The sequence below is a fragment of the Pleurodeles waltl genome, chromosome 11, assembly GCF_031143425.1.
Source record: "Pleurodeles waltl isolate 20211129_DDA chromosome 11, aPleWal1.hap1.20221129, whole genome shotgun sequence".
Lineage (NCBI taxonomy): Eukaryota > Metazoa > Chordata > Amphibia > Caudata > Salamandridae > Pleurodeles > Pleurodeles waltl.
The window spans coordinates 460,278,647-460,350,735 of NC_090450.1; positions in this window are offsets into that span (position 1 = coordinate 460,278,647).

The following is a 72,089-nucleotide window of genomic DNA, read 5'->3' on the forward strand; positions in this document are numbered from 1 at the left end:
AATGTGAGGAACATGTGTTTTTTTAGCCAAATTTTGAGGTTTGCAAAGGATTCTGGGTAACAGAACCTGGTCCGAGCCACACAAATCACCCCATCTTGGATTCCCCTAGGTCTCTAGTTTTCAGAAATGCACATGTTTGGTAGGTTTCCCTAGGTGGCGGCTGGGCTAGAGGCCAAAATCTACAGGTAGGCACTTTGCTAAAAACAGGTCTGTTTTCTGTGATGTGTCCACGTTGCGCTTTGGGGCGTTTCCTGTCGCGGGCGCTAGGCCTACCCACACAAGTGAGGTATCATTTTTATCGGGAGACGTGGGGGAACGCTGGGTGGAAGGAAATTTGTGGCTCCTCTCAGATTCCAGAACTTTCTGCCACAGAAATGTGAGGAACATGTGTTTTTTTAGCCAAATTTTGAGGTTTGCAAAGGATTCTGGGTAACAGAACCTGGTCCGAGCCACACAAATCACCCCATCTTGGATTCCCCTAGGTCTCTAGTTTTCAGAAATGCACAGGTTTGGTAGGTTTCCCTAGGTGGCGGCTGTGCTAGAGGCCAAAATCTACAGGTAGGCACTTTGCTAAAAACAGGTCTGTTTTCTGTGATGTGTCCACGTTGCGCTTTGGGGCGTTTCCTGTCGCGGGCGCTAGGCCTACCCACACAAGTGAGGTATCATTTTTATCGGGAGACGTGGGGGAACGCTGGGTGGAAGGAAATTTGTGGCTCCTCTCAGATTCCAGAACTTTCTGCCACAGAAATGTGAGGAACATGTGTTTTTTTAGCCAATTTTGAGGTTTGCAAAGGATTCTGGGTAACAGAACCTGGTCCGAGCCACACAAATCACCCCATCTTGGATTCCCCTAGGTCTCTAGTTTTCAGAAATGCACAGGTTTGGTAGGTTTCCCTAGGTGGCGGCTGAGCTAGAGGCCAAAATCTACAGGTAGGCACTTTGCTAAAAACAGGTCTGTTTTCTGTGATGTGTCCACGTTGCGCTTTGGGGCGTTTCCTGTCGCGGGCGCTAGGCCTACCCACACAAGTGAGGTATCATTTTTATCGGGAGACGTGGGGGAACGCTGGGTGGAAGGAAATTTGTGGCTCCTCTCAGATTCCAGAACTTTCTGCCACAGAAATGTGAGGAACATGTGTTTTTTTAGCCAAATTTTGAGGTTTGCAAAGGATTCTGGGTAACAGAACCTGGTCCGAGCCACACAAATCACCCCATCTTGGATTCCCCTAGGTCTCTAGTTTTCAGAAATGCACAGGATTGGTAGGTTTCCCTAGGTGGCGGCTGAGCTAGAGGCCAAAATCTACAGGTAGGCACTTTGCTAAAAACAGGTCTGTTTTCTGTGATGTGTCCACGTTGCGCTTTGGGGCGTTTCCTGTCACGGGCGCTAGGCCTACCCACACAAGTGAGGTATCATTTTTATCGGGAGACATGGGGGAACGCTGGGTGGAAGGAAATTTGTGGCTCCTCTCAGATTCCAGAACTTTCTGCCACAGAAATGTGAGGAACATGTGTTTTTTTAGCCAAATTTTGAGGTTTGCAAAGGATTCTGGGTAACAGAACCTGGTCCGAGCCACACAAATCACCCCATCTTGGATTCCCCTAGGTCTCTAGTTTTCAGAAATGCACAGGTTTGGTAGGTTTCCCTAGGTGGCGGCTGAGCTAGAGGCCAAAATCTACAGGTAGGCACTTTGCTAAAAACAGGTCTGTTTTCTGTGATGTGTCCACATTGCGCTTTGGGGCGTTTCCTGTCGCGGGCGCTAGGCCTACCCACACAAGTGAGGTATCATTTTTATCGGGAGACGTGGGGGAACGCTGGGTGGAAGGAAATTTGTGGCTCCTCTCAGATTCCAGAACTTTCTGCCACAGAAATATGAGGAACATGTGTTTTTTTAGCCAAATTTTGAGGTTTGCAAAGGATTCTGGGTAACAGAACCTGGTCCGAGCCACACAAATCACCCCATCTTGGATTCCCCTAGGTCTCTAGTTTTCAGAAATGCACAGGTTTGGTAGGTTTACCTAGGTGGCGGCTGAGCTAGAGGCCAAAATCTACAGGTAGGCACTTTGCTAAAAACAGGTCTGTTTTCTGTGATGTGTCCACATTGCGCTTTGGGGCGTTTCCTGTCGCGGGCGCTAGGCCTACCCACACAAGTGAGGTATCATTTTTATCGGGAGACGTGGGGGAACGCTGGGTGGAAGGAAATTTGTGGCTCCTCTCAGATTCCAGAACTTTCTGCCACAGAAAGGTGAGGAACATGTGTTTTTTTAGCCAAATTTTGAGGTTTGCAAAGGATTCTGGGTAACAGAACCTGGTCCGAGCCACACAAATCACCCCATCTTGGATTCCCCTAGGTCTCTAGTTTTCAGAAATGCACAGGTTTGGTAGGTTTCCCTAGGTGGCGGCTGAGCTAGAGGCCAAACTCTACAGGTAGGCACTTTGCTAAAAACAGGTCTGTTTTCTGTGATGTGTCCACGTTGCGCTTTGGGGCGTTTCCTGTCGCGGGCGCTAGGCCTACCCACACAAGTGAGGTATCATTTTTATCGGGAGACTTGGGGGAACATAGAATAGCAAAACAAGTGTTATTGCCCCTTGTCTTTCTCTACATTTTTCCCTTCCAAATGTAAGACAGTGTGTAAAAAAGACGTCTATTTGAGAAATGCCCTGTAATTCACATGCTAGTATGGGCACCCCGGAATTCAGAGATGTGCAAATAACCACTGCTTCTCAACACCTTATCTTGTGCCCATTTTGGAAATACAAAGGTTTTCTTGATAGCTATTTTTTACTCTTTATATTTCAGCAAATGAATTGCTGTATTCCCAGCATAGAATGAAAACCCACTGCAGGGTGCAGGTCATTTATTGGCTCTGGGTACCTAGAGTTCTTTATGAACCTACAAGCCCTATATATCCCCGCAACCAGAAGAGTCCAGCAGATGTAACGGTATATTGCTTTCGAAAATCTGACATTGCAGGAAAAAGTTACAGAGTAAAACTTAGAGAAAAATTGATGTTTTTTTCACCTCAATTTCAATATTTTTCTTTTTCAGTTGTTATTTTCTGTAGGAAACCCTTGTAGGATCTACGCAAATTACCCCTTGCTGAATTCAGAATTTTGTCTACTTTTCAGAAATGTTGCGGTTTATGGGATCCAGCGTTGGTTTCATGCCCATTTCTGTCACTGACTGGAAGGAGGCTGAAAGCACAAAAAATCGTAAAAATGGGGTATGTCCCAGTAAAATGCCAAAATTGTGTTGAAAAATTGGGTTTTCTGATTCAAGTCTGCCTGTTCCTGAAAGCTGGGAAGCTGGTGATTTTATCACCGCAAACCCTTTGTTGATGCCCTTTTCAGGGAAAAAACCACAAGCCTTCTTCTGCAGCCCATTTTTCCAATTTTTTTAAAAAAATGAAATTTTCACTGTTTTTTGGCTAATTTCTTGGCCTCCTTCTGGGGAACCCACAAAGTCTGGGTACCTCTAGAATCCCTAGGATGTTGGAAAAAAAGGACGCAAATTTGGCGTGGGTAGCTTATGTGAACAAAAAGTTATGAGGGCCTAAGCGCGAACTGCTCCAAATAGCCAAAAAAAGGCTCGGCACAGGAGGGGGAAAAGGCCTGGCAGCGAAGGGGTTAAATATTGAGAAATTAGAGAAACTGCCTTTCACAGTAGCTGAGATTCCGTCAGCTGAGTGGTTGATTCATGGGGTTATTAATTTGCCTATCTCCACTTTGCAATTTACTTCGTGTTTGAAGCACATTCCGGTGGGTAGATATGAACTATTGGGAGACAGTTACATACACGAGGTGTGGGACCTTCCCTTTCAGTACAGATGTGTTAATGGTTTGAAGGAGGTTTTTCTTAGCGACAGCGAATGCGAAGCTTCTGTCAGCCATTCAATGGTTTGTAAACAGCTGTCCTTGCACGGGGCGTGTAACGCTTCGATTGCTAACTTAGCTTGTTATCTGAAGGGAGTTCCTGTCCCGGTTATTAAAAACACTTTCCAGGTGCTTTCTAACGGCAGTTACATTGTTCTTAACAGCGAACGCTGCTGTGGCATGCGTGCCGGAATAGTTTACATCGTCGTTGTCAACAAGGCCGTTACGTGCTGCGGGAATGTGTTGTTTCCCCCCACTCAATTTAGGGAGGTAGCGGACATCTGGCCTCATATTGCTACTTCCAAGGTTGATTTCGACAAGTTGAGTCGGCTAAAAGCTTTATTGTTTCAAAAGCATGTGGCCCTTACATCTGCTAGCGAGACCTACACACTTCAGGTGGCAAGGTCATCGGCGGAGATACAGTCCCTTTTGAATACTAACTTTCCAAATCACTTCGGTGAACTTGTGGGACGTATATTTAATGCATCCAGCACTGCTGGTATTGCACATTTTTTCAAAGTCGTTGGTGTTGGTTTTGCTCATACCTTCTCTTCCATATTCGGTTTGATACCTTCGGCTATACATTCTATTTTCTGAAGCATTTTTGGGGGTTTCCCGATTACTTTGGCTTTATTGGCTGGAGTCTTGCTGTTGTTGCTATTTTTTCGCAATGGCTGTCCCGTCACAACGAGATCCTGTATTGCTGCTCCCGTCAGCGCAGCTGTGTCGTGAACGCATGATGCAGCATTTTGGAGCGACACTCCTGGGATATTTGGAGTGTGACTGGTCTCTGTCATTCAGACCGGTTTTGGATTGTGTGCAACCCGTGTTTCGATGCCTTTGGTGCTCGTTTGAACATGCACTGGCTCTCTGTCTCTCATTGCAGCGCCCTCCAATGGTCGATGCTGATCTGTTGATGTTCCCGATTAGGGCTCATTCCCAGACTTGTGCACTACGGATGCGCTTGCTTCGTGAGGCAGTTTATGAGATTCCCTTCCTGGAGGAAGATGGTATTGTCTCTTTCATAGTCCCTACACGGGGTGCCGCCCTGAATGGTTTTGGGGCTTTGGATCACACCTGCTCCATGGTACTTTGTGGCGTGGATCTTCCGATATTGACATATATCGAAGTGGAGGAACTCCTGCGTTCTATTGCTTCTATCTAACGATTGGATTTTTACTAAATTTACACTATATTGAATTTGGCTTTATGATCACATGTTACCTAAATTTATGACTTTGTTGTCTGCTCACTTTGTCGAAATACTTGTTTTAGGTATTGTTTATATTTGGGGCATCCTTTTATATTATTGGAACCACTTGCTACCGACAAGGGGAGGGTGTAGTGTGGTTAGTTTTACGTATTCATTGCGCTTTAGCTTCAGGCTTTAGGCCTTTGTACACTTTGCCCTGAATATATTTTATTCATTTGCTGACAGCTTGGAGCCTCTGTGCACTTTGCTCTACATGCTTTTTATTAGGCTTCGTACTGTTATTTTTCAAATAGCCAGTTCTACGGTGTTGTTTTTTTATTCATATCACACTGTTTTGCCTACTTCAGCACTGGAGTTCTCCATAACATATTTACTCTGTGCTTCAGTCAAGGATACAGTCTGGTACATTGCCGATAGACGTGGTAGGAGTTTAGACTTGGCATTCCTGCGTAGGGACATTTTGTGATCACGATGACATGTTAGTTATAAAATCACTTCCTTGTCCCAATACACGAGAGAGGGAGATTCCGACCAGGGAACCACAACTAGACGCTGACTGCCTCGTTGCAGATGCTGAACCAAGATCACAGGTCTTTGCTCAGGTATGAGGGCTGATGTCTCCACAGTGATTCTAATAGGCAAGCTAGAAGCTTAACATGCTGTGCTCTAAATAGAACAAGCAGAGGGAGAGTAGAAACTGTTAGACAATATGATAGCTTTGTTTTTATGTTTTACTCTCCTGGTAACTATTTCAATCCTACTGTGTTGTATCGTTCTGGTTATTGCGGCTCACGCCATAATATCTAAAATACAGTCGTTTTATTAAAACATAATATAAAACTTATACTGTCTTTGTCATTTGTATATGAGATCATATTGGAAATAAGAGAGTTGGTTTGGATCTGAGTAACCACGACTTCCCTGAGAAGTTCCAAAGATGTCATGCGCTCGGCTGCCAAATCATTCCTTCCACATGGGAGAAATGAGGCACTGGTAGTTAGCCGGAGCAAAAACCGGATTTAGGATGACAGAGTTCTTTACACGTGGGTCAGACTCAGTCCCCCACACCGTTATAGATCCTGCTACCTAGAAATCCAGTAGTCTCATTTAGAATAATGAGAGCCCACGCGACACTAGAGGAACCAACATTGGAAATTTTATAAGGTCTGGACTAACATCCTGTTGGGTAGAGTACTCTGCCATTGTTATGCTATAATTGTGTATATTATCTGAATCAACAAAGATAACTGATGGGTAGGATGTTTTTGTATTCTTTCGGATTATGCATTAGTAACAGATTCCAGGAGAGTTGTGTTTGATAGTGATTCTTTAGGACCTGTACACTTTTCTTTCGGTCCACATGACTTTATTACACTTAAGCGTTTTTGGCTGTGAGTTTATTTCCTCTCTTACAGTTATGAAGCACTTTGGTATATTAGATTTAATAGTATCACAGCCTTTAAAAAACATTACATTAAGGGTCGATTAGCTGCTTGTATACAGAGTGCCCCACACCTCTTTTACTGGCTTAAGTGACTTGAATGTGTATCATTTTTTTAAACTAATGTTCTTGAGAGGCTTTTTTGATAGACATATCATTATAATTTGGTGCCAAATATGATCAGATTGTTTCATTCCATCCCCAAAATAATATTTGTAGAATGTACTTATAATTGTATGTGCTTGTCACTTTCAGCTTTTGATACCAGGGCCCTGCTGTCTTTTTATCTAAGCAGCTTACAGATACGAGGGCAGACTTGTCAACTATTTCAGGCAGCACAGCAAGCCATCTACCTGTACAGTGCTGCCCTGCTTAAAAGGGCAGGAATGCAGTGCTTAAGCATGATATGGTGCATTCCTGTCCTTTGTTTGATCTGGTGCACAAAGTACTGCTTTGCGCTAATGCAGGCACTCTTGCACCATGGTGCAAGGGTGCTTCTGCTGCAGACAGGATTATTTTTGTGCAGGAAGGGGCACCTTCCTCCATAAAAACTATTCTCAGAGGCATGTTCTTCTTTCTAAGTGTGCATTAGAATACAGCACACTTAGAAAGAGGAAATCATGAGCAGAAATAAAGATATTTTTCCTTGTTGCGCTTCCCCGGGGTGGTGTAGAATTTTGTTTGCCACATTCCCAAGTTTACCAGTGTTTGTAAATCTGGGAATGCACCTGAATCTGTGGGTGGGTGCTTGGGAACACCTACATTCCACCAAGGGAACACCTCTTTAGGGCAGTGTCACACAAGGAAGCGATTTGCGCTGCCTTGCATTCCTCCAGATTTAGCAAGCCACTCACAGTCCTCCAGGGTGGCTTTGTGTGGCTTGATAAATTTGATTTAGGTTTTGCGTTGCCCTTGACCCCCCTTGCATGGCGCAAGGGAGACTCAAAACCATGATAAATATGCTACGCAGCGTCAGGCTGGTCTATAGGTTAATTTGACAGTGCTAGATGGGCTGATATGAAAGATTAGTTCATGGCACTCTTTTGGCTGTTTGTGTGCCTGTTTTATTGTCTACTGGTCTGGTTTTACTGTTGATTACTTTGATATTAAAACAAACATTCCCTGGAGCAAGATCAAAGGCATGCAGTCTCTCACACCTTGAAAAACACTTATGCAGCATGTCTTTACAAGTTCAATCCTGCCCCAATATGCAAACATGGGCCACTTTTTTGGCTTTCTATTCTCTAATAGGGATTGTGTTTGTTTTTATGCCAACGCCTGTTTTCGGCCTTAGTTTGACTCTGTCCCGAACCATGCTATTGCCTCCGGACTATTCCAATAATCGCACCTTATTAGTTTGTTCAAAATACGATCATTCCATTTCAGTCTGAACAAATAACATTCAAAAGATGTAGCTGTATTTGTTTTTATGGTCAGCTTTCAAATTTTTGATGCCAAGGTACTTTTATCATAACAGACAACATACAAGCCATACTTTGCATAGAGGCCTCTGAAACGTTTTATGGACTTGCTAACTGTACAGATAAAAAAATCGTAGAATGTTTAAAGTAAGAAAATACCATCTTTTAAGAAGTGGAATTTCAGTCCTGAAATTTAAAAAAAAATATTTTGCTAAAAGATATATTTTTAGATTGTGAGTTCACAGACACCAAACTCTATTTTTCCATATTTTCCCAATTGGAAATTACACTTAGAAGTTGTTCCAAGGTAACCCCCATGTTAGCCTATGGGAGAGATAGGCCTTGTAATAGTGAAAAACGAATTTACTGTGTTTTCACTACCTATACATGTTAAACTTAAAGTACATCTCCAACTTTTTAAATACACTGCACCATGCTCTTGGGGCTTATTAGGGCCCACCTTAGGGGTGATTTACATTTAATAAAAAGGAAGGTTTGGGCCTGCAAGTGGGTACACTTGCCAGGTCGAATGGCAGTTTAAACTGCTCACATAGATTCTACAATGGCGACCCTAAGACATGTTTGAAAGGCTACCATAGTGTGTGGCACAATCAGTGATGCAGGGCCATTTGTAGTGTTGACTTATAGTCCCAGGGCACACATAGTTCATACTACTAGGGACTTACCAGTAAAGCAAGTATGCCAATCATGGAGACGCCAAGGTTATCCTTATTTCTAAACACAGAGCACATGCACTTTAGCACTGGAGAACAGTGGTGAAGTGCCCAGAATCCTAAAGCCAACAAAAACAGGGTCAGGAAAAGAGGAGGAGGAAGGCAAAACGTCTGGGAAGCACCTTGCAGAAAGGGCAATTTCCAACACAATCCCCTCCAGCCTTAATCCAGGGTAGACTAATCAATAGCTTGATGGGCTTCCCTGCTTAGGGCGATAGAACATGGGTAATGGCCCACTAAGGCAGGGGCTCTTGTCAGTTCTAGGACTCTTTGAACCCAGTTGGATCCCTCTGTCTACAGTCTCGGGGCCCACTGACCTGCCTCATAGGGAACCCTACACCTCATCTGTGGCCCCATCTGTGCAGCACCTAACCTTAATTTGCTCAAAGATTACCCCAGTAGGCAGAGTACCACCATGGCCGACAAGGTGATATGGGCCATTCCACCCCCTGCGTCTGACTTCTGTCCCCAACCCAGAAAAAACTCTATCCACAAGGACAACAACCACAAGGGCCACTGGCAGCTGTCAGCGTCAAGAGCCAGGCCACAGGCCATCCAGGCCTCTCTGACCTCTGATCAGAGTGGGGGCAGTAGCCCCAGGTGCCTTGCACGCTTTTTCCACCCTACCTCCCACCAGTTCAGGGGTGGTATCCTGAGACTGGCCAACCAGCCTTGGGCCTATACCCTGAGGCTGGACAGGAGACAGGGGTGACCCTCCCTCACCCTGCACCTCCCTCTGGGCCCCTGTACCCTCTCATTGGGAGTGGTACTCCCAGAAAATTGAACTGTTAGGGTGCATGGGGCAGCAGCCCTACCCAGTTTCCCTGACACCGAGGGCAACTCTTTCCCCAGAAGGCAGTCTATGGACATCTGGTTACTAACTAAGACCCTCTTCTGGGTCACCTCCCCACCCCACCCCAATCTAGGGATACCAGGGCCATAGGGAGGAAGAAGCCCTGCCCATGGGCTGGTGTCACCATACACACCTGGCCAGTATACTGCTCTGGGGAGACTAGCCTTTCTACCATCATGGTATGGCTAGCTCCTCTATCCCTCAGAGCAGTGACTAGTACCCCATTCCCCATTCACTGTCACTTGGTGAAAATGACGACTTCCACACTCATGGATCACCAATTCACTTTCTGAGTCCACCTCCCAAATAAGGGAAATCATGGTATGGTCTATGACCTGCTCCTGGGGACTACTTACCCCTAAGGCCACATTGGCCACTTCTACAGAGTTACCACCAGTGAGTGTTTCCTTTGGACAGACGGAGTCCCCCTGCCTGTGTCCTAGTTGGGAACACTCAAAGCAGCGGGGTTGGAAATGGGACGCCCTGGGCCACCGCCTACCAGTACATCACTCCTTCTTCACAGAAGGGATTTGGGACCACTTTCCTTCTCCCTTACCCTAGGCCTTGCTTGGGTGTCCCTTGACCTCCCCCGCATACTGCTGGAGGAAATCTGAAACACACTTCTTGGGGTCACTCCCAGGTACCTTCTTGTGGATCCTGGCACTGACCCTATGGCCCGCCCCCTTAGCAATCTTTCTGGGTCAGAAAGCTTACTGTGAATCCACTGTCGACTCAGCCCTGTAACACAAATACTAAACATGTGCTCTTGTGCAATCAACTTGTACAGCCCCTGAAAGTCTGACACATTACTGCCCTTCACCCCACTATCCAGTGCCTTGCAGAAAGGGTCCACACAATCTTCCCAGGTCTGAGAAAGACACTTTGCACTCTCCCCAAACTTCTGCCCATACTTCTCCGGGGTCAACCCATATTTCCTGATAAGGAATTCCTTCATGAAGAAATACCTTGTCTTATCATTCCCTTGCAGTGTGAATAAGGTGTCCCTTCCCCCAGTTGGAAACTGTTTCCACAAACTGGCCCCCCAATCCTCCTTAGGGATCCTGTGTATTTGTAAGAGAATCTTGGAGGCCTTAAACCAGCAATCTATGTCCTCCCCCACCTTGGAATCAGGTATCAGACTCGTGGGTATATGTGCTCTTCTGTCAGAAGATATTGAAGATATGCTGCTACCATTTGCATTGGACTCAGCCTTCTGGGCTACCAGGTCCAGCTCCTACATGCTCAGCTCATGAGCGAAGACGTTTCCATTCCTCAATGGCCCATCTCTTTTCCTCCATAGCTTTCTCCCAGGCATTCTGTATTTTGACCTTTGCCAGCTCCAACTTGAGCCTCCTGGCTTCCAGTCTGTCCTTCACGTCTGTCCTCCAGCTCCTCTGGGGACAGACCTTTGCAGGAAACACTGTTGCCTGCTTTAGAGGGTCCCTCTCTCCATTGACGCTAGCCCCTCACCCCACTGTTAGCAGTGATTAGATTAAGCATTAGCAGAAGACATCTTGTATTTGTAACTATTGTGAACATTTCGCGGAATCCATTTTGTATTCATGGCAGCCATTTTTTCTGCCACATGCTGCCATGTGCTCACCATGTGCTCTGTCCTACCTTTCTGTTAACTACTCTTGAAATCTGCCTGGTGACAAGTTATATTTAGCATCTCCCACTTTCGCACATGCTCAGTAAGATCTGCAGCTGTTAGTCCTTGAAAACTGTTAGCTCCCCCTTCCTGTCGACTGTGCATTTTCCACATGACCTTACATGTATACAAGTCTTGCTTCTATAATTGTACCACCTCCTTTTAGCCCCTGCATGGGTATAAAAGGACTATGCTCTCTCAGTTCAGTGTGCTAATCAAGACATTACCTAAGGGTGCTGTTTGAACTGTAGTACCACCTCATGAGGTTAATAAACTTTGTCTTTTATTTCAGTTCCTGTGCCAACTTCTTCCTACATGGTCTGAGGACTTTGTGCAGAGAAAGGTGAACCCCTTGCACTAGTAGGCCTTGCTGAGGCTTACTTCAACACCACAGGCAGGTCTGATGTATATCCTCCTCCCATCTACAACTCTGTCCTCCTCTGATTGCACAGCTGCTTCCCTGGCTGCCAGCCAGCATCTCATCACCTTTTGCAGCTCCTCCTTTTTAGTATGACCTTTAAAAGAACACTTGAAATCCCTGCCGAAACCTTAGAGCTGGGACACCATGTAGGATTCCAATTTCTCCTGCTCAAACTCTATTCCTGCAGTTTGAGCTGTTGGCTCTCCAGTTTCAGACATGGTTGTTGCAAAAACTCAAAAGTTGCCAAACAGAAAAATAATATATATTGGTACATAATGGTCTGAGATATGAAAGCAGTGTATTCCAATCACTGTTTGAAATTAACAAATACAAGTCCTATCCTCACTGCTGATCACCCGTGTTAGAAATTGGGTCTCTAGTGACAGAGGTTTGCACTCTGTTCAAGTAGGGACCACAATCTTAGTCATGGCGAGTAAGATACACACCAAAAGGATTCCTGTGCTCACCCTCTGGTCGCTTGGCACAGAGCAGTCAGGCTAAACTAAGGAGGCAATGTGTAAAGTAATTGTTCACACACACAGCAACACAGTGAAAACAATACAAAAGGACTCCACACCAGTTTAGATAAATAGCCAATACATATCTGAGTTCCACAAGTCCAAAATGACACAAATCCAACATACATAAGTCAAGTTATGAATTTTCAAAGAATAAATAAAAATGCAGTGCTTAGAAGACAAGAGCGCCAACCTGGGCTATCTGGTTGTGCTGGATTGGGAAAAATCCAAAAGTTCAGGCTGAACGGGATGGAGAGTGGGCTGGTTACAGCGGTTCCACACAGTAGAGCAAACTGCAGAGTGGCAGTCCCGCCTAACAGCACAGTGGTCTTTCTTCCTGGTACAATGTCCTCAGTCCAGAAGTGTTCTGAGTATATGGTGTCAGAGGTCCAGTACTTGTACCCAAAATGGCATTTGTTGTAGTGGTAACTTAAAGATTTCTCTGAAGAGCACAAGGTTCCCTTTCAACTCAGCCCTGGCTTCAGATTACCAGGAGGGGGGTAATCAGCCCTTCCTTTGTGTGAGGGTATAACACAGCCTATTCAGATGTAAGTGTGAACTGCCTCTCCCTCTCTCTTCCTAGGATGACTATCAGCATGCAGATGTATCTCCTGCACACCCACCCCCTCCTGTTTGTGGCTAGCTGGAGAGAATTCACAAATACGCTGTAAGCTAAGCCCAGACATGAATTCAGAGACAGGCTAAGGCATAAAATGGTTAAAGTAAGAAAATCCCATCTTTCTAAAAGTGGCATTTTCAGACCTGAAATGTAAAAAATCAGCTTTACTAAAAGATGCATTTTAAAATTTTGAGACAGCAAACTAAACTTTCCATCTTTTCCCAATTGGAAATTACATTTAGAAGATGTTCCAAGTTACCCCACATGTTAGGCCGTGTCCTTAAGCTTTGAACATCCTAAGCAATGGACTAACACATTATGCAAATGTTTCATTTCTGTATGGAGCTACATGGATGGATGAGGCTTCTATCACAGTCCTGGGAAAAGATGTTGCTGTTGCAACCTGTAGTCATGTGATCTATTATTATTGGATGATGCCCCTTCAATGTAATAAGGACTGTCACTTTTGGATAATCAGAATGGTGTATGAACTTTAAAATGTCATTGACCAGTTGGACTTTGTCGGAGATCCCTCCAGATTCCTGAAGAGAAGAAGCTGAGCCCCTGTTCTTGTACCGCGCATGCTGAGCACCTTGGAGAGGTATCTTCCTCTCTGTTTTTCCCCTTTGAGATGCCCTGCTGAGACTTAGGGAATTTCTCCCTAAAACGTGTAGAAGGCTCTTGATCGAGAGTCTGACATGCTGACGCTTTCTTTTTTACCCATCTTTTACCCCACCTTTGTTAGTACCTTGTGGCTCGAGATGACCTTTTTGCTAATTCTTTTTGCCCTTTCTATTCTTTGTGTCTTTTGCCAGCATGTTTTCCTACCCACACATGTTAATCCTTAATTTGGTTATAATAGGGTTTTCCCTTTGCTCAAATGAAATTACAACTTTGATGGTTTGTAACTGACTGATCCTTGCTAAGTCTGAGCAACGTTTGATTTCTATATCACAACTAATTTTGCCATTGAATGCTTAGTTTTATTAATGTTACTTTGAATCTATTTCATCACATTGGGCAAGTATGGTGATTCTATGGCTCTGATTTATACTTTTTGACTCTAATCTGCTCTAATGCAGTTTAGTGTCAAAAAGTATACAGCCAGCTAGCACCATCCCAAGACGACAGACGGGCGTCATATTTATGGTATAACGTTAGCTGGCGGTAAGGCCTGTATTTTGACGCTAACTGGGTGGGTGAGGCGTAGGGAAAACTGAGGTTGTGCATCAAAGAATGGCGCAAGTCAGGTTAGAGTCAAGAAAATGACTCTAACCTGATTTGCATCATATTTCGGCGCACAACCCCAATGGACATGACTCCTATCTAAGTAAAGACAGGAGTCATGCCCCCCAGCCCAATGGCCATGTCCAGGGGTCTTATGTCTCCTCGGCATGGCCATTGGGCCCAGTGCCATGTGGGGGACCAAGTTAGGCCCCCCATGGCACTTACATTTTTTTTAATACACTCACCTCTACTTACCTGGGATGGGGCCTCCCCATCCTTATGTGTCGTCCTGGTGTGGGTGGAGGTGTCCCTGCGACGAGGGAAGGGCACCTGTGGGCTCTTTCCAGGGTCTCTGACCATTGAAATAGGCCCATAGGTCCCCTAACGCCTGCCCATAGCCAGGCTTTAAATAATGGCGCTAAGCAAACTTAGCACACTTATTTAAGGCCCCCATCCCCCGTGCATGATTTTACCAAGTGGATAAATATGGCACAAGGGCCCTAGCGTTGTTTTCTGTGCAAGAATGCCTACCTTGCATCTCATTGACACAAGGTAGGTTTCCATGTCCAGAAAATGACGTTAACTCCATAACTTTGGCCCAAGATGTGTTTAGCTCCAAAGTATAAATATGGAGTTAGGTTTGCACTGAATTAGTGTAAAACAAAATGGCGCTAATTTGGCGCAAACCAAGTATAAATATTCCCAAATATCTTTTTATTTTGTCCTGAGAGTTGTCTACATGACTTTTAGTTTGAGTTTGTAATAAATTGCTTAACGTCTCACTGAGAGCTAACTCTCTGAGATGTTCAATTCAGGTCTGTCGTATAGAAAAATAAATGATTACAGATCAGGCTTCTCAGCAGGACATTCCTTGGTGAATTATTTTGCTATTGGCAGTGATCGTTTGGTATGCAGATGGATGAAGGGAATAAGGCTTAAAAAACCAACCATGGCTCTCTATCACTTTTTATGTAATGTGAATCTGCTTTTTGATCTTTTTTGCCTCCTGGCCAGATAATAGCTTTCTTTCATTGAGTCAAATTGTGTTGAAATTAGTGACCTTGCTTTGTCTAATCTCTTATAGAAGAGTTTGAGACATTAGGTTTCTAGAGGTTTGAAAAAGAGTTTACTCTCCAGCTGGAGTCTGTTTTAATATTTGGAAAAGGGCCAAAACCATGACTAATAAAATGTTTTACCCTTTCTTCAAGAACTGCAAGTAATTTTGTGTTGTGAGTTGCATGAGAGTTTATGAGCAAAGAATGTTAGTATTCAGAGAAGATGGGGAAGGTCAGTTATTAACTTCCTATGTGAAACTCTTTAAGGCAACATCAATAGCTATAATTTCACGGTAGGTAGAGCAGTGATGTCTGAGGCTGGAATTGACTTGTCCCAATTTGGGGCTCACTCCCATAGACGTGCAATGGCTAGTTAAGACTTTTGGGCAAGTGGTACACTTGCTGACATTCTAAAGGTTGCAGACTGGTCAAGTGCTAGCACTTTTGCAAAATTTTGTCTAAAAGCTGTGGAGCATGTGAGGAGTCTGGCGATGGAGAGCTTTAAACATGCATAATGGTAGCCTCCGATCTTGTAATAAAATGGTGATTCTCCAGTGAGCATACAAAGAGAATCAAGCTTGATTCCATGAAAGACAATGGAGGCTAAAATAATCCCACCATTTAAAAAGTATTAACTTGACGTGTTGACTTGGCTTGTGTTACTATATTAATAATTTGGTTGTTTGACAGATTGAATTAGTTGTTTTTTTATGAGGCATTTGTTTCACTTTAATTTCTTTCTTTAAACTAATTATTTGCAGAAAGAACTTTTGCCCGTCAAGCCTGAGGAGCATCTTATGTTTCGTCTCAGCCTAAAGAGGAATGTGATTATGTGACATGGACACATAGGCCCTCATTACAACCATGGTGGTAACTACCACCAAATTATGACCATGGCGGTGAGAGTTCAGATAGACAGCTACTCTACCACATCGACCGCCAGGGCGGAAACAACAGGTACCACGGTGGTAGCTGCCTACAGCCAGACGGAAGACAAAGTTTTGCCCACCGTATTAAGACAACTGAAAACGCCACCTTTTCTGGGGCGGTACCACTGACATCAAAAGCCTAGCAGAAACACTGCACAGAAGATTTAGGGCTCGCCTTTGGAGACACAGGGAAGAACCATGCCGCCATGGAGCCCGAGGTGCATGTCTTCTCAATGATTTTCTACATCCTGCTCCACCATGAACACCAACGAAGGCGAAGATGACGACGGTGAGTACAGCCGCCTAGCACACAGGGGAGCGGGGGAGGAAAAAGAGAGTGACACATACACGCACAACACACACCCCCACCCCCAACACCATACACACAATCAGCTGCAGCAATTACATTTTTTTACCCCGTACCCCTGATGAATAATGCAAGGACAACAGGAATGGACTAAAGTGAGTGTAATAAGATCAACACAGTAGAAATAAGAAAATGCAATGTAACTGTTAAATACATATGTACAGTTCAAGGGACACTGCTCAGTCCTCAGTGGGCGTGGGCCACAGGGCCACAGGCCAAAGTTACCACTTGTCACCTGCATCAACATGGAGAGGACACTGCAGGGGCATCAGTTGGAAAATAGGCAGGCGCCTCAGGGGAACAGGGAACGGGGGGATTAAAGAAGACCACTGGTTCTGGAGGGGGCAACATGACCTGTGCTTGGTCCTGGGGAAGTGCAAGGCCACAGTCTCTGAAGTGGGTGACTTGCCCACATGCTCTGGAGGGGGCAACATGGCCTGTGCTTGGTCCTGGGGAGTGCAAGGCCACAGTCTCTGAAGTGGGTGACTTGCCCACATGCTCTGGAAGGGGCAACATGCCCTGTGCTTGGTCCTGGGGAGTGCAAGGCCACAGTCTCTCAAGTGGGTGACTTGCCCACATGCTCTTGCGGGGGCATTGTGCCCTGTGCTCTTGATCCTGGGGAGACTGGGGTTGATGGGTGTCTTTCCCACTGGTTCTGGAGGGGGCATCGTGCCCTGTGCTCTTGATCCTGGGGAGGCTGGGCTTGGTGGGTGTCTTGCCCACTGGTTCTGGAGGGGGCATTGTGCCCTGGGCACGTGATCCTGGGGAGGCTGGGGTTGGTGGGTGTCTTGCCCACTGGTTCTGGAGGGGGCATTGTGCCCTGTGCTCTTGATCCTGGGGGTGCTGGGGTTGGTGGGTGTCTTGCCCACTGGTTCTGGAGGGGACATCGTGCCCTGTATTCTTGATCCTGGGGAGGGCTGAGGTTGGTGGGTGTGTTGCCCACTGGTTCTGGAGGGGTCATCGTGCCCTGTGCTCTTGATCCTGGGGAGGGCTGAGGTTGGTGGGTGTCTTGCTCACTGGTTCTGGAGGGGGCATTGTTTCCTGTGATCTTGATCTTGGGGAGGCTGGGGTTGGTGAGTGTCTTGTCCACTGGTTCTGGAGGGGGCATTGTGCCCTGTGCTCTTGATCCTGGGGAGTGCAAGGTCACAGTCTCTCAGGTGGGTGTCATACCCACTGGATTTGCAGGGAACAGGCCACCCAGCAGCCCATGGACACAGGATTACATACTATCCTCTGGCGGTGACTGCTGCTCAGTGGTGGTAGTGGTGGTGCTGCTGGTGTGGGGAGGCTCCAGCCCATCCCCTGCAGCCTCAGACAGCTGCTCAACCATGGTTGGTGGTGGGGGCTCCGTCTGAGTCCCTGCCCCAGGCCCCTTTTCCTTCCTGCCTGCTGGTGCTGGCTCCTTACCCTTCCTGGCAGCAGTTGGGGCTGGCTCCTTGCCCTTCCTGGCAGCAGCTGGGGCTGGCTTGTTGGTCCTCTGGGCCACAGCTGGGGCAGGCACCCTTTTCTTGATGCTGGCAGGCACAGGCTCCTTCAACCTCTGGACATGTGCCCTGGATCTTTTCCCACCACAAGTGGGTATGGAGACTACTGGGCCTGTGGACTAGTTGGCTGAGGTGCTTGCCTAAGTTTTTTCCACCATTGCCTGACGTGAAGGACGGGGGGCGGGAGGGGTAGGTAAGAGGTCAATGGTGGAGAGGAAAAACGTCTTAGAGACATTGGGGCAGGAAGAGGGAGACGGTTTGGGAGTGGAGGAAGAGGGAGTGGTTGTAGGAGGTGCCTGTCTGCTGAGTTTGGGTGCAGGTGCATGGGCTGGATGCTGTTGTGAGGTGGATGCCTGTTGGGTGTCTGAGTGCTTGCGTTTGTGTACCTTGGAAAGGGGGGACAGACACAGAGGGAGAGGACACAAGGGTCGTGTGCATGGCTGTTGTGGAGGTGTCTGCCAGTGAGGTGTGTGTTCTACTAGGTGTGGTGGTGATGCTGGTAGTGGATGAGGATGTAGTGCATGCAGGTGTGAGTGTAGCCGGAACTGGGAGGGAGGTGGAGGAGGAGGAGGGGGAGACATTGGAAATTGTGGTTGTTGGTATTGTCTGCATCTGGATGGTGTTTGTGTGCGTGTCTGTAGGATGATGTGTGGTGCTTGTGTTTGCCTGTGCCACTCTTGTGTGTTGCCTTGTGTGCATGCTCATTTGCCAGTGTGCTTGGAATAGGTTGGGGTTCAGGGGAATGGGATTGGGAATAGGAAGTTGAATGGTAGAGGGTGGACACAGGGACAATGGCTGCTATCAGAGAGGAGGCCAGAGCCTGGATTGATCTTTGTTGCGCCGCCAATCCAGTGTGAATGCCCTCCAGGAATGTATTAATCTGTTGCATCTGGGCTGCCAGCCCCAGGATGGCATTCACAATGATTTACTGCCCTACAGAGATAGATCTCAGGAGGACAATAGCCTCCTTACTCTGGGCAGCTGGGCTAACTGGGGCAGGGCCTGAGGTGCCTGGGGGTGAAGGAGATGCCCACCCTCCTGGGTGAGCAGGCATGGACAACTCACTGAGGGGCTGCTGAGAGGGCAATGCTGGTACAGGGGTGGCGACTGTACCTGTAGCTGGGGTGGTCACAGAGGTGTCCACCACCACCAGGGAACTTTAATCAGAGGAGGTATCTGTGTCCGAACTTTCCCTTCCTGTATCCGCTGTGGTCCTCCCCTCGCCCTCCATCCCACTGGTGCCCTCACCGTCGGTGGACTCTGCCTCCTGGGTTCTGTGGGATGCAGCTGCCTCTGCTCCTCCGCCAGATGATGCTAATGAACATAAGGACAGGGTGACAAAACAAAAAGGGGGGGAGAGACAAAGGATACACTGGGTCAATGACTGCACTAACACCTCCGTTGGCTTACACATCACTCCCACACACAGGGAACAGCCCTAAGCACTATGCATTGGACTACCAGTTATATTGCTAGCCACCAAGGCATGGGGAGGGGCACACACCATCAAATGCAGCACACCTGGGACCCATGCAGCCCTGACCAGTAGAGGATGCCTACGAGCTAGGTAGCAGGATTATCACTTAAATACCCTAGCTACCATGGTACCTACTCTGCAGGCCTGGATTAGGGGCACCCACTGATACACATCCCCCACCCGGATACCACCCAACCATGAGTAAGTTGTAATGATGGGAACTGTACTCACCCCCTTGTGGCTGCTGTGATGCCCTCAAGCACCCATCCAGCTCAGGATAGGCCACCGCCAGTATGCAGGCCATCGGGGGGGTCAGGGTTCGACGGGCACCCCTTCCTCTTTGGGAGGCAATCCCTAGCTGGGCCTCCACCATCTTCTGTGCCCAGCGTCTCAGGTCCTCCCACCATTTCCGACAGTGGGTGCTCTGCCTGCCGTAGACCCCCAGGGTCCGCACGTTCTTGGCGATGGCACACCATATACCCTTCTTTGGATGGGCGCTGACCTGCAGAGGAAATACACACAGGAAAATAGTATCAGGCAGACAGTCTGCCTGTTACACTTTTGGCCCACCACACCCCTTCACATCACCATTGACACACACATGGCCCAGCACACAACCTGTATGCCACCCAGGGGACTTCCACCTACCACCCCCTACACGAGGCCTTCACACACACACCACTCCATGCATTCATGGTACATGCATTGTGCACACAGTGTACTCACCTGTTGGTCTGGAGGCCCATACAACAGTCTGTATTGGGGCAGGACCCCATCCACCAGTCGCTCCAACTCTGCGAGGTGAAGGCAAGGGCCCTTTCCTCAGTTACATGGTCTATGGTAGGTCCCAGGCACAAGTCACAGCAGCACATGCAGTGTAGGTCCTCTCCTGTTGAAGGTCAGGTAACAAGTGAGTGATCAGATAGAAAATGGCGGTCACGTCTGCGGTGGTGCATACCGTCACCACCGGCGTACTTCACCATTGGCCACTGTAGCCCATAGGGCCCAATGTTAACCAGGGAGGAGTTGCACGGCAGTTCCCCACCACCTCCCGCAACGGTGCACAATGTGGGTGGAATTACCTCACTTCCACCTGTCCCTCCACACAGGACAAGTGGATGCCATTTTAGGGGAGAAGGGGCAGGAACTGAATAATAACTGTGTCACAGTTAATATTTGGACATACAGGACAAATCCCACTTACCCATTACAAATTAACATCATGCATTGTACTGTTGTGGCTCCAATGTTCAGTTTGTGACCGGCTCCTCACTCTTTTGTCCCTTAGACTGCTACTGCTGCAGATGATTAGGAGATGGAGACATATCCCCGTGTACAGACCCCTGGTGGACTTGGCAACTCTGGAGGACAGGCACATTATCCTCACCTATAGACTTGACAGGGCCACAATCACAGAGCTCTGTGCCCAATTCGAGCCTGATCTGATATCTGCTATCCGTCACCCCACTGGGATTCCCCCCTCTTGTGCAAGTCCTATCTGTGCTACATTTCCTGGCAACTGGTTCTTTCCATGTGACAGTGGGCTTGGCAGCAGGAATGTCACAGCCAATGTTCTCAAAAGTTCTGACCAGAGTTTTGTCTGCACTGATTAAACACATGTGCAGCTACATTGTTTTCCCCCAAGTGGAGGATTTGGCCACAGTGAAGGCTGACTTCTATGCAATGGGACATATCACCAACAGAATCGGGTTGATTGATGGAACTCATATTGCATTTGTCCCCCCGCCAGAATGACAAGTGTTCAGAAATCGAAAGAGTTTCCACTCCATGAATGTCCAGATGGTGTGCTTGGCGGACCAGTACATCTCCCATGTCAATGCTATGTATCCAGGGTCTGTGCATGATGCCGTTATCCTGAGGAATAGCAGCATCCCAAATGTGACGTCCCAACTACAGAGGCACCGGGTGTGGCTAATAGGTGAGCCCTGGTTCCCACCCAGTATATGTTGGTGTATGGGTATGGTGTAGGCCATATGGGATAGTGTGTGGCTAAATGTTGTCTCTCGATATTTGCAGATGACTCAGGTTACCCCAACCTATCATGGCTAATGACCCCTGTGAGGAATGCTAGGACATGGGCAGAAGAACGTTACAATGAGGCACATGGGCAAACCAGAAGGATAATCAAAAGAACCTTTGGCCTCCTGAAGGCCAGGTTCAGGTGCCTCCATCTAACAGGTGGATCCCTGTGCTACTCACCCAAGAAGGTCTGCCAGATAATCATGACATGCTGCATGTTGCACAACCTTACCTTGAGACGCCATGTGCCTTTTCTGCAGGAGGAGGAGGCTGGAGATGCCCGTGTGGCAGCAGTGGACCCTGTGAACAGTGAGGATGAGGACAGCAGAACAACATTGATGCAACAATACTTCCAATGACACACAGGTAAGACAGTGTTACTTCACATTTCATTGTCATTATTTAGAATATCTTTGGCACTGGCATGCTGTTATTTCCTACTTCTATGCCCACTTACTGTTCCCTATGGCAATTCATTTTGCAGATGTTTGTGCCCCACTGTCGGCCCTGGTGTGATCACGTTAAGAAACTACAGGTCTTTCCTATGTGAACAATTACTGTACAGTTGAATTGCAATGTTTGAACCTGGTTAAACGAATACATTCTTTATAAATGTACCATACTCCATACGGATAGTTTTTTCAAAGGGTGTTTATTGAGGTGCTAAGAAGAAGAGGGGCAAGTGCATTGGGATGGCATGATGATGGAGGAAAGTCCAGGGTATTGTTCCAGTCTATTTGTAGAACAGGTGCATAGTCCAAGGGGACATAGGAAGTGGAGCAATGGTGGTTCAATGTGGACAGGGTGAGTGTGTGGGACACAAGGGTGACAATCAGGAGAGTCTAATTTCCTGGTGGGGTCTTGGCAATAGTCTCTGGCATCTGCCTGTATCACAGGGAACATTTGCGGGGTGGTTCACCTTCTGCAGGGGGAGGGGTGCTGGTGGCCTGTTGGTCCTGTGGTGGGGCCTCCTATCCACTAGCGGCAGCGGAGGTGGAAGGAAGTTCTGATGTCTGGCTAGTGGCAGGGGCCCGCTCTTGTGAGACTGCCTCCCTCGTAATGTTGGCCATGTCTGCCAGCACCCCTGCAATGGAGACCAGGGTGGTGTTGATGGCCTGCATGTCCTCCCTGATCCCCTGGTGCAGTCTCTCCTGCAGCCACCTGTTCTCCTGCACATTGTCTAGGATCTGGCCCATGGTGTCATGGGAATTTTGGTAAAATCCCAGGGTCTCAGTGAGTGTCTCCTGTAGAGTTGTTTTTATTCATATCACACTGTTTTGCCTACTTCAGCACTGGAGTTCTCCATAACATATTTACTCTGTGCTTCAGTCAAGGATACAGTCTGGTACATTGCCGATAGACGTGGTAGGAGTTTAGACTTGGCATTCCTGCGTAGGGACATTTTGTGATCACGATGACATGTTAGTTATAAAATCACATCCTTGTCCCAATACACGCAAGAGGGAGATTCTGACCAGGGAACCACAACTAGACGCTGACTGCCTCGTTGCAGATGCTGAACCAAGATCACAGGTCTTTGCTCAGGTATGAGGGCTGATGTCTCCACAGTGATTCTAATAGGCAAGCTAGAAGCTTAACATGCTGTGCTCTAAATAGAACAAGCAGAGGGAGAGTAGAAACTGTTAGACAATATGATAGCTTTGTTCTTATGTTTTACTCTCCTGGTGACTATTTCAATCCTACTGTGTTGTATCGTTCTGGTTATTGCGGCTCACGCCTTAATATCTAAAATACAGTCGTTTTATTAAAACATTATATAAAACTTATACTGTCTTTGTCATTTGTATATGAGATCATATTGGAAATAAGAGAGTTGGTTTGGATCTGAGTAACCACGACTTCCCTGAGAAGTTCCAAAGATGTCATGCGCTCGGCTGCCGAATCATTCCTTCCACATGGGAGAAATGAGGCACTGCTAGTTAGCCGGAGCAAAAAACGGATTTAGGGTGACAGAGTTCTTTACACGTGGGTCAGACTCCGTCCCCCACACCGTTATCAATCCTGCTGCCTAGAAATCCAGTAGTCTCATTTAGAATAATGAGAGCCCACGCAACAGCCTGGCCTCCCCTTGTCGCACAGCAGTACTCCCAGCTTCCCTGTTGTCCTGTGCCTCTGTCCCCTGAACCGTGTGCCGACTGCCACTGACCCCAGGTACCTGCATGTCTTGGGTATGAGGTGTGAACTATTCTATTTCTCATTGTAGTCCAACAATTCCAAAACTTAACATATGGTTGGGTTTTTTCTATAAAAGTCATTGTGTTGGCCTGGAGAGGTGGACACACTGCTGATTGACGTGTCCTGGGGACAGAGGTATGGGTATGCTGAGTGGGTGCTGTGGTGGTGTTCCCAGATGGGGGAGGCTCTGTGGTTGTCTGTGACTGGGCCTGGGTAACCGACTGTCCAGAGGTCCCTAATGGGCCAGGTTGGTCACCCAGATCCAGGCGACCAGAGTTGCTGCATCACTGTGGGCCTCTTCAGTTGGGGTACTGGATAGTGCTGACACCGCTTCTCCGCTGACATTGGCTGGGATACCTGTGGGGATGTAAATGCTGTGTTATTGTTTATGTGTGTGACATATTGTTCATAGGTGGGTTGCCCTCTCTGGTAGTATTTGCCCTGGCAGTTTTAACTTGTGTAAGTAGGTATGGGGTGGGCTAGCTGATTCTCTCTAGTGTGCATGCTTTGGTGATAGGTGTCCATGCAGGGCTGTGTGTGATGTCCGTGCATTGGTGGTGCATGCAGGGCTTGCCATTGGGATGGGTGGGATGTGATGGTGGGGTGTGTGAGAGGTGGTGGTGTGATGGGAGTGAGGGGGAAGGTGGGGGTTTGTGATGGCATTCAGGTAGGGGGCTGATAGTAGTATCGGGTTGAATTACCAGAGTCCAGTTCTCCTCCTACTCCAGCTAGGCCCTCAGGATGCATGATTGCCAAGAATTGCTCCTCCCATGTTGTTAGTTGTGGGGGAGGAGGTGGGGGTCCACCGCAATTCCTCTGTATAGTGAGCTGTTGTCTTGCTGCTATGGAAGGCACCTTCCCCCGTAGGTCGTTCCACCTCTTCCTGATGTCGTCCCTGGTTCTCGGGTTCTGTCCAACAGCATTGACCCTGTCCACTATCCTCCGCCATAGCTCCATATTCCTAGCAATGGATATCTGCTGCACCTGTGCTCCAAATAGCTGTGGCTCCACCATGATGATTTCCTCCACCATGACCCTTAGCTCCTCCCCTGAGAATCGGGGGTGTCTTTGTGGTGCCATAGGTGTTGTGTGAGTTGTGTAGGTGAGAGTGTGTAGGGTGATGTGCTGGGGTGTGTGATGTGGGGTGCGTGAGTGGTGTATAGGTGTAGGTAGTGTGTGTCTCTGGTTTTGTCTGTGGTCGTGGTGTCTGTCTCGTGCCAATGGTTTGTAGTTATAAGGGGTTGTGGGTAATGTGTGTGTGTGTGTTTTATAGTGGTGTGGGTGTGTGTGTGTGTGTGGTGTGTGTATGTGTGTCAGGTGTGTGTAGTTTTAATTGTCCAATGTGGTGTTGTTTTGTCTGTGTGTGTCCATTTTGAGCGCGGCGGTATGTACCGCCAATTGTTTTCCGCCATTGAATGTCCGCCGTGATGATTCGTGGGTCATAACATGATGGGCGTGGTTCTGTTGGCGTAACTAAGTGGGTTTTTATACCACCAGTTTATCACTGACCTTTGGTGTGGAGGACTTGTGTCTGTTGCTGAATAGTGACGGATTGAGGTGTGTGTGTGTCATAATATGGTGAATGGATATCTGCTGCCGCCGCTGTATGTTGGTGGCAGTCAGCATGGCGGTAAGTGGGCTTTACCACCAATGTCATAATGAAGGCCATATTCTTTTGAAAATTCCAACGTGGCATGTTTGTTTATGATGTATTTAATTTTCTATAAAGGGCTGCATGTTAAGGGAACAATAAAAGGTTTATGAATAATGGTAGTCTCTGTTCTGGTTATGAAATTATCTGCTGGACAAACATCGTCGCAAAGCATGAGTTTGTGAAAGTACTGTAGTAAAAAGTCTCACAACCATTTGAATGGTGCATCTGATATGGAGTACTGGATTTTCTGGTTATCCACTTCTTAGTTATGAATTAGCAAATCATTCATCGCCTTGTTTCAGAGTGAGCACATGGCTTCAGAAGGGCCCTTGGACATTGGTAAATTAAAATCTCTCACGGGTATGAATAAATCAGGAACAGTGAATTGAGCAGATATTTACCCATTTGTACAACCTGATCAGATTTCTTATTACTCTGCATAATATAGAGATTTCATTTCATAATTAGTGAGCAAAATAGAAACAAGCCAACCTCCTTCATTGGTTTTACTGACCTGGGGGATACATTGCTAGAAATGCAGTGAAAAACATTATAGAATATCCACCAAAAGGGCTTATTTATAAGCTCTTTGCTCCACCATAGCATTACTTTTTTGTAATGCTTTAGTGGCCCAAGCAGTCCCTTACACTGTACAAGATTTACAAACTGATGCAATGGGACCAGTGTGACAGTTTGTGAAGTCCTGTTCCACTTATACCTTAAACAGGTATAATGTATGCAGGGTGGGCGTTCCCATGTCAAAAGCCACGCAGATCTGTTGCAGTGAATTTTACTACATTTCACTGCACCATTCTGCGCCTTCACAGCGCCACTTTTTTAATGCCTGCTCAGAGCAGGCATTACCGTGATGCTGGGCTTTGTAACATGGGACCCTCCTTGCATTGCTGGAGTAGCGTCAGATTACTGACATTACTCCAGCACTATGCCACTTTTGCATCAACAGATGCATGAGAATTTCTGGTGCATCTGCAGAATTGTGCGGCATGGAGCTCAGTATCATAAATACAGCGGTACCATGGCGTTCTTAAGATTCTGGGGCTGGTGCAAGAAAACTGGTGTATCAATACAGATGCACCAGTTTCTAGTAAATGAGGCCCAAAGTATGCACAAAGGCTGTTGCCGGTAATGAAGCTCAGTTTTGTAGGACGCCAGGCAAAGATCAGGACATCTAGGCTAGATTAAAGGTCAGTTTACAGTCGCTTGGCCTAATTGGAGCAATAGTCCTCCAGACAAACCCCAAAATAATGTACGAATATACTTTTCAGCACCTCAAGTGTAGCTGAGCATGTTCTGAGACTCTACAGAATATTGAAATTAATTGGTAAGCAATGAGTGAAAATGGTCTGGTTTCAACCGAGCATCCAATTTCTCTGACCAGAAAGCATTTACATACTAGTGCCAACAAGTGAATGAATTGCTCTGTAACTGGAAAATGGAGCCCAGACTTTTATTGATCTTTTGGACCAAGTGTCCCTTCTGAAACCAGATGTGTATTCAACAACCACTTATTGTGTGGTTAGTAGTACGTCGCAAAAGCTTCAAATAAAATACAATTTAAAACATTAAGAAAAATAAAATAAGTTGTTGGGAGGAGTCCTCCTGTTGTCTTTGGCATCCAGCTGCTGCTAGATAATGCCTCTTTTGCCCTTAGAGTAAGAAACAGAGCATGGATTACGCTAGGGCAGGGAGTTTGCTCGCTTTTTTCAAAGAGTGCGTGCTGGTTGAGTTGCCCAAGAAGTCTAGCACTTGCTCTGTGTGTGACAGTGAGGCCTTTTAGCAGTGGTTGAACCAGCATGCGGGAAGCCATCTCGAGCCCACAAGTTCTGAAGTGGATCATACTCTCAGCAGTCCATCAATTCATGAAGTCCAGCTTGCTGGATATCTATTTGTTCGCTGTTGTTGGCCATATTGGAAACCAAATCCTGTTCATTAAAATTACCCTGCTCAAATCAGCATTGGAACTCTTAGCAAAATTAGGTTTATCTGACCAATATTAAGCGCAGCTGGTGACTCGTAGCAGCGAGCTACCTGTAGTATGTCTGATTCTGTCTAGTGTTTCAGGTTTTTGCAACTGTAACAAGCCTAAAAGAAAGGTTTGCTAATTACCTGATTCACTTGCATTCAGCTGGGGACAAACATTGAGCTTAAATAAACAGAAAACTCATTCAGTTGAATACACGGAACCACTTTATGATGGGTCCACTCCCTTTAATCTGAGGCATCTTAGTTCTTCTCTCTTCCTCTCTTTAGATCTAAACACTACTGCATCACATATGATATTTCACAGGGTTCAACTCTTTCAACCTTGTTTAATGCCTATTTGCAAACTTTAGGGAATATTTAAACAAAGTGGTGCATCAGCTATGATGGACCACTTTTCTTGTGCCCTCCTGCACCCCGCTAAAGTCACCATGGTAGCTTCGTATTTACAATACGGCACACCATAGCGTATGTTAGCACAACAGCTTCAACATGTTTGATGCTATTGTGGTTCATTGGTTGACTAGCACCAAATATTATGGAGCTAGTCCAGCAATGCATGGGTGGCCCATTGGAAACAATGGGAGCCTCACTTTAAACGCCTGTCTTGGGCAGGGGCTAAAAATGGCTCAGTGAAATATGTAAATTTCACTGTGCTATTTTTATGGGCCTACTAATGGGGGAACGCCCCCCCCCCCCATGCATACATTATGGCTGGTGCAGGCATAATCTGGCACAAGGGATTACAAAGTAAATTTAGTAAATATGGTGCAGGGAGAAGGCCTCCTTGATACTGCCTTAGCGGAAAAAAAAATTGATGCTAGGGAGGTGAAAGGAGGCGCTAGGGGCTTTTAAATATGCCCCTTAATTTAGTTTACACATTCCTTCCAATTTCGGTGTGATTGTTACAAAGATGATACCCAGATGTTACTTTGTTTAAAACACAACTAACCTACTACTTCTTTGGGACTGCCAAATGGCCATTCACTCATGAATAAGTGATTATTTTTTTAAACTTAACACCACTTATACATAGAGGTCCTACTTATATGTGGGTGTAAAATCTCCTGGAAAGCTGCTATTTGACCTTCTGCACTAGTCAGTTCTTTTTTCAGTGGAACCTCCCTAAGAACACCCAGATTAATTCAACTGTATGATCCAACTTTTAACAACGTTAAAACTTCCTAGATCTAGCTCATCATCGCAATCTACTAAATAGTGGACTAGAATATGCAATGTTTTCTATTTATGCCTTACGGCAATGCTTCTGGAGAAGATGCAATTTGCTCAGATCTTTGCAGGAGGGCTGGTCTGTCGTATTAAAACTCATGCCTCTGTCATTGCTGAAAGAAGGTATCTTCAATGGCTACCTATAACTAAACACATTTAGATCAAGACTGACAATTCAACTCTGTCCCTAACAGACAAAGATGTGCTCCTGCAGCAGATAACTCAAATTTGTGCTGAGTGACAGATTTCCACATTTGTAATCTCAGTGACATGAACTGTGGCACTTCTGGAGACCTACTGGGCTCCTACTCAAAACTGTTCTGTCTCTTCTAACCTCGTATCCTCCTGCAGCCTTCCGTTCTACTCTATCCATTCCAACCTATCCATAAGTCCAACAGTGTACAAGTATCCATAAACCCTTCAGTATTCAAGCTTCTTTGGGACATATTTACAAAGCCCCTGTGGTACAATAACGCAGCCAGAGCGTCACTTTTGTGATGCTCTGGTGGCGCAGTATGCCCCCACATATTTACAGGCCAAATAAAGCCAACTCAAGTGGTTTTTCATGGACTTGTACATATGGCACACCTGCATGAAAGGTGCATTCTATTTGTATTGCTGTGGGTGCTTCCACGCAATACCCAGGGAATCTGACGCATTCTCAGACGTACAAGGATTTATAAATCTGGGAATGTGACAGATACCTACGCCAACCCAGGCTGGAGTAAAAGTGGTGCAACGAAAAGAAAACGTTTATTGCTCCTCATTTTTTGCTCCTTCTATGTGTGCTGCAGAAGTAGGAAAACACCATTAATGATTGTTTATGTGAAGTAAGGAGTCCCTTCCTACAAGGAGTCCCTTCCTGCACAAAAACATTCATCCCTGCAACGCAGGAACCCTTGCACCATGGTGCAAGGGTCCCTGCGTTTGCGCTAGGCTGCCAACTGTGCACCAGCGCAGAGTAAAGTACAGGAATGCATCTTATTGCTGTAAATAAGACTCATCCGTGCACTTTCCAAGCTGGCTTGTGGCGCTGTGCTGCATTGTTTTCTAGTAAGTATGGGCCTTTATTGTTTTTTTTGTCTGTCCCGTCTGAAGAACGATTCCAATAATATGTTGTTAGCATAGCTACACTATTCATAACCATGAAAGAATGCTGTCAATCCAAGTGATACATGAAACACTTAAAATATGCATGTCATGTGTGAAAAATACCAATTGTCATTCATTTTTCACCATCTTGTTCTCGCAGATAGACTTCTCGTGGACAAGTCAAGATTAAAAAACAAGCATTGGCAAACCAATAAGTCTAGCTTATGTGAGATCTATTGGCTTTGTCAATGCTTTTCAATCAATCAATCAATCAGGGAATTTGTAAAGCACACTACTCACCGGTAAGGGTCTCAAGGCGCTGAGGGGGGCTGCTACTGCTCGAACATGGTTAAAAGGTTTGGCATGGCATAGAGTAGAGTGGTGTAGAGTGGAATGAAGAAGTTTAGAGTGGAGTGGCCTAAGGTGGAGTGGCATAGGGTAGAATGGCATATGGTAGAGTGGCTTAGAACTGAGTTGATTAGAGTGAAGTGGCGTAGAGTGGAGAGAAGTAGAATCAAGTTGTGTAGATTGGACTGGCATAGGGGAGGGGGTCAGAGTAGAGTGGCATAGAGTAGACTGACATTGAGTAGGGTGACAGAGTGGCTTAGAGTAGAGTGGCATAGAGTTGAGAGGAATAAGGGGCCTTAGATTGGCAGTGTGTGGAGTGGAGAGATGTGGAGTAGAGATGAGTAGAGAAGAGTGGAGGGGGTGGTGTGGCATAGAGAAGAGTGGCATACAGTAGATTGGTAAAGAGTGGAGTGGCGTCGATTGGCATAGAGTGGTGTACAGTGGTGTACAGTGGAACAGTGTAGGGTGGAGTGCATAGAATGGGGTGGCATAGAGCGGAATGCCGTACAGTGGCGTAAAGTGAAGTGGCATTGAGCAGAGTGGAGTAGAGGGAATAGAGTAGAGCCATGTGGAGTACAGTGGCATGGATTAGAGGGCTGTAAAGTGGCATAGAGTAGAGTAGAGTAGATTAGAGTGGAGTGGTGTAGACAACAGTAGCATAGAGTAGAGCGGATTAGCATTGACCAGAGTAGAGCAGAGTGGTGTAAAGTGGACTGGTATAGAGCGGAATGGAGTTGCATAGAATAGAGCAGAATAAATTAGAGTGGGGTTGCATAGAGTAGAGCTACCAATACTTTGGAACGGCTGGTGCTCTCTGTCTGGTTAATTAACTGTTTGTCTCTTTTCAAACATTCCCTTGACATCAAAGATCCTTGCTGGTTTTCGAATTCAGCACATAGACTGATTGGATAAGCATGGCATGGGGGGTTGGCTATAGTGTAAAGAGAATTCTATCAATGAGCTTTTACTATACCTCTCAACGTAGGGGTTCTTGAGTGCCTTTCCTTCACTATCATCCTCAGCCACTCCTTTTTGATGGCAGGACTACTGCTGTATAGACTTCCCAACTCCACATCCAATTTCTCTAAAGTTTTTAATGTATTTGATGAGCTGTTATCCATCCTGCAATCTAGTTTATTGTTGTTGGGTGATGTTAACTTGCATATTGATTATCCTAACTGCCTCAGGGAGTAAGCTTTTTCTGGAAATCTTAGCGGGTTTCAAACTCACTGAACTGGGCCAACTCATAATGCTGGGCACACTCTTGATCTTCTCACATTCTTTGACTATACAGATGGACTCAATTCTTAAAGTTTTATGGTCTGATCATTCTCTTGTAACATGTAAATTGGTCATGCCCTGCTCTAAGTCTGAAACCCTCTTTGCAGAAAATCGTCAGACCTTATTTTTGGAGGCACTTTAAGAAATCCTGCTTGAACTCACAGGGGTAGTCTGTTCGGATTTGGCCAAAGTAGATACTTGGCTAACTTCTGCCCTTGACCATAGTTTTCCCTGTAAATCAGTTTCCCAACAGAGAGCTAGGTTATTGGCTCAGTGGTTTATGGATGCACTAAAAGCAGAAAGAACTCAGGCCCTCATTAAGCCGCTGCAGCCAGCAGACCGCAAGTGCTGGTGGTCTGCTGACCTCCTTATTTGGAGTCATTGGAGTACTTCCACCCATTTATGGGTGGAAGTCTGACTCTGTCGGCCTGGCTGATGGAGTTGAACAGGCAGGTGCACCGCCAGCACCACCACGTGTTTTGCTTTTCACTAATGACCGAGCTGAAACACTCATGCACTGACAAAAATCTCTTGCATGCACTTCTTAGTCCAAAGAAGATATTTATTATTTTACTAAGCAAGGTTCCTAAAAGGAGATTAGCATGTTTGATAGCACACGTTTAAAAATAGAAATGAAATTCTATGAAATGAAATGAAAACATGCACAAATGATTCTCCACTGCAATATACACAGCAAATATATGTATCTATATTATAATGTAAAGCAAATAATGAATTAAAAATGCATCACTGTAGGGCCTGTCAGGTGCTTCATCTTTCTCCTGCTAGCAAGCCGATAACCACGTTCCACTGCGAGAAAGAGGGATCTCTACCCTCACGGGAAATCTATATCAGGCATCCGATGTCTAAATCCTGATTGAGGTCTCTGAATCTCCTACTGTCGATCTGGGTCTCTTTTATATCTTAAAAAAAAACGAAGAAGGAGCTTTAGGGAAAAAATCCTCCTGCTTTGCGCAAGACGTATTAAAACATGCTGGCTAGTTTAGGTATGCTTTGAAAATAACACGTTGGGATTTGGCCACAATCCCAAGACGTCAAGTCAAAGCAAGGCTGTTCCCTGCCGTCTGAGTACATTCTTATCAGCCAAAGGCCTTAGTGGGAAGAAATTAAAACAAGATACAATGCACAGTTTACAACGTGGAAAATCACGGGCAGCTTTTAACATGGCAGTGTCTAATGCTAAGATAAAGTCAATAGGCAGAATGAAGCTAAGGCTAAACTAAATACAAAATGGAGTCTGTAACTGGTGATCACTAGTGTGACGTTGGACAGCCAAGCCAAGTACAAAGTAGTGCAACACAAAGTCAGTGGTCAAAACACACATTTCACTACACCACGGCAACAAGACTCCATCCACCATATTAAGAGCCGTAATATGGCTAGGTGGGGTCTTGCTTGTGTTTTGGTGCTTGCGGTGCAAAACAGCCAGAACCCATCTCCTCCCAGACGACCTCCTCAATGGAGAAGGTAAGAGATCATCTGTAGGAAGGGAAGTGTTGGGTGCATGTGTGTGGTGTGTGCATGTATGTGTGCGAATGTGGGTGCATGTGTGCAAGTACGGCAAGTGAGTGGGGGTGCATGTGTGCAAGTGTGCGTATGCGGAGGGGGAGTGTGTGAATGTGTGCGTGCGTGGGGGGGTGGGTGTGTGAATGATTGTGGATGGGGAGGTGGGGGTGTTTGTGGGTATGTGTGTGTGCATGTGTTTGTGTGACTGAACGGGGAGAGCCTGTGAGTGTATGAATGCGGTGCAGGGGGGAGGGAGATGTGAATGCACATGGGGGTGTGAATGTGTGGGTGGGGATGTGTGTATGTCAGTGTGAGTGTGGGTGTTTAGATGGATCTGTACGGTTGAGAGGTGTTTGTAAGTGTGTGGAGGGGTGGGGGTTTGTAAGTGTGTGGTTGGGCAGGGGGTGCATGGAGGTGTGGGAACATATGTGCATGTGTGTGCTGGCGACAGGAATAGGGATTCCTGTCTCCAGGTGCATTAGTGCAAAGGTTTTTCGTGGCAGGGTGACAGCCACAGAAAGCCTGGCAGGCTGCAGCCTTGTAATGAGGTGGCATTGTGGAGGTTTGGCTTCTGCCAAACCCCACAACTTGCAATGTGGTGGTCTTTCTCGCTGGGTCCACGGGGGTAAGAGCGCCAGCCTCGTAATGAGGGTCTGAGTGTTAAAACCTTAAGCGCAGGTGGAGGAAATCTTATGACCTTACTACATAGGCTGCTTATAAAAAAGCATTAAGCAATTTGTGCAGTGCTTAAAGCCTGCAAAGACTTTATTTTATCTTTCATCACTTCAGCGACTAATAATCCTTGTGAATTGTTCAGGGTTGTGAACCTCTTTATGCTACCTGTTGCGTTGCAAAGTGCCTTAATTCCTTCATTCACAAAGTGCAATTTTTTTTTATTTCTTTCACAATAAAATACAAGTCATTTATTATAAATGTCCCCGCAAAGAGATACAGTTGTGCTTATTAGTAGGAATTTTCATTTAGGCCCTTTGTTAGTCAATTTTGACATTCTCATACTCAAGGATGTATCCACCTATTAGGCTAGTTGAAAACTGGGATCTTCTTCAGACCCATGTCCTCCAGATATTCTGCGATGGGGTGCACCAATAATTACTCCCATCTTGGATTAATTGAGGAATGCTTCATTTGAGGCAGCAACAGTGCCTCAGAGCTGGAAGCAGCCTATGCTTCTTTCTTTATTGAAGAAAGCTAATGCTGTCCCGAAGGTGCATAGCAACTTCCGCCCCATCTCCCTCTTCCTGACAACATTAAAATGCTGGAGAACTGGGTGAACAGTCAAATCTCTGGTTTCTTGGAAAATAACCTACTTCATGATTCCCAGTTGGGTTTCCGTACAGGTTAGAGCACAGAAACAGCTCTCCTGGAGGTCACTGACTTCATTAAGAACAATCTTGTTCAAGGCTCAGTAGTCATGGTTTTCCTTCTTGACGTCTCAGCGGCCTTTGATTCAGTCTCCTACTCCATTCTTTTGGACAGACAATATAAAGTAGGAATTCAGGGTCTTACCTGGAGGGCTGTTAACAAAGGGTTTTTCTTCCACCCTTCACATCTTTAGCCAAACCATTGGAGTGTGGGGTTCCTCAAGTCTCAGCTTTGAGTCCAACACTCTTTGATATCTACCAAGCCCTTTGGCAAACTGGTATAAACATGGGGTATAAGAGTTATCTCCTATGCAGATGACATACAGTTGGTGCTCTCATTTCAGTAAAAGGAGTTAGGGGCATTGAGTGCGTTCAAGAGTTGTTTAAGAGATGTTGGTGCCGGGATGAGTGTGAACAAGTTAAACTTGGATGAAACAAAGATTGTTTTTTGGGCACAAACTTTTAGCCGGATGCCTTCAACTAGTGGTCTTTGGAGTTAGTGGTCCCCCAGTCTGGCCTCAGTGATAAGTAAACTGGGGGTCAAATTTGACACCAATTTATCTTTCAAACTCCAGGTCAGAGCAGTGTCAGGCAGCTGTTTTCAGATGGTTTAATAGGTCAAAAAGATGATCCATCTGATCCCGGAAATCTGTTAATCATGCTCTGATAACATTTAAATTAGATTATGCTAATAGTCTGTATTTCAGCTAACCATTTTATTTGCTCCACCCCCTACAGATTATTCAGAATGTGGCAGCTATGCTGGTTTTGAAGCTCCCAGCTTGTGCCTTGGCTATTTCTTCTCTGCGTAGGCTGCACTGGCTACCTATTCATAGCTGTATTAAATTTAAAGCCCTCACCTTTGCTTACAGAGCTTGTGAACAGAAAGGACCTGGATATCTGAGGAAAAGATTATTGCCTTATCGGCAGGAGAGAATGCTTCGTCTAGTGGACAAACCCTGCTTCATGTGCTGAAGGTCAACAGGTCAAGGAGAGGCGGTCGAATTTTCTCTTATTTGACCACCAAGTTGTGGAATTCCTTGCCTGCTTACCTCCGTTTGGCACCCTCTGAATGAGTCTTTCAGAAACCTCTGAAGACCTCCCTGTTGGATAATTAGGCAGTGCCTGTCGTCTTAGCTGTCTGTACATGCTTAGGCTGCTAGCGCCAGAACGCATCATCGGAGGCAGCCAAGTGCTTTATAAATGTATTGTATTGTATTGTATTGTATTGTATTGTACAGCGGCATAGAATGGTATAAAGTAAAGCGGCATAGAGTGACAATGAGTTTAGTGGAGTAGAGTGGAGTGGTGAAGAATGGAGTGGCTTAAGGAAGAATGCAGTTGTGCAGGGCAGATTAGAGTAGAGTGGAGTGAAGTGGCATATTGTAGAGTGGTGTAGGGTGGCACAGAGTTGTGTAAAGTGTCATAGAGAGGCATTGAGTAGGGTAGAGTGGCTTAGAGTAGATTGGCATAGGGTGGAGTGGCGTAGAGTAGAGTGGAGTGACAGAGTAGATTGGATGGCATAGACTAGAGAGGTGTAGAGTAGAGTGGCATAGAGTGGAACTGAGTAGAGTGGAGTGGCACAGAGTAGAGTGACCTAGGATGAAGTGGCATAGAGTACAGTGAAGTAGGGTGGAGTGACGTAGAGTAGAGTGAAATGGCATAGAGTGGCATAAAGTAGAGTGGTGCAGGGTGATGTCGAATGGAGTGGAGCAGCGCAGAGTCAGTAGAGTAGAGCAGAATAACATAGAGAAGTACAATCGTGAGTTTAAGTAATCAATGCTTCAATAGAGATGGCACATAGGTTGAAAAACATCTCAAATAAGAAGCTATATGCCTGTGTTAAAAGTAGGAAAGCACAGTCTACACCTAGGAATAATACAACATATGCCTATGAAATAAAAAAACATTGTAAGTTGCAAAATATGAGGAAGAACAAAGACAGGGAAGAAAATGTACTTGGTCCATGCTCCAGGGAGGAGCTAACACATGAAAGGAAGGGAAGCCTACAGGAGCTAAGCATTTGAAAGAATGCAAATGACAGTGACAATGAAAACAACAAATGGTGTGCTGTGGGTGTGTTGTAAGCCCACTGATTTGTAAACAGTACACATTATAGCACAAAGCATGCGTTATGTAGGTAAGACTTAATCAGTTCAACTGAAAAAAATGTGGCAGTTTCCATTCAATAGTTGTGAATGAAAAAAAAATAGTGACTGAGGTATTGCTGTTATGCTTAGTGCCCATTAGAGCTTTCTGAGAAAAAAACATCAAGATCAAACATTGGAAGGAGGTTCCATCCATGGTTATCAAATCTGTGAGTCAGGCCATATCTTCATTCCTTCAATAATGAATTGTGACTTATTTAGAGCTAATGACAATTGTGCAGCTAACCAGATAACTGCCCTAATAAAAAGACAGCCCCATGTTTTTACAGCAACATCCATAACTGCCTTCACATGCCTAACCTTAGGTTTCCTTCAAGGCACCTTACAGGTGATTCAGACATGTGCATAGGCTGGGGATAAAGTGGAACTACGTTTCAAGAGATGGGCTAACTCAACTGATGTGTGAGGGCCTTGGTATTTATGAGCTCAACACTGCCTTCAAAGAGTGCCTGCCACCAGTGCTTGAGGACAGTGTTGTGACCTGCTGGACACACACATGCCTTTCTGCACAAAGTAGTTCACCAGCCATTCCCCAAGGACTGGACCTTAACACGCACCCCACACTCATCTTACACAGGTGTCACCGGTCAGGTGGTGACTGCAAATAAAAAAAAAACAAGTGCAAGTGCTTGGGGCTAGTTGAGCACCATGCACACTGGGTTTGTGTCATCATTTGTCAGGCATGTGTGCTTAGGGTCACAACATAACATTGGCATCGAGGGGTTCTGTCCCCATGACATGCTGCCTATGAGGTCATCCCTGTGATTGAGGAGGAGATCGGGGTCCATACTGCTGCTGCAGCCTAACCATGTGAAGTGGGCACATTGCCCCGAGAAGAGGGTGGACCTTGGCATTGCTCAGAAAGAGGAGAGGATGAAGACTATCTATCTCCAACACTTTACCGTACGCCTGCAGAGTAACAGTGAAGCAGGCAATGCTATTGGCAGGATGCCAATGGTGAATGAGCTGTGATCCCTCCAGGTCTCTCGGGGCCCATGGCATGCATGCCCCAATCAGGAGAGGCACCCTTAACCTGCCAGAGACAGTCACCATCCATCACAGGAGGTGAGGGAGATGCAGCACACCCCAGCAAAGGGGATGTCACCTGCTATCATTCGACCTCACATGTCTAAACCCTTGCCTGACCTGTATGTTTGAGCACTGTGCAGTGCATAGAGAAACAGCAATCTGGAGAGAGGTGGTCTGGTGTGCAAACGTTTGGTCAGAAGCCGACTGCAGCACCCCACCAGCAGGGGAGATGATTGAGGCTGCTCTTTGCACAGAGAAAGCCCCATCTCCACACCTTCACCTACTGCATCGGCAATGACTACACATACCTGTACAGTAACTGAAGTAACCCCAAGAACAGCCCCTGCAGGCGTCACTGGAACAAGGCCAGTGAAAAAGGCAGCAAGAGGTGTGCTAGCTGGCTGTAGATGAGGATGGTGCCACACCCCAGATGAGACAAGCACAGCCCGGCTCTTGACTACATACACTGTAAACACCCCCCACCACACTTATTTGTACAGCACTACCAGGAGCGACACAGTCCTCAGCAATAAGAGGCCTGCCATGGCTTCTGTCTAAAGTGGTAGTAATGAACTGCATGAACCGAGGGAATTTCAGATGAAAGACAAGCCACCCTGCCACACCAGCACTAAAGGATGAGTCACAACGGCTCACAGTACTTCGCTGCTGCCCATTAAAAGGCATTTTAATGGAAAACCAGCAGTATGGGTCTCTACCTGCTGGACAGTGAGCTTTCCCATTCTCATGCTGCTGGCTCCCTAGCCACTAACGTTTCCAACGGAGGCCGTGTGCCTCTAGGCTGCATTCTGGACCTTTTGCCCACAGCCAAGACTCTCTCCCCGGTGTGGTGTGCTCCTGCAGCACCAGCTAGTAGTTGTTTGGCTGCACCACACCAGAACAAAGTACAAGACATACAGACAGACAGCCTGATACTTTAAGTAACAAAAATAAAGAAAGAAAAAGATGAGTCGCCCCGCATGAATGAGAGAGTTAGGAACTTTTGATCAGAGGAGGAAAGTTCTCTCTCTCGCGCCTTGCCCTGCCCTCACCTACCAAAGCCAGCAGAATCATGAGTGACCTCAGAAAGATAAGATGCTGGCACCAAATACTCACTGTTGCTGCACAACACAAGAGTTAAAAGAAGTGCCATATGCCACCAGTCCAGACAAGTGTTGAGGAGCACAGCATGCCCCTTGGTGCCTGTAGCCACCACAGCAAGGTAGAGTGGGAATACCTTCCATCTCCTGCAACAGCATTGAGACAAACACCCTGCGCTGGCATCACCAGCATCAGGCAGTGACTGCAGCTATACAACAGATTCAAGCAGGAGGCTCTCAGCTCGTGGCCCCTCCCAAAAGGTTTTGACACCAGCATTGGGCAGAGTAATTTGGAACCCTCATTTCATGCAGCCCCACCACCTTAGAGCAGAAAACAAACAATCTGGGATGGAGCACTTGAAAAGATTGATTTGGGGGATTCTAAGATTGGACTGCGCACCCTGCATGCCCTTGGACACAGCACTCATTTGGCCATCTCTACACCAAGGGCCATATGTATGAAAACTGTAGCTTGCGAATCGCAAATAGCGATTTTTAAGAAATCGCTATTTCCGAGTCGCAATTGGCTATGTAACAAAATTGCGATTTGGAAATAGCGATTTCTTAAAAATATCTATTTGTGGTTTGCGAGGCCCATTTACCGAATCTCAATTTGCATTATCGCAAATTGCGATTTTTTTGCGATTCGGTAAAAAATCGCAAATTGCGAGAAATTTTGAGAATGTACACTGGAGGAGCCTGATGACATCACCAGCAGGAAATGAGTCATCCCAGGCAGTTTCAGGTGCCACACCCAAACCAGCATCCTGAGAGAGAGCAGCCTAGCCACACAGAGCAGCACTCAGAAGGAGCAAGAACACCTGAGCCAGGATGGACACCCCAGGCCAAGCACAGGAGAAGGCTGAAAGGAAGCTCAAGCTGAAATTCAGTGAACAGGAGCTTGAGGTTCTAACTGAGGAGGTGGTGAGGAGCCATGACCGCCTGTTTGTAAAAAGCTCACTCCAGGTGCCTGAGAGTAAAAAGAGGAGATTATGGCTGGACATACAGTCCAAAACCTGCACCATTGGAGTGGCACAGCGCTCCATCGAAGAGATTAAAAAAAAGGTGGTACGACCTGCGCTCACGTGCAAAGTAGAGGGTGGCAAGGAGACCTGCGGAGGCCAGGGGTACAGGTGGAGGACCACCAACAGAGGCACCATCAACACCATTGGAGGACCTAGTGGAGTCCACACTCCTCCCTGAAGCTGTGACAGGGGTCACAGACATCGACACCTCCTGCACACCGAGTACCAGCCAAGGTAGGCGCATTATTGTACATGTATATGCACAAAAGCCCCTTAGGAATTAGCATGTAATGTGAAACAGTGTGTGAAGTAGTCCAGTCCACATCTTAGACGCAGCACAACAATGCATTATGGGAGTGGCAGTCCACAAACTAGAACTGAAAGTAGCACAACGATGTAATTAAGTATAGTGACACCCAAAGTAACACAACACACACAACACCGTGTAGAGCAGTACCTGTACCTTTATTGCCATTGTCTGACAGATAATGTAACATACAGAACTGACATGCTGCATATTGTTGTTGCAGGTGGGCCAGGCCCAGCAGCCACACCATCTACATGTGTAGGAGAGACAGACACCCATCAGCCCTTAGATTCCAACACCAGTGGGTCCCTCCACATGTTGACTGTCCGACGCAGGCCCAGGGCACTGCCACTGCCAGAGCTCAGCAACGACTCTGATGAGCAGCAGGAAGGGCCAAGCACACCATCAGCACCAGACAGGCGCAGCCAGTTTCCAGAGGGCAGGGGTCAGCCAACCACAGCCCCACGCATGATTGTGACGGAGTTCCGGGCACAACAGTCTGAGGCAGGTGAGGGTCCCTCCTTATTCGGGGGCCTTGAAGCTGCTATGTTGCAGCAGCAGCGTCTGCAAAATAAGCGGATCCTTAGTTTAGACCGAAACCTGCGCAAACACAACCGCAACATGATGGGCCTGCATCGCCAACTGGACGCACTCAATGGTAATATTGTACAGCTGCGTGAGGGACAGGTGCAGGCTTCACAGGACACCAGGGACCTTACAAGTGCTGTCCGTGACCTCTGCCAGGAGCTGCGCCATGAGAGGGTGAGCCGGCGCAGACAGGAGCGCAGATTCCGGACAATGTTTGGCAGCTAGTGCCGGTCCTCTAACAGGATGGCAAATTCTACTGCAGTGATCGCCCGTCGCGCAGTGGCTGCGCAAGTGGAGGCTGCACATAGCAGCAGGGACGTTGTCCAGGGACTTGTTCAGATCACAACTGTGATAGAACACATCATGGGACAGAGATCAGCCACTCCAAGTGAGGTAGCACTGGGGGACACTGAGGACAGTTCCAGCCTCAGCAGTGTTGCCGTACCAGCAGCAGACAGCAGACGGCGCAGTGCCAGGCACAGCACTGCCACTGAAGGTGACAATAGAGGTGCCAGTGACGTAACTGGGCACCCAAATGGTGGGCGTGGGCAAAAAAAATGGCTCTTGCTGCCATGAGACTGCTGTTGCCACTATGAGGAAATAGTGCATTACTCTGGTCGTTAGTTGTTTTGTGTTTGTCACATCACCTGCTTCATTTATTACTCACTCATACTGTACATTACCTTACGTAAGGAAATACATTTATATCACTACAGGTACAGTTGTCAGTGGATTTGTGTCATTCATACTCACGTCTGAAATGGTTGTGTGTGATGTCGGCACGCCTCTGCCTTCCCTCTGCTGCACTGGTCCTGTCTGCTGGCTGTAAAGGTGGTATGGGATCGTCATCCTCATCTGATTCAGTGTCACTGATTTCTACAGGTATGCCCCTGGTTGTAGCTATATTGTGCAAGATTGTACAAGTAGCCACTATTGTACATGTTGTCTCTGGACTGTACTGTAGTGCCCCTCCACTTTTGTGGAGGCACCTGAAGCGACTCTTCAGCAGTCCAAATGTGTGCTCCACCACGTTGCGGGTTGCCCTGTGTGCTGCATTGTATCTCCGTTCAGATGGTGTTGTAGGATTGAGGTAGGTGCGCACTGCGTAGGCACTGTCTCCTGGAAGGAACAGAGGGTATAATGAGTAAGTGAGCCATCTGACGTCACAACGGCATCAATGCGCCAGTGTACAGAGGGACAATACCTAGTAGATATCCTTCACCAAAATCCCCAGCTACCAGTCTTGTGTGAATGCTGCTGTGGCGAAAGATGTACGAATCATGTGTGCTCCCTGGGTACCTGGCCACGAGATCAGTTATGATATAGGAGGCATTGCATATCACCTGAATATTCATGGAATGTTGGTATTTACGGTTTCGGTACACATACTCTGTGGGTGATGGTGGACATATTGCCACATGTGTGCCATCTATGGCACCTAGGACGTGGGGGAACTGTGCTATCTGGTAAAACTCTATTTTTGTCTGCTGTATTTCCTGTGGGGTGTGGGGGAATCTGATGTACTGTTGTAGTTTGCTCAGCATGGCGTTGATGAAAGAAGTAAAAAATCTGGAGAGGGTACTCTATGATACCCCTCCAGCTGCTGCTATGACCCCTTGATAGCTCCCTGAGGTGAGTAGGTGTAGGGAGCATAATACCTGCACATGGGTGGGTATGCTATGACTCCTATGTGTTGCGCGCTGCAGTATGGGTTGTAGCTCAGCTATCAGGTCAAGTATCATGGCTGAGTTCAATGTATACCTCTCATATATTTCCTCCTCTGTCAGGTCAAAAAGTGTAATGCGCACTCTGAAAATGCGCTCCTGTCTCCTCCTCCCTCTCCTCAAACCTGCCACTATCCTCAACCTCCTCGCCATTACGTAGAGGGCAGACATTGTTGGAAAGAGTCTGAGGCATTCTGGGCCTCTTTATATAGGATGCACCTGGTTACCACCTGGTTTCAGTTCATGGTATTTTGCATGTGGAAAATGCCATTCTGCGAAAAATCGCAATTTGCGATTTTTTGATGCATCTCGCATTTTCCGCCTCGCAATTTCCTACTGGAAATACCGAATCGCAAAATGTGACTCGCAAAACCAGCTCGCAATGCAAAAAATCGCAAAAATTGTGATTTCTTATTTTTGTTCTGCGAATGCCTTTCATGCATCGCAGACCACGTTTTTGCACTCGCAAACAGCCGATTTTTGCGATTCGCACCGTTTGCGAGTGCAAAAACTTTTCATACATCTGGCCCCAAAACACAGGATGTGCACCTACCAACACAAGCCAGCCACCGGAGTGCAGTGACGATACTGGAGACAGCCCAGTGGGAGTACCAAAAGTAAGCCACTAGCATGCTCGAAACGTGTATCTGCCCCGCACTTCACAGTACGACTGTCTAGCCACTTGTCACTGGCTGTTTTGGAGGAGATGCATCTCTGCTAGCAACAGCACATGCTGAAGGAGAAAGACTGCACTAAAAATGCGATGAGCCACATGGCTACGAAGTTTCTCCAGTCACCCTCACTCCAACAAGTCTTCACCACCTGTCATCCAGGTCATCTAATGGCAAACACACCATCATTGCCATGTACATCACCCCATCCAACAAAGAAGCATCTTCACCCCAGGGTGGATCCTTACCCTGCAAACCTAAAGAGACCGACAAAGCACTTCTGCCAACATATGTGATCAATTGTCCATAAACTCTCTGATAGCCCACCCGCACCTAGGGAAAGGCTGGCAAGAGCACACAGACCATGAGACACCCACCCTTCGTGGGCAGTGACCCTGTTGGCGGTTCTGCAGTAACCGCTTCATGTGGCCTCTGAGAGGCCCACGCGGTCCCGCGGCAATCCATTGAAATAAGGGCCTCAAGGTAATTCCGGCGTGAGGGTATCCTGGCATGAGAGATGAGTCTGAAGCTGCTCCACTGACCAGGTCCCGGGAAGCACTGGGACTTTAGAGGAATGCACCCAAACATCGCCAATGCCTTCTCAGTCTTTGTGGGGTTGGTCTTCATGAAGTCAGGAAGCCTTGCAAGAAACATTTCCAGCGGACGTCACCAATGATCCTGATGCATCAAGTTTGAACTTTTTGTTTCCAACTGCATCACCGCATAAGCATTCAGGACTGACCAACAGTGCATGAGTAGACATTTACCCAACCAACGGGCTGTAGAGGAATCTGGATTCCATCTGCACAGTGTTCGTGCCCAGCAGTAACTGGTTAAACCATGGATTCATGCTGAGGTGTCTGGGTGCTCCCAGCTGCACCTGTCAACCACCTGTCCTGCAGACTGGCTCTTGAGGCTCAGAGACTATGTTGGTGTTTAGGGGCATATTTATACTCTGTTTGCGCCGGAATTGCGTCGTTTTTTTTTACGCAATTCCGACGCAAAACTAACTCCATATTTATACTTTGGCGTTAGACGAGTCTAGCGCCAAAGTCCATGGAGTTTGCGTCATTTTTTTTGCGTGGACACCTACTTTGCGTTAATGATATGCAAGGTAGGCGTTCCCGTCTAAAAAATTTAATGTGCGCCGTATTTACACTCCCGGGCAAAATTCACGCCCGGGAGTGGGTGGGTCAAAAAAAATGACGTACGGCTGCTTTTGCGCCGTTTTTTAGCGCCTGGACAAGGCAGGCGTTAAGGGACCTGTGGGCTCGGAAGGAGCCTAGAGGTGCCCTCCCATGCCCCCAGGGACACCCCCTGTCACCCTTGCCCACCCCAGGAGGACACCCAAGGCTGGAGGGACCCATCCCAGGGACATTAAGGTAAGTTCCAGTAAGTATTTTTTTTTATTTTTTTTGTGGCATAGAGGGGCCTGATTTGTGCCCCCCTACATGCCACTATGCCCAATGACCATGCCCAGGGGACAGAAGTCCCCTGGGCATGGCCATTGGGCAAGGGGGCATGACTCCTGTCTTTGCTAAGACAGGAGTCATTTCTATGGGGGTTGGGAGTCGAAAACAATGGTGCAAATCGGGTTGAGGCGAAAAATTTGCCTCAGCCTGACTTGCCCCATTTTTTGGCACCCAAGCTCCATATCCCCCTACGCCGGCGCTGCCTGGTGTACGTCGTTTTTTTCCACGCACACCAGGCAGCGCCGGCGGCTAATGCCGGCTAACGTCATTGATTAAATAAGGCGCCCACATGGCGCTTCAGAATGGCGTTAGCCGGTGCTAATTTTTTTGACGCAAAACTGCGTTAGCGCAGTTTTGCGTCAAAAAGTATAAATATGGCGCTTAGTGTTTTGGTTGTTCTTACAGGTTGGACTTGTTTTTATTTTTAATAAAGTTTGGGAGGAATGTAGTGTCCTGCTGGACACACATGTGCCTTTCTGTACATAGTATTCACCAGCCACTCCCCAAGGGCTGGACATTAACACAGAACTCGAACCAATCCAACACCGGCATCACTGGTCAGGTGACCCTGAAAATAAAAGAGCACAAGTGCACATGCTCGGGGCTAGTTGACCACCATACACACTGTGTCTGTCATGACTTGTCCAGCATGTGGGCCCTGGGCCCACGACATAACAGACTACCCTCCCACAGTCCTTGAAGACAGTGCTTGGCCACAAAGGACAGTATAATAGGAATATGCTATTGATATTATGCAGTTTACTCTGAACCCAGCATTTGTAGGTGTGGCCTTTGAGACAGACTAATAATGATTCCCAGAAAATTAATACATATTGTACATACACAGAAGGGTTTATAGTCAACACGCTTCATCTATTGAGCTGTTAAACTGTCATTCCTCTTTAGTTTCTGCCCACCACAGCATACATTATGAGACAGAGGTCAGTCCACTTTACCCATTGGCTGCTTTTCCTTTGAGTGGCAGTGCAAGGTTTGTGCACATTGTTCTCAACCATCTAAAAATAGTTCGGCTATTTATTTTGCCTGCACTTTGGGCGCGCATTTACTTTTCAAAGTTGTTTTTCATTTTTTTAAGTGATTTTATCACATTTGAATATCCTGAGGTTTGAATATTTTGTTGGGTGGTGATTTATTCTGGTTTCCTTCACTAGTGATAATCCATACAAATTGCAGTATACACATGAAAGGCTTGTTATTTAAACAAAACTTCCCAGGTAGCATTGCTACATTAAAGAAAACGCAAGGCTATGACATCCACAGCCTATTCCCTGAATCTGAAAATGTATTCTTCTGCTGAGAAGTTTTTTTTTTTTTTTTGTAAAGAATTGGTTCCTTCATTCTCATTTTAACTGTATTGTAAGTTATTTACAACTGAAAGACGAAATCCACACAAAGAAGGCATTCAGGTGGAAATGGGGAGCTTTCTTGGTTCAAGGTCCGTATGTTTTGTTTAAGGATGCTTTTATTTTTCTAGTAAGATTCACCCTGTGATGCTGCCAAGATATGCGAGACCTTGAGCCTTTTAACCATCCGTCAAAGCAACGAAGGAATAGAGAAAATGGGAATAAAGAAGTTAATGAAGGCTGTGAGGGAGGGAAGGAGGTGAGGTTAGTAAATGTCTGAATAACGAACTGCAGGGAATTACAGCGAAGAAATAGGAATATGTGCTACTGACAAACACATGCCACCGACAATAATAGCAAACATACTCTAGAATTGACAATAGAGAATTCAGGATGGGGGTAGAGTAAAGTAAATGAATGAGGAAGGAGAAGTCAGCAAGAAAAAGGGCCAATAGAGGTGAGAGTGAGTGGTTGTTTTATGTTGTGATGTGTTATGATGTGTCATGATGTACAATGCTGTGTTCAGTTACGATAGGCTACTCAATGTTACAACACCTTACGTTAGCTTATTATTTGTATTTATTTATGTATTTGAGGTTCTTGTAAAGCGCTGCAAGCCACCAACGGTAGCATTAGAGTGCTTTGGTTTAGAAACAGGGGCCAATATTTATGAGTTTTTGTGGCGCAGGGCAGCGCAGCAAGTCACCTTGCTGCTCTGCATCACAGAAAGGGTCAGGAATGTGCCATATTTAGCCAATACGGTGCATTCCTGTCCTTTCCCCATGCACTGGCGCCCTTTTGGCTGCCTAGAGCCAATGCAGGCACCCTTGCACCATTCCTGTGTTACAGGGAAAAGACAGGGATGCACTGTATTTAAAAGAATACCACACGTTCCTGGCCTTTCTTCTTTACTGGTGCCCTTTAGGCTACCTAGTGCCAATGTAGGCATGCTTGCACCATGGCGCAAGGGTGCCTGCCTTTCATGCAGAATTGTGTTTTTGCAGGAAGGGACACCTTCCTGCACATAAACAATCCTCTGTGGCCTTTTCCTCTTTCTATGTGTGCTGCAGAAAACAAGGGAAAAAAACATAAGGGCAGATTTAAGAAAAGTGGCACTGCAGCCAGTGCAGTGCCACTTTTCTTGCGCCCCTTAGTGCCTCCATACCGCCACCATGTGTGTGCCATATTTAAAATATGGTGCACCATGGTGCAGGGTAGGGGGCAATAGTGTCAAAAATGTTAATGCTATTGATGTACTGTTCAGGCAGGCACCAACATTTTGGCACTAACCCTGAACAGTACATAGGGGCTCATTGTAACCACTGGTGTGCCCCCTTTTAATGCCTGCTCTGAGCAGGCATTAAAAGTAGCTGCAAATTAGATTCTACTGTGCTATTTCTGCGGTCCCCTTAACAGGGAAAGTGCCCCCTTGCATACATTATGCATGGCGCATGCATAATGTGGCGCAAAGGGTTGCAATATGGCCCAATGCATGCATTGCGACACTTTGTAAATATAGCACAGTTTTGCTTTAATCCTAATGTCACATTAGAGTAAAAACAATGACGCTAAGGTGGTGCTAGTGCTTCTTAGATCTGGGACATATTTCTCCTTGTTACATCTCTCTTAGGGAATCATATCTTTTTGGCTCATTCCCAGGTATCCAATTTCTTGTAAATCTGGTAATGTGTCAAAATCCGTGGCTGTTGTGGAACACCCATGGAAATGCCTCCCTGGCCGGAGTAATGTAACACAGTAATTTGTTCTTTGTTACATTACTCGAGATTTATGAAGCCATGCAGGACCATGGAAGGTGGCCTTGCGGGGCTTCATAAATCTCACTTAAGGTTTGCGTCACTCTTGCACCATGCTGCGTGGTACAAGAGCAACACAAACCAGGCCATAAATATGGACCCAAGTCAATCCATCAGTATTTGTAAAGCACGGCTACTCACTCGTGAGGGTCTAAAGGTGCTAGGGGGAGGGGCCTCATCCGAAGAGCTATGTCTTGAGGTTCTTCCTGAAGATGGTGAGCGACAGGCTTTGTCTGAGGAGCAGGGGGAGGTTGTTCCACCTCTTCAGCGCAGTGTAGGTAAAACATCGTCCTCTGGCGGTGGTTTTGCGGATGCGAGGGACAGTGGCCAGGGTCATCTGGGCGGAGCGGAAGGATCTGGCGCGGGTGTGGAAGGAGATGCAGTGGTTCAAGTAGGCTGGTCCTGTGTTGTGAATGGCCTTGTACATGTGGGTAAGAAGCATTAAGGTGATTCGCTTTTCGACCGGTAGCCAGTGGAGGGACATCAGGTGTTGGGAGATGTGTTCTCTGCGAGGAAGTTCCAGAATGAGTCTGGCGGCGGCGTTTCTAATGAGATGAAGTTTTTTGATGTTCGTAGTTCAGGTGCCAGCGTAGAGGGCGTTGCCATAGCCACGCTTGCTTGTGACTAAGGCGTGGGTGACTGTCCTGTGACAGTCTGCTGGGATCCATCTGAAGATCTTCCAGAGTTTGCGGAGTGTGTGCCAGCAGGAGGAGGCAACAGAGTTTACCTGGCGGGTCAGGGATAGGGAGAAGTCAAGGATGATTCCTAAGTTGCGGGCCTACTCTGTCGGTGCAAGGGGGGCGCTGAGGGATGTGGGCCACCAGGAATCGTCCAAGCTGAGGTGGCGTTTCCAAAGACGATGAGTTGCGTCTTGTCAGAGTTGAGCTTGAGGCAGCTTTCTCTCATACAGGTGGTGACGGCTTTCATTCCTGCATGAAAGTTACTTTTGGCGTTGTCCGGGCTTTCGGTGAGGGAAATGATGAGTTGTGTGTCATCAGCATATAACACGATCTTCATACTGTGACTCCTGAAGATGGCAGCAAGAGGGGCCATGAATACGTTGAACAGTGTAAGACTAAGTGAGGATCCTTGGGGAACTCTGCAGTTCACTCCTGTGGGTCTGGAGGTGTAGGGCAGGAGTCTGACCCTCTGCGTCCTCCCTAGAGGAAGGAGTGGATCCATTCCAGGGCTCTTCTGCGGATTCCTATGTTGTGGAGTCTGGTGCGCAGAGTGCTGTGGGAGACCATGTCGAAAGCTGTCTAGAGGTTGAGGCGTATGAGTGCTGCGGTGTGGCTGCAGTCTAGGAGTAATCAGATATCGTCGTGGCTGCCAGGAGTGCTGTCTTTGTGCTGTGATTGCTGCGGAAGCCGGACTGGGAGCTGTCCAGGGAGTTTTTGGCCTCAATGAAATTCCATAGTTGTGAGTTGATTGTTTTCTTTAGTACTTTGGCGGGGTAGGGTAGCAGCGAGATGGGCAGGAAATTCTTTAGTTCTGATGGGTCGGCCGAAGGTTTCTTCAAGAGAGGGCATATTTAGTAATGTTTCCAGTCCTCGGGGAAGGTGCCCGTGCTGATGGAGCAGTTGATTGTTTTACGAAGCTCGGGGGCGATGGATGCGTTGGCTCTGATGTATACGTGGTGCGCGCAGGGGTCTGGGGGGCTCCGGAGTGGGTGCTGTTCATGATGTTGACTGTTTCCTCTGTGGTGAGAGTGGACCAGTCATGGATGGTCTTGGCGGGTTCTGGGGGGGGCTGGGTTGGTCGCAGGTTCCGGTGCAAGATGAAAGAAAGCTGTCATAAATGTCCTGGATCTTGTGGTGGAAAAAGGAGGCGAGTTTGTGACAGAGATCCTGTGGCAGGGGATGGCTTTGGAGGGGGGGATCTGTGAACTCATTGATGACTGAAGAGAGTTCCTTCGAGTTGTGTGCAGAGGAATTGATGCACTCCCGGACTGCGTCCTTCCTTGCGTTCTTGATTTTTCGTCGGCGGGCGTCGGTTGCAGCTCTGAATGAGATCTTCACTGAATTGGCTTTTCCCCCATCTTTCCTTAAACATCTGCAGGTGCGCTTTGATTCATGGAGTTCAATGGTGAACCAGCTGTCCTTGTTAGGTAAGTGTTTGGCTGATGTCAGCCCAAGAGTGGATAAAGTGTCGGCGCATTCGGTGATCCATGCATTGAGATTGCACGCTGCTGTGTTGGCTTCATCAGAGGGGGAGGGAGGGATTTGGCAAGTGATGAGGTGAGTTGCTCGTTGGTGATTTCATTCCATTTCCTGTGGGGGTCCTGGAGGTGCGGGTACAGCTGCTGGGTGCAGTGATTTTGAACTGTATGCAGCGGTGGTCGGTCCAGTCTGGGGTGGAGATGGTCTCGATGGTGATCCGGTTGCTTGAGGTGAAGATGGGGTCCAGTGCGTGTCCTGCAATGTGTGTGGGTGTGGAGACCAGCTGTTTGAGGCCGAGGGTGGCGAGGTTGTCGAGTAGAGCGGTGGTGTTTGGATCAGTGCGGCCCTCGAGGTGGAAGTTCAGGTCACGGAGGAGGAGGTAGTCGACTGACGCCATGGCCTGTGGGGTGGTGATGTCTAAAACATTGTCTATAAAAGCTGGGTGGCGGCCAGGTGGCCTGTACACCAGGGTACCGCGGATGGAGGAGTTGTGGTTGGAGTGGACCAGGAAGTGAAGATGTTCCATAGTGGTGCAGTGATCTTCTTGGACGGCCTTGACATGTAGTGAGGACTAGTGTACGATGGCGAGTCCTCCACCTGGGCGGGAGTGCCGGTCTCTCCTTAGGATGCTGTAACCGTTGGGAATTGAGATGGCAATGTTTGGACTCGAGGTGGGGTTGGTCCAGGTCTCGGTGAGAAAGGCGATTTCTGGTCGGGTGCTGTCGATCAGGTCCCAGAGTTCAGTGGCATGTTTGTGGAGGGAGTGGATGTTCAGGAGGAGGCAGTTGATGGAGTTGTCGAGGTTGTTGGTATCTTTTTGTGCGGAGAGTACCTTCGGTTTGTTGAGGTTGGCGCTGAAGTTGCAGTTCCTGCAGGTGAAAAGTCTGTGGGTGTCCTTGGGGGAGATGATGCAGCAGTTGTTGAGACATCCGGTTTTGAGGCGGAGGAGGATCTCGGAGTCATAGCGGAGACAGTTCAGGGGGTGGTTTAACAGAGACCCAGGGTTCCTGGCACTGGGTGCAGTCTAGGCTCAGATAGGCTTGCCTTTGGTGCGCCTGCTGCGCGCACCCGCCATTAAGAAGGGGCGGGGGAGCAGTCAGCTGAGATGCGGGAGGGCGGGAAAGGTGCTTCCCGGGGTGGTGGCAGAGGAAAAGGGGAGAAAAGAAAAAGCACTAGAGAAAAACAAGGGACGAGAGAAGAAAAAGGCAGAAAATGCAAGAGTGAAAGAGCAACAGGGAGAAGAAAAGAAAAGGAAAATACTTACTTGTGATGGCCACTAGACCACCAGGGATGAGGCGCAGGGACAAGCCTGTGAGTGGAGGATGGCCTCGAGCTGAGAGTCAGGAGACTCTCAGTTTGTTCCAGACAAGAGGCAGAGGTAATGAACTCTTTTTTTTATGCCCCAGAAGGCTACCACCTTCATTTTTTCAGTATTTATTTTTAGGAAATATTTATTTGCATATAGCTTTAGCGCCTGCAAGTTGTTTTGCAAGGCTAGTGGGCTCAAATCAAATAGAATCACCTCATCTGCATATATAAGAGTATGCAGGGGAAGAGGTCCCAGTCTAGGAGGAAAAGTATCCACCTGCAATAATTGCTTCGAAAAATCAAACATTGAGAATAACAGATGAGCTAACAGGCAACTTTATTTTAGCCCATTGACTCCCATTGTCAAAATCTGTTCGACAAGAAGTAGATGGTGGTCAGTGGTGCCATGCATTACAGAAAGTATACAAAAAAGTGATGATTGGAATTAACCTCTTACCTGCTGGGCCTTTTCCCTCCCCAGTGCTGAGCCCTTTTTTGGCTATATGGGGTAGTTAGCGCTTAGGCCTTCATAACTTTTTGTCCACATAAGCTATCCACGCCAGATTTGCGTCCTTTTTTTCCAACATCCTAGGGATTCTAATGGTACCCAGAGTTTGTGGTTTCCCCTGGAGGAGACCAAGAAATTAGCCAAAATACAGTGACAAAATTCTTTTTTTTTAAACAAAATGGGAAAAAAGGGCTGCCAAAGAAGGCTTGTGTTTTTTTCCCTGAAAATGGCATCAACAAAGGGTTTCTGGTGCTGAAATCACTATCTTCCCACCTTTCAGGAACGGGAAGACTTGAATCAGAAAACCACATTTTTCAACACAATTTTGGCATTTTACTGGGACTTACCCCATTTTTACTATTTTTGGTGCTTTCTGCCTCCTTCCAGTTAGTGACAGGAATGGGTGTGAAACCAATGCTGGATCCCGGAAAGTTAAACATTTCTGAAAAGTAGACAAAAGTCTGAATTCAGCAAGGGGTCATTTGTGTAGATCCTACAAGGTTTTCCTACTGAAAATAACAGCTGAAATAATAAAATATTGAAAGTGAGCTGAAAAAAACAGTCATAGACGTCTTTTTTACACACTGTCTTACATTTGGAAGGAAAAAATGTAGAGAAAGACAAGGGTCAATAACAATTGGTTTGCTATTCTGTGTTTCCCCAAGTCTCCCGATAAAAATGGTACCTCATTTGCGTGGGTAGGCCTAGCGCCCATGAAAGGAAATGGCCCAAAACACAAAGTGGACACATCACATTTTTTCACAGAAAACAGAGGTGTTTTTTACAAAGTGCCTACCTGTGGATTTTGGCCTCTAGCTCAGCCGGCACCTGGGGAAACATAGCAAACCATCGCATTATTGAAAACTAGACACCTAGGGGAATCCAAGATGGGGTGACTTGTGGGGCTTTGACCAGGTTCTGTTACCCAGAATCCTTTGCAAACCTCAAAATATGGCCCAAAAAACACTTTTTCCTCTCATTTCGGTGACAGAAAGTTCTGGAATCTGAGAGGAGCCACAAATTTCCTTCCACCCAGCGTTCCCCCAAGTCTCCCGATAAAAATGGTACCTCACTTGTGTGGGTAGTCCTGGTGCCCGCGACAGGAATAGATCACACAACGGTCAATGTTGGTCCTTACATGAGGCAGCTGTTGACCCTGGGGTGATCCATTCCTGACGCAGGCACTAGGTATAGGCACTCAAGTGGGATAGTGTTTTTATCAGGACAGGTGAGGAATCACTGGATGGTAGGAATTTTGTGGATCCCAGCATATTCCTGTAGTTTGTGTGACAGAAATGCTAGAAAAATAGAGTTTTTATTCAACATTTCAGCTTTGCAGGGTATTTTGGGTAAGAAGACTTTGGGGAATCCACACAAGTCACACCTCTGTGGACTCCGCCGGATGTCTAGTTTCCAGAAATGTTTGGGTTTAGTATGTTTCTCTATATGGCTGCCGAACCCAGGACCAAAAACACTGGTGCCTGCCTTACAAAACCGTTTTGTTTAGTGATAGATAATTTTGATGTCTCCACAATACGATTTGGGTGGTGGAATTTGGGGCTGAACTAAATTGGGGAGCTCCTAAGAGAGCACCCTCTCTCTCTGCTTGCCGCCGCATTCACCTGCTCTCTGGGTTGGGCTAACCCACTATTACCCCGTTGCACAGACTGTGCTTGCGAAGGGACAGCAGGACTGTCCTCATCACCTCCCTACCTCACTCATAATTTACTGGAAGAGAAGTTATCGAATAGGACTCCTCCGACTGAAAAATCACTCCCAGAGACTGCGCCATTGTCCTATCCCTCAGATGCTGTCTCAGTGTCTGATGTCTCAGTCTCTGATCCTATGTCAGAGCTGTCCTCTATAACCCGAGTGACGGCAGCAGTCATCCATCAAGATGCCATCTCTGCTATTGGCTAAACTGTTGCTCTAAAACATTGGCCTACGTAGACAGTCACAAAATCGATGGTGTGTGTGAGATACGTGCAACAGTAGAGGCCACCTTACCTGTGCTTCTTCCCTCAATCAGCACGTTCTTTCAAGAAACTCAAAAAACACCTTGTCACATACCATTCGTCACAGTCTTTAGCACCTCTTGCTCCCAGTCCAACAATCATTATTGGCGCTCCCATTCCCTCCTCCTCTGATTCCCTCATTACTACCCAGCAAAAGTACCCTTCATCTCTGCATAGCCGACCCCCACCCTGCACATACATTTCATTTGTATTATAGCGCAGGTAATGGCTGACTTTACTAATGTACTCAGCTATTGACATAAAATACAGATTTGCTCTTTGCAGTAGGCATATAAACCTTCTGCGCTTCTTTATGGCACTAAAACTGCCACTAGACAAAAGTCTGATCCTTTTGTAGCAGAAACATAATCTCAATACTTACTTGACTTTTTTATTGCTGCCTAAAAGCTACAGTTGAAATGTGTCAGTCGAAGTATGTGCATTGCTTTGAAGACGCAAGCTGCAACTGCAAGACAACTGGTGGCAAATATATATATATATATATATATATATATATATATATATATATATATATATATATATATATATCACTTTTATATGTGGGACTGGTTTTCCTGGGTGCCGATCGAAGCACCCAGGGAAACCACACATGTATTGACAAAAGTGATCTATATATATATATATATATATATATATATATATATATATATATATATATATATATATATATATATATATATATATGCATATATATATATATATATATAGATCTATCTCTATATAGATATATCTATCTGCATAGATATCTATAGATAGATCCATATATCTATATATATATATGTATATATATATAGATATAGATATATAGATCTATCTATAGATATATCCATGTAGATATATCTACATAGATATATCTATATATATAGATCTATATATATATATATATATATATATATATAGATCTATATTTTTTTTAGTAGTTGTATGGTTTCCTTGGGGGCCAAAATGGCCCCCAGGGAAACCCTACAACTACTAAAAAAAAATATTGTCCCCACAGGGGGTCGCCCTGCCCATGGGCGACCCCCTGTCCATTTCTTTTTTTTGTTTTTTAATTCTTTTATTTTTTTAATAAAATTTAGCCCCTGGGGGGGGCGTGATCGAAAGTGATCACGCCCCCCCCCAGGGAAAACCTCCCTTTTAAAAAAAAAAAAATGCCCCCGGCGGGGCGGCCCTTTTTCCGAGGGGGCCGACCCCCCCAACTGAAATCCGTGGTCTAGTGGTGTTTCCTGGCAACCGGTCGCAGCTGTGCTGCGATCGGGGGCCAGGAAACACTTTCAGGAAGGCCTCGTAAGAAAGGGGAGAGTCTCCCCTTTCTTACGAGGCCTTCCCGAACGTGGGGAAGGCCGTTTGGGGCAGTTTTCCCCATCGGAGCAGGAAGCAGCCGAAATCAACAAGGTGATGTCAGCGCGCCTCGCGGTGCGCTGACATCACAAAGGGGCGGGTGGGGGATGGGGGGAGACACAGAAAAGCTTCTGTGTCTCCCGGGGATAAAAAAAAAATATAATGAGCCTCGGTGCGATGCACCTGTGAATTTATTAACCCCCTCCTTGGTGTCGGCTACTGGTTGGGATCCGCACCAGGGAGGTATTGTGGGCATCGGCCAGTGGCCGACTCCCGCACCCAAGGGGTTAATCTCAACCACTAGCAATTACTCAGGGCTGCATCCCAATCCATTGCTATTTTGCACACAATGCAACATCCGTTTAGACCCAGCTATATACAAATCAATCTTGACCCTGCTTCAGTGCATGCAGTCCAGCCCGAATTGTCAAGCCAGGTCCTCTCTGAACCAGAGCAAAAGCAACCTATGACCTTTATAGAAGGATCCTGTAGAATTAAGGCAAATTGTATGCCTTTATCTATGTATAGCTATTATGTACTGCCGGTCGCCAGTAGTTAGATGTAATTAGGACCTAGTTTCCATGGGAAAAGTGTTTCTTTGGTTTGCTGATAACTTTAGTGCAGTTTGATGAATCTTCATGCAATTTCTTTTTAAAAAGTGCCCTACTTTGTCTAGTTCTAGTTGGAAAGTGTCAGAGTGATCTGTCAAGCGGGGGCTGAGGTAAAAGAGGGGGTATGAAAAAGAGGGTGCTTCCCATGTTATTTCCCATAGAGATTTTAGACACAACTGCAGCCTTACCTCTGAATTGAATTACACCAAATTTGGCAGAGAGCGAGATCTTGGTCCAGAAAGATCTCTTCTAGTGATTTGGTATGAATCCGTTAAGCAGTAATGGAGTTATTACAGAAAGTAGATCCTCTTGATCTGATGGTGAGTTCAGATTGGCTTTGGACTCAGCCGAGTCCCAAGAAAAAAGTTTTAAAAAACGGAAGGGGTGGGGAAGGAATACCCTGACTCCCTAGGCCTGGTGGTGGGTGAGGCCCTACAGGGACCACACCAGGAGCCCAAAACATTTTTTTTTTATTTTTGCCTCAAAATCATCAGAGTAGATCCATGAATCAGCAGCAAAATTCTTTGAAAAAGGCCCAATTCTCCTACTACCTCTGTATCGCTCTTGCTCCTGTCTTCTCCTTGCTTTTTCCCACACTTTCTGTGTGCCTGCTCTTTGCTTTTCCCTCTTTTTTACTGCTTTCTCATTACTTTTTCCCCTATTGTTTGTGTGCCTTCTGCTTTCTTTCCCTCATTTTCACCATTTCCTCCTTCCTTTTCCACCATTTCTAGAGTGCCGTCTCTTTGGTTTCCCTCATTTTCACTGCTTTCACCTTGCTTTTCCCCCCATTATTTGTATCTTCTCCTGTTTTTCTCTCACTTTCACTGCTTTTCCTTGCTTTTCCCATGTTTTTTCTGTCCCTTCACCCTGCTTTTACCTCATTTTCATTGCTTTCTTCTTGTTTTCCCTTGGTTTTTTGTGCGCCTTCTGAATTTAAAAAAGGCCCAGCTCTCCCTGTGCTGCTGCATTGCTCTTGCTCCCGACTTCTCCTTGTTTTGGCCCTCGCTTTTAAGTGCCTTCTCCTTGCTTTTCCCTCATTTTCACTGCTTTTTCCCCTGTATTTTAGAGGTTTCTCCTCGCTTTTCCCCATCGGTTGGATACAAGCAGGGGGTTGGCAGTGGACCTAGCCTGTGGCCAAATCCCTGCTGTGCTGTGTACGGCAGGGAGTTGAATGCATGCAGCCAATCCCCGCTGTGTTTAAAAAAAATAGAAATTCACTGAAACAATTAAGGTAAAAAAAACAACAGGGACTTTATAGTTAGGAATTAAAATTGAAATGAAACCTTAGAAATTCACTAACAAAACAAAAGGTTACAGGACATTATAGTTAGGGTTAGAATTTACACTCACAAAATCATAGAAATCCAGCTATTAGAATTATTTCAAGTAACTATAATTTGTGTCCTAATTCGCACCCTCACCATGCACTGCTAATTACCCCACATATTGCATCAGTAATTCCATCTTCTAAGACATCATTGATAATATCATTGCAACATTTGCAATAAAATTATTGATCTGAAAATGTGCATGGTCGGGACATAAGTTATACTTACCTTAAGGCATAAGTTATAGTTACTTGAAATAACTCTAACTATAACTGCATAATTTCCATGGCTTTGAGTGTCCCTGTAATCTTTTTTTTTTTTACTGAACATAGATAGATAGATAGATAGATAGATAGATAGATAGATAGATAGATAGATAGATAGATAGATAACTATTAGGGCAACAGCGTTTTTATGGTTTAGGTGCAGGGTGGCTGAGGGTATTGGGTGGAAGGGTTATTAGGGTTTAGGGTAGATTATGGTGCTAGGGTGGCAAAGGTATTTTTAGAGTTTAGGGTGGGTAAGGGTAGGTGGGTGGCAAGGGCATTTTTAGGGTTTAGGATTTGTGAGGGTAGTTGGGTGGCAAGGGTATTCTTTTGATTTAGGGTGGGTAGGAGTTTTGGGTGGCAAGGGTATTTTTAGGGTTTAGGGTGCGCTTTGGTGTTAGGACGGCAAGGGCATTTTTAGGTTTTAGTATGGGTAAGGATATTTGCATTGAAAGAAAATGTTTAGATTTTAGGAATAGTAAGGGTATTTGGTTGGTATGCATATCTTTAGGGTGGGTAGGGGTATTTGGGTGGCAAGGGTCGTTATATATATATATATATATATATATATATATACATATATACACACACCTATTGGCGGTTGCCAGTAGGTAGTTATAGTTAGGCCCAGTTTCCATTAAAAAAGTGTTTTTTGACTTGGCTATGGCTTTTGCGCCATTTCTTCATGAAAGTTTAAAAAAAAGTGTCTAGTTGGGTTTTGTTGCGCATTGAAAATTCCGGGGGCATCCGTCAAGCGGGGGCTGAGAAAAACAGAGGGTCAAAAATTGTGTGTTTCCCATGTTAATTCTGATAGAGAATTTAGACATGCCTTCAGCCTGAACCGCTAGATGGAATTACACCAAATTTGGCAGAAAGGTAGCCTTTGGTCCGCAGATCAGGATTTCTTTTATTTGGTGTAAATCTGTTTAGAAGTTTCTGAGATAATAAAGGTAAACCAAATTTGTATATCTAGAGGCACAAATTCTCTTGATCTTGTTCAGAGATCTCATGATCAATGTAATATCTGGTGTAACTAGCAGTGCATGGTGAGGGTGCGAGTTATAGTTACATTAGGGCACGATCATAGTTGCTTGAAATAACTCTAACTATAGCAAGTGAATTTCTATGAATTTGTATGTTTAAACTGTGAGCCTAACTATAATATCCCTGTAACCTTCGGTTTTTTAATTGAATTTCTATGTTTTTTTCAATCCTATTTCCTAACTATAATGTCCCTGTAACCTTTGTTTTTTCAGTGAATTTCTTTGTTTTTTATGTAAAGTAATTTTCATTACTATATGTTAACCCAATCACATCTTGCTAGTTTGATACATGGAGGAATGACCATTGCAGTAATGATCTCCCTCTCTCTCTTCCATACCATTAAGAGATAGAAGAGGGAGAGAGAGTGACAGGCCCGGGGTGGGGGGGCCTCAAGGCCCCCATGGTCTTAGCAGTCTACAAGCATCCTGCGGGAGCTAGCATTGCTCCCAAAAGTAGGGGGCTGTTTAAATAGCAGCTCTCTGATTGCGGGAGCAATGTTTTCATCTGTTTCCCTGCACATATATTTATGTGCAAAGAAACAGATAAAAACTTTGCTTTCTGCAAACGGGAGCTGTTTGACAGCTCCCACTTGCAGAAAACTGAGTGTTTGTTCTCACTTGGCAGGAGCTGTTAAAGCTCCTGTTAAGTGAGAGCATACAGCTGTATCCCTGGGGTGGGTACCCCAGGACAGAGCTGGAGCCGGTCCTGGGAGTGTGGCAGTCGCCAGGGCCATTATTAGCTCTTTGAGGCGGCCCCCTTCAATGTGAAGTAGCCCTGGGGTGGTGGTGGTCTTCTGGGATGGGTTCCATGATGGATCCCCTTCTTTCTTTAAATTCAGTCCCCCCCAACAAAAGTGCACTTTGCCCAGAGGAGGTGTCAGTCCCCAGGGCTGTGGGGGGGTCATGCGGTGGCCTGCATTCATTTTGAACAAAACCCCTGGAGGTGGCAGTCCCGGGGGTTGAAGGGGGCTGCAGGTCCCCCCACATTCATTATGATCAAAGCCCTGGGGAGGTGGTGGTCCCTGACACTGCGTGGCCCCCTGCATTCATTTTGATCAAAGCTCTGGGGAGGTGGTGGTCCCCAGGGCTGTGATGGGGCTGCAAGTCCCCCCCATATTTATTATAATTAAAGCCCCGGGAGGTGGCAGTCTCTGGCACTGTGGGTGGGGCAAATGGCCCCTCCACATTCAATGTGATTTAAGCCCCTGGAGGTGGTGGCCCCTTGTGTATAAAAATACACTGGGAGGGAGGCCCTATGCGCTGCCTTCCTTTATTTTAACATGCCCCAGGGACCTGGCCTGCCCAGGAGCTTCATAAAAACAAGCTCAGGAACCCACGCTTGTTTTTAAAAAAATGCTTCCAGTGAATTTGAATTTATGGAAAAACTTTTTTTTTTAAGTGCTTTTTTGACCCAGCACCAGAGCTAAGGGGTCCGGGTGTCCTTACCCTGGCCTCTTTTCTTTTTTCACTTTTTTCTGGGACTCAGCTGAAGCTGAATCCCAAGATGGCTGCCCACAATTCCTGGTTTAAAGTGTTGGCAGCCAATCAGAGTTCTGCAGCTCTCTGCATGAGCTCATCCTTCTTTGTGAAGTTGTTGTGGCCACAATGTGAAAATTTGGATTTCCTTAAATTTCTCACAACTACTGAACAGATTTACTCCAAATACTAAAAAGCATAATCTGCGTAACAAAATCTAGCTTTCTGCTAAATGTGGTGTAATTCCATCCAGTGGTTCCGGCTGTAGTTGTGTTCAAAACTCCTATGAGAATTAACATGGGAAATGCATGCCTTTTGATCCCCCCCTTTTTCTCGGCCCCCGCTTGAAGGATAATCCCAAAACTTTCCATGTGCAACAAGAATCATCAGCACTTTTTTTTTTTTACATTTCAGCGCCAAAGATATAGGCAAGTCAAAAAATGCTCTTTCACTGGAAACATGGTACTAACTATAACTACTTACATATATATTCACTTAAAAACAGAGACATTATATTTAGGTTCGGAATTTACTTGAAAAAAAACATAGAAATTCAGCAGTTATAGTTAGAGTTATTTCAAGTAACTATAACTCACACCCTAAAGTAACTATAACTCGCACTCCAGTTTTTTCTTTAATAATTTGACTGCTAATGTTTCATTTATATTTCTAATGACATTATAAAAGATGTCATGAGTGCTGTAATATCTGGGATAATTAGCAGTGCATGGCAAGGACATGAGTTATAGTTACCTTAGGGCGCAAGTTATAGTTACTGGAGATAAACATAACTATAACTGCTGAATTTCCATGGTTTTGTGTGAGTAAATTCAGAGGCAAACTATAACACCCCTGTAGCCTTTGTTTTTTTGAGTGAATTTCTATTCTTTTTAAATTCTATTTCCTAACTATGGCATCCCTGTAACCTTTGTTTTTCAGTGAATTTCTATGTTTTTTTTTAATGCAAAGTAATTTTAATTGTGCACCCACAGTTGGGTGCAGGGCCTGGCCGCAGGCCAGTCCCTGTGGCCATCCCCCTATAACCATTTGGCGGTGTTCAGCAGGGGTTAGCTACAGGCCTGGCCACAGACCAGGACCTACGGTCTACCCCCATACCCACTTAACTACCCCTAAACCCACTTAACCCCACACCACACATACACTGCTTCTTTGTTTGCTGGATATGTGAACATATTTCTGTGAACCAAGAACGTGTCTCCAAAATCATCAGGAAACATGCTTGGGTTTGTCCTTTTAGTAAGCTGTCCATCATCCTGGGAATATAGCGGGAAGATGTTGCATACCTTTAATGTATGTGGGGTGGGGTCAAAAGGGCAGGGCTTCTAGGCCAGTATCCATACTTGTAGTTTTAAAAAAAGAGAACACGATCCCTGGTCCCAGCAGCAGATGACAAGCAAGAACCCCATTATCACAGTCACTACATGAGATATTGAGCTCATAAAAAGCAAAGATGGCAACACCTCCATCAAAGTTTACAGATAACTTTTCAAGATGGAAATGCAGAGAAAAAACACTTGCTTTGCCTTGACTATGTGCAAGAAATTAGGATGAATAGTACTTTGCCAAAGTGAAGCTTGGTCTTGGGCATCTGCTTTGTTTATATCTGTAAGTGCTTTCCTCTGAATTTTGATTTCTGTGAAATGAGCATCATGACACAATGAATCCTGCCACCATTTTGTGCAGAATGTCTGCCAAATGGGGTACTTTCTACTGGTTAATTAGCATGTGCCAGCTTGTTGGAAAAATGTATAGTGCCTCTCCTACACTACAGCTGCTAAAGGACGCCGAGGTAATGTACCCAGTAACCTTGTGTGTCTGTAATTTTGCCAATGTGATTGTTCCTTGAGCATTTTCATAAGATAACTTTTAATGGTGGAACTGCAGAGAAAACACATTTGGGTATTTTCTCTTTTTTTAACCTTGTCAGGGACTGTGGGGTGAGCCTCAAGACCCCCACGGTCCCACCTAGCTCCCAGCCTCCTGCAGGAGCCTGCATTGCTCCCTCACGCATTAAGCTTCTGGAAATGCAGCTCCCTGCATGCAGGAGCAGTTCTTTCATCTCTTTCCCTGCCCGCATGTCTGCAGGGAGAGAAAAAGATGAAACCTCCACTTCCAGGAAGCAGGAGCACTTTGACAGCAATCGCTTGCAGGAAGCGTAGTGTTTCTTTTTGCTTGGTGGGAGCTGTAACAACTCATGCAAAGCAGAAGCAAGCAGCTATCTCCTGTTGGTGGGCACCTAGGGCGTTAGCAGAAGCCAGCCCTGCTGGGTTGTGGTGCCCAAGGCCATATATAGCTCTAGGAGGGGGTCCGCACGGCCCCCTTGCTTTGTTCTGCATGGGCATGCCTGGGGAGGTGGTAGTCACCGGGGCCATAAATGGCTGCTGGATGGAATTACACGCTTTTTCTTATTTGGTGTAAATCCATTCAATAGTTTTCGAGATAGTGAAGGGAAAAGAGATATAGATATCTAGAGCTGCAGATCCAGAAGATCTTTTGCTGAGATATGATTGGCTGCCAACACTTTATTCAGAAGTGCTGGCAGCAACTTTGGCTTCGGCTTCAGGCAGGGAGCAGGCATGTCCACAATGAAGCTAGAGCCCAGGGCAAGCAGTGAGAAGGAGGCAAACGCAGACAGAAGGCATGCACACAATGGTGTAGGTATAGTGAAGATAGTGAAGGGAAAAGAGATATAGATATCTAGAGCTGCAGATCCAGAAGATCTTTTGCTGAGATATGATTGGCTGCCAACACTTTATTCAGAAGTGCTGGCAGCAACTTTGGCTTCGGCTTCAGGCAGGGAGCAGGCATGTCCACAATGAAGCTAGAGCCCAGGGCAAGCAGTGAGAAGGAGGCAAAGGCAGACAGAAGGCATGCACACAATGGGGTTGAGATCCCAAGGAAAGCAGCGAAAAGGAGGGACAGGCAGGCAGCAGACATGCACACGACAGGGCTGAGAGCCCAGGGAAAGCAGTGAGAGGGAGGGAAAGGCTGGTAGCAGGCATACACATGATGGGACTGAGAGCCTGGGAAAGGCAGTGAGAAGGAGGGACAGGTATGGGAGTGCGTGAGCTAAGAATCCTGAGGCAGATATAATGAACAGCCAGCTGCAGAGAAGAAAGAGAATTTAGAAGTTTTTGAAAGCTTTGTGGTTCACAGCAGTGACACTTAAGATTAAAGGCAGAACTTTCTCACAAGTACAACATGCAGCGAGAGTCAACAACAAAATATTCATATCCTTGTGACCTTGATCTCACAATATTTGCAGCTTCTCAGGAAGGATTTTGACAGCAAACAACCAGATAGCTCCGAAGCATTCAAACTGAGCCAGATAGACCATCACCAGTCAGAGGCTGTTGTGGCTGCATGTCACCTCGACCTCAGTATGGGTTACATTTAATGGGGACAGAGCACATCATTTCATCTCTGATGAGAGGATGTGGACTTTGCATCTTGTACTGCCCTGCTAGATGTCCCTCTACTCCATGTGAAAAAGAGAATGTTTTCCCCTCTGTTACTCTGTATTATTTGTTAATTGACTAGTGACTCACAACAACATAAGCCACACTGTTGTGTGCAGGTAGTGTGGAGAGGTATGAGAACCTCAAGGGATATGCAGTAGGGACAAAGGTAGAGAGTTACATACAAGGGAAATTCCTTATCGATGTGTTTCATCGCCCTTGTGCCAGACAAGAGGGGGCGCAAGAGTAACGCAACACTAAATTAACATTTATCAAGCCACACAAGCCCACCTTGTGTGGCCCTGAGTTGCTTGATAAATCTCGATTAACGTAACGCAGTGCAAATCACTGCATTGTAGTACTCTGCCCCAGGGGGGCATTCCAATAGTGGAAATTGCATATTCCAGCACATCCACCCATGGATTTTAGTACATTCCCAGATTTACCAACACTGTAAAACCTTGAAATGCGTCAACATGCTACGCCTCACCAGAGGAGGCACAATGAGTAGAAATATCTTCCTTTCTGCAGCACACTTAGAAAGAGGAACATGTCATTGAGGACTGTGCCTACAACACAGGCACCCTTGCACCAGGGCATAAGGGTGCCTGCATTGACACTCGCAGCCTATAGGTAGCCAATGCAGGGGAAAGATAGGAATGCACCTTATAATATTAAATATGCTGCATTTCTGCCTTTTCCATTTCACGCAGTGTAGCAAGGTCCTCATACACTCTTACACATGCATCTCTCACCTGGAGAGAATTGAGGGGGTTCAGTCATGATAAACTGCACAAGTGCTTCCTAGAAGAATAGCCTGCACTTGATTACTATAATGAGCTACATGGGGGCATTGGTCATCCATTTGCAAAGATCACACATTGTACACCCCCAATCTACAGCGGTACCCAGAGGTCCGATTGGTAAGAACCTGCAAAATTACTATGGCTGACCTCTAAAAGAATGAGTAAAACAATCCAACAGGAACACACTAGTGGAGGTTACTGTTTCTAGGATGTTCAGTCCTACTATTCCCATTGAGCCAACCAATATCGGTCACATCAAATTACTGAGGATCCATCTGTTTCAGTTTAAAGGGGCTGCTTCATATTCCAAAGTAATTAATGATTTTTTGCCTCTTGTAAAGGAATTCAGGGGAATATTTACAAAGAGCTTGTGCCACCATTGCATCATTGTTTGACGCTCCAGCGGGGCATTCTTTGCTTCATATTTGCAAAACAGGGCATTAGGTGCAATGCATCAGTTTTTGTAGGCCTGCATCAAAAAGTACCTGCATTAGAACTGACTGCACCGCACATTCTAGAATGTATGCAAGGTAGATGTTCCCTGATAAATTAACATTCACAACTGACGCTGTGATATTTACGAGTTTGGCAATGTGTGACACATCTTATCGAAGTGTCATGTTCAGCCTGGAATGCATCAAAACTTCCATGCCTCTGCAACCCAGGCATAGGAAATGACGCAGTGGCTTTGTGATAAAAGATCTGACCAGTTGAAGTCACTTAAAACACTGTAATAAGTTATAAAACCACATCTCCTCAACTAGTAGTAGGCCTACAAATGTAACAATTATGTTGTAGAACCTCTTGACCAATTTGGAACCACAGCACCTAAGATCACCCACTGCAGCAATGCCGTGTGATGCTATGTGCTCCATGTAAGGGACAGGCCAGGTTTGCCACATAACCATACAGGAATAGGTCCCCAAGTCCAGCCAAGCATAGTCCAAAGCACAACAGGTAAGTACACACATAAGGTAGGTAACACATGAATTGCCAATTTATGTTACAACATATACTGGTATCCACTTACAAGGGTCACTCAATATGTCACACATACATAGGTATCTAGGTACACACAAGTAAACTATGCCCACTGTAATGTGACACATAGCCATACTTCATACTTGTCAGCATTACATACAGGACCAATGTAATAATGTTCAAGGTGCATTTTCCAACATTTCACACTCTATAACATTGGCCCCCACACATTAGGCTACTTGAGTCTGTCAGAACTGACACATCGCCATTATTTTTTTATGCATTGCTGGAGTTGTGTTAGTTGTAAGCCCAACTTCAGCAATGTGCCAGTTTTGGCCCTGGTGTGTTGTGGCACCCTTGGGACCTTACACCATGGTGAGCCGATTGTAAATACAACACATTCCTGGCATTGTAATCTGTCTTTCCGCAGTGCAAGTAATTTTGACTCATCGCTGTCTTAGCACAGCGATGCGTCATTATTTGTAAATAAGCCCCTCTAAAGATAGAATAATTATTTCCTTTTTGTTGGTAGATTCCCAAATAGTTGGCTGCTGGCTTTAAATGAAGCGGGACAAGCATCAACCTTGTTCACAGTTCCCTGAAACAGATTCTCTTTAATCCCTAAAGTTCAACAAACTCTCTCTCAATATTCTCCAGACTTCTGGAACTACAATGCTCGCATTGTATCGGCAATGGTGGCCAGACACTTCGAGTCTCATTAGGGGTTTAACTATCAACCCTTTAGTGCCCCATGGCAGTTACCACAGATGCCTGTAGGAATGTGTGGGACATACCAATTTCACACTATGTCAATGTTTCAAGGGTAGACCACATTGGTCGTTAGATGGGAAAGGATATTTTAAAGTCCTCAAAAGCACTAAAGAATAGATTTACTACGCATCTGCATTGTCCTTGCATCACACAAGTTGACGCCAGGGAACACAGCTGCTTAAGTGACATTAACAAAGTCATGCAAACTGATATTTATGTAGCCTTGCATTACTTTTCACCCTCAAAATAACCCTGTGTTAAGGGGATGTTACATTGGTGGGGCATGAGCATTCTGGTGCATCCACCCATGTATTTTTACCAAACCAAGATTTATTTAAGTCAGTAAAATTGTGTCTTTGTCAAAATGGTGCACTTACCCAATCTTAATATAACAAGGAGAAATATATATTTTTCTCCATATCATGTCCTCGTCTTATGTGCACTGCACAACGCAGCACACATATAAGAGGAATATACCTCCAAGAAACGTTTTTGCCATAGGAGATATCCCATCCTGCACAAAAACTATTCTGACTACAATGAAGGAACCCTTGCAGCATGACGCAAGGGTGTCTGCTTTGGTGCTAGACTGCCACAAGTGTGCCATCACAAGGAGAGAGCAGAAGTGTGCCACATCTTAGTAAAGATTGCAAATTTCCACTCTCGCCCTTTCCTTGCAGTGTTGTGTTGCTTGAAAGTTTATAAAGCCTAGGCCTAAATTTATTTTCCCTGCATATTAAATGCCTAGTTGTCATTATTAATAAACACAATCTAGCCACCAAATGCTACATACTTTTGAAGCTGGCAAAATATCATGAATGTGGAAACATCTCACAGTTGTCGGTTGTCTAAGGACAGCCTGTTCTCTCTGCAAGTGATATTTTTGCCATGAGAATAGAATGTTCAAGTGGATACTCATATATCAATCATTTTTTCTCAGAAGTGCTTTGAGGTATCTGTCAGGAGATGAGGCAACGTAGTTTGACTTGTTCTCCTCTATTCCAACACAGGCACCCTCCTTCCATCCTACTGCTTGAGTTACAGCAATGATGAGTCTTCTGTTGCTTAGCTTGGCTAAGCCCTGCTGAGTAAATACACAGGCCCAGCAAGATAATTCAACACTACCGCTTAGCTCAAAGAAATACCCCACCACTCAGGACCATTACAAACATTCTGTCCATGTCTTAATTAGGAAGCACACTTCACTGTGGATTGGTTTATTGCTTTCTTCTGAAAACCCCATTGCCTCCTTGAGTTCATCATCACTCAAAAAACTTCTGAAATTTGGAGTAGAAGTGGGAGTAGATGGCAGGTGCTTTAGTCACCACTTTTTCATTATGCATCCAACCTTTCACCTTCGCAGCAGCAGCTCTGTCCAGCCTCTCTTTTTCCCAGATGGACTGAAAAGCTTATCACAAAATGTAAATATTACACTCTGTTCGCTCTATTTGGATTCCATGCAAGGGGCAAGTACCTTCTTAGACTTGAAAGGTCATAAAGGTATCAAAAGCCTGAGGTTGAGAGGCTTGTGCCACAGTTGCATCACTTTTAATTATGCAGCTGCGGCACAGTCCTCTAAACCATGTCTATGAGGCCATGCAAAGACACTTTGCATGACTTTGAATGGCCTCAGAGATATGGGGTAAGACAAGGTAGGGTAGTCACTACACTGCCTTACTCTGTGCCAGATTGGCGTTCCATGGGTGTTGTGGTGGGTTTTCCCATGCAAATCCCAGGGGGGTTTGATGCATTTCTAGATGTACAAAGACTTATAAACCTGGGAATGCGTCAAAACATTATGCCTTCCCAGCTCATTACTGCGAAATGAAGAAATCCAAAACAGCAGCATCAGCAAGAAAAGTCTAGCAATCTGTGCAAGGCATGATTAACAGCTCTGGTTTGAGGCTGACTTTAGTTATGATGACCTGCAAATCCAGATGTAAGAGGGGAGAGCAGGGGAAAGAGCCAACATAGAGATATTTCTTCATCTGTCTACAGTGGGTTAGGGGGCTCAGGTTATGCTAGAACAGGAAACCTTATAGCCTTAGCAGCCCTGCTGATGCACACTTCACTTTACTTGTCACAACACAGAATATGCCACAACCCCGAACCTTACATTCACATTTCTTACATTCAATGAAGTATTCAACTCCCTCCAGAGGTTGTGGATATAAATGAACTAGCTACTAATTTTGAGGGCTGGGCCAGGAACAATAGTAAGGGTGCTAACCTTCATCCCAGGTCCATTCAATGGCAGATGTGGTGACAAGACCAGAGACCCCTGTTCTACCACCGAAAATAGGGGTCCCAAACCATCTTTGGAGGTGAGCTTTACATTTGCTAAAGAGAAAAAAACAAAGGGGCATATTTAAGAGCCCCTAGTGCCTCCTTGCCTCCTTGCACCACATTAGCGTCATTTTTTTTTTTTACGCTAATGTGGCCCAACAAGGCTAAAATCGCAGCGCCAGATTTACAAAGTGGCGCAATGCATGCATTGTGCCACTTTGTAACACCTTGCTCCACATTATGCCTGCGCCAGGGGGGCATTCCCCCATTAGGGGGGGCGAAAAAAATGGCACAAAAATCTAAAATATTTCTTTGAGTCATTTTTTTCTACATTTCTAACGCCTGCTCAGAGCAGGAATTAAAAGGGGCCATTGTTTTCAATGGAGCACTATGCACTGTTCAGGGTTAGGGCCAACATTTTGACACTAACCCTGAACAGTACATCAATAGCATCAGAAATTCTGACACTATTGCCATGGTGCGCCATATTTTAAATACAGCGCTAGTGGTGCGCAAAGGGTTGCATGGAAAGTGGCGCACGGAAAGTGGCGCTGCCACATTTCTTAAATCTGCTCCACAATCTCTCGCATCAGAAGGCACCTACTCTGTAGAGGACTGTACTCAAAAATAGCAGACCTGTGAGGGTGATGATTTATTGACACAAATGTAATTAGTAGTGCACCTCAAATAAAAAACAGTGATATATTCACCAGTGGGAAAGGGCCTGACATCTACAATGCTTTACAGGAATTACAAAATGCTGCTGATACATTTTATTGTTAAAATGATCAGTGCTTTCCCTCCCAAAAATGACCCCCAGATTTATACTTTTTGATGCAAAACTGCGCAAACGCAGTTTTGTGTCAAAAAGTATTGCGCCGGCTTGCACCATTCCAGGATGCCCGCCGGCGCCAAATTCATGGAATGGCACAATCCGGCATTAAGGATGGGATAACGTCATGGAAAATGACATTAGCCGGGTGGGGGTGGCGGTATAGAAGAAGGCGGTTTTGCACCAAAAAATGATGTTAGACTGGTTAGAGTCTAAAAAGATGACTCTAACCAGCCTAGATTCATTTCTTTTATTTTAAGAACCAAATTTTCATTATTTTTGTTAAGTTTGAAAACAGTACACACACAGTTGAGCCTGGACAGAATCAATAATACAGTTACGGAGCATAGGACACAGTTCATTGCTGGACAACCAGTGTTCATTGTTACATTACAATAAAACATCATGGTAGGCCGCCATTTCTCCCATATGTTATCATGTTTTTCCGGTCACCCTTGAGCTGCATAGATCGCTTTTTCTTGATGCGCACACCAATCAACCCCTGCCCTCCATCCTGCCAATGAAGGAGCCCCGGGAAGCCTCCACACTCAAGGACAATCTCTCTTAGGTACAAGACATGCAACTCCTCCAAATATCTGGTCAGCATGGGGGCCTCCCAATTCCTCTAACAGCCCCAGTAATCTAATATTGCGGCTTAAATCTATAGGATGCCCCAGAACCTCTGCTGTTTCCTTACCAACTCCATCCCAAAAGGGCTGTATTTAGGGACAGCTCCAAGTCACATGGAGGAAGTCTCCCTCCAGAAGACCACACCTAGTACAGGCAGACCCCGCTCCGCCGGACATCCTTAACATTCTTGCAGTGGTCAAGTAAGATGCGTGGAAGTAATTAAATTGCACCATTTGCAGCTTGGCTGTGATGGCTAATTCCCAGGGGACCAATAGTTCCTCCCGCCAGTCATCTTCGTCCAGTTCCCCCACTCAGAGTGCCCACTTCTGTTGCAGGTGGTCAAACCCCTCTGGTGGGTTTGTAAGTAGAGATTTATAAACTTCCGAACGTGCTTTCCTCCCCAGGCTCTCAGTCAACAATTTCGCCTCAAGCGAGCTATAGTTGGGGAGCTGGGTATTTTACTGGAACATGGGCACCTAAGGGGTGACGCAGCTGCAGGTACTGCAAAAATTGTATCTGGTGTAGCCCATACTGTCCTCTCATGTCCTTGAATGACATAAGGGTATCCCCTGTGTACACGTCTCCTGAATAAGTAACTCCTATTAAGTCCCAGTGCAGAAAGCCCTTTAATGCAGTGAGTTGGGTCAGCCAGTCTCCAATCCACAGTGGGGTCATTCGAGTAAAATGTTGACCCCATTTTATGAGCTTTAGGGCCTCCCTCCATCAAACCACCGCCACCCTGGTGCAAGACGCAGTCTGGACAGGAATGATGCCACCATAAAGCATAACCAATAGGCCTTCAAAGCCCACCTCATGGATCTCGAGTCGATACGCCCAGTCATCCCACCCTTCCGCAAACCATTCGTTTATGGGCACCAACTGGGCAGCTAAATAGTAGATATATAGATCTGGGACTCCCATACCCCCCTCATACGGGGACTTTAGTGTGGTATTAAAAGCCACTTTATGCCATCCTCCATCCCAAATGAAGTTGGTAAATTTTGTTGTGAGAGTTCGGAACTACGACCTTGGTATCTGGTAAGGGCAATTTGTGATGGCGTACAGGTATCGGTATCGGGGGAGCCACATCATTTTCAGGATGGCAGTACGCCCAATGGGGTTTAAGGGGAGGCCCTTCCAATGCTGCAGGTCCCTGCCTAGATGCTCTGGCAAGTCCGTAAAATTGAATACCCACGCTAAGCCAGGCAGAAGTGAAACGTGGACTCCCAAATATTTAAACACGTTTCTCCGCACTGGGAATTGGGGACACCACTTTTGGCCCTCCGCATCCCCCCTGATTTCCACCAATGTACACTTTTGGGCAATGACCCGGAGCCCAGACACCTCCCCAATCCGCTCCAGTAGTTCAAAGCAAATGGGTCCCGACGTGGGTGGGTTGCTAAGAAACACCAAGACGTCATCCTCACACAGCCCCACATTGTCCTCCACTCCATCTCCCCATCTCCAGCCCCACATCAGAGAATGACTCCGCAGCAAGCATGCCAGAGACTCAATCGCCAGTGCGAAGAGCAGTGGGCACAAGGGGCAACCCTGGAGCATTCCACATTGAATTGGAAATGTCTGGGAGAGCACCCCATTTACCCGAACCTGGGCCATGGGGTGCTGATACTGGCGGAGCAATGGCCCCAGCCCCATAAGCGCCATCATTACCTCCATGTATTCCCATGAGATTGTGTCAAATGCTTTAAATAAATCTATTAGGAGAAGGCCAGGGACCACTGGAGCGTGAGCCACCAGATGAGCCCACCTGAACTCATCATATACAATGCTGCATGCTCTTTCCGGGCATAAAGCCACTGTTGGAATTCACCCTTTTGCAGGGTCATATCCAATCTTGTTGCCTCCTGCCTCCTATTTTTTCTGACCTGTTTCTGTTGGCTTTTTAACTCTGAGCACTTCACCACTGCTAACCAGTGCTAAATTGCATATGCTCTCTGTGTAAATTGTATGGTTGATTGGTTTATCCATGATTGGCATATTTGATTTATTAGTAAGTCCCTGGTAGAGTGCACTGGAGGTGCAAACAAATGCTACCAGTGGGCCTGCAGCACTGACTCTGCCACCCACATAAGTAGCTCTGTAATCATGTCTCAGACCTGCCACTGCAGTGTCAGTGTGTGCAGTTGTTAACTGTAAATTCGACTTGGCAAGTGTACCCACTTGCCAGGCCTAAACCTTCCTTTTTCTTACATGTAAGACACCCTTAAGGTAGGCCCTAGGTAGCCCCAAGGGCAGGGTACAGTGTATGGTTAAGGTAGGACATATAGTAATGTGTTTTATATGTCCTGACAGTAAAATATTGTTCAATTTGTTTTTCACTGTTGCAAGGCCTGCACCCTTTCATAGGTTAACATGGGGACTACCTTTAAATATGATTAAAGTGTAGATTCCCTTTGGGAGCGGATAGACATGTATAGATTGGGGTCTCTGAGCTCACAATTTAAAAATACATCTTTTAGTAAAGTATTTTGTGTGTTTGAAAATGCCACTTTTAGAAAGTGAGCACTCTGCCTGTTTGTGGATTCCCTGTCTGGGTCAGGTTGACAGTTCACAAATGTATTACACATAACGGTGCAATAATGTTCAGTTACATTGTGATGACAACATACCAATGTCAATAAGCTCTAGTCCATGGGCAAACAAAGCAGAAGTCACGCCGTGGGTCATACAGCTCTGAAAAGGGAAGGGAAAGTCACAACTCAGTTAAAAGGAACTGGGGGGAAACACAGACAGTAGAGACGCAGGAGGCCTTAAGTAAATGTGAAATGGCGTGGGTGATTCTTACCTGTGTGCTACTGAAAATATTGTTGTATGACTGTATCCCTGTTGTCCGTGTCGTCCCCGTCGTCTTCCTCTTCTTCACTCTCCACAGGCTCCACAGCTGCAATTGACCCCCCTGATGTCCCGGATCCTGGCGGT